Source organism: Pyrus communis, chromosome 3, assembly GCF_963583255.1.
Source record: "Pyrus communis chromosome 3, drPyrComm1.1, whole genome shotgun sequence".
NCBI lineage: Eukaryota > Viridiplantae > Streptophyta > Magnoliopsida > Rosales > Rosaceae > Pyrus > Pyrus communis.
Genome location: NC_084805.1, coordinates 5,059,726 through 5,128,751, shown reverse-complemented (window position 1 = coordinate 5,128,751; position 69,026 = coordinate 5,059,726). Strand labels below are relative to the sequence as shown.

General features: G+C 37.9%; 9 protein-coding genes and 1 pseudogene across 13 annotated transcripts in view; 6 read left to right on the top strand and 4 right to left on the bottom strand.

The window, feature by feature from the left end:
- Window positions 1-2,883: 2,883 nt before the first annotated feature.
- On the bottom strand, window positions 2,884-3,982 carry LOC137728111 (uncharacterized protein At2g29880-like; annotated as a pseudogene).
- A 1,505-nt stretch (window positions 3,983-5,487) lies between these two features.
- LOC137727903 (uncharacterized) lies at window positions 5,488-7,757 on the top strand. The gene is made up of 2 exons (XM_068466767.1): window positions 5,488-5,614; window positions 6,899-7,757. Exons 1-2 carry the CDS (start codon window positions 5,605-5,607, stop codon window positions 7,642-7,644), a joined length of 756 nt encoding a protein of 251 aa, XP_068322868.1. The 5' UTR covers window positions 5,488-5,604; the 3' UTR covers window positions 7,645-7,757.
- Window positions 7,758-8,324: 567 nt separating this feature from the next.
- LOC137727902 (fructose-bisphosphate aldolase 1, chloroplastic) lies at window positions 8,325-10,578 on the top strand. The gene is made up of 6 exons (XM_068466766.1): window positions 8,325-8,590; window positions 8,902-9,171; window positions 9,272-9,381; window positions 9,485-9,575; window positions 9,724-9,993; window positions 10,084-10,578. Exons 1-6 carry the CDS (start codon window positions 8,417-8,419, stop codon window positions 10,360-10,362), a joined length of 1,194 nt encoding a protein of 397 aa, XP_068322867.1. The 5' UTR covers window positions 8,325-8,416; the 3' UTR covers window positions 10,363-10,578.
- A 518-nt stretch (window positions 10,579-11,096) lies between these two features.
- LOC137727904 (B-box zinc finger protein 18-like) lies at window positions 11,097-14,633 on the bottom strand. Of its 4 annotated transcripts, none has more exons than XM_068466768.1 (6): window positions 14,456-14,633; window positions 13,611-13,707; window positions 13,414-13,529; window positions 13,079-13,321; window positions 12,754-12,848; window positions 11,097-11,348 (listed from the first exon to the last, which is right to left on the bottom strand). In XM_068466768.1, the coding sequence occupies exons 1-5, from the start codon at window positions 14,546-14,548 to the stop codon at window positions 12,771-12,773; spliced, it is 627 nt and encodes a 208-aa protein (XP_068322869.1). In that variant the 5' UTR covers window positions 14,549-14,633; the 3' UTR covers window positions 11,097-11,348; window positions 12,754-12,770. The 4 variants fall into 4 exon arrangements, with proteins under 4 accessions (XP_068322869.1, XP_068322870.1, XP_068322871.1 ...); XM_068466769.1 differs by having other exon boundaries at window positions 12,763-12,848; XM_068466770.1 differs by having other exon boundaries at window positions 12,754-12,842.
- An 8,444-nt stretch (window positions 14,634-23,077) lies between these two features.
- On the top strand, window positions 23,078-24,219 carry LOC137728110 (uncharacterized). Its single transcript, XM_068466992.1, has 3 exons — window positions 23,078-23,561; window positions 23,643-23,873; window positions 24,182-24,219. Exons 1-3 carry the CDS (start codon window positions 23,078-23,080, stop codon window positions 24,217-24,219), a joined length of 753 nt encoding a protein of 250 aa, XP_068323093.1.
- Window positions 24,220-36,941: 12,722 nt separating this feature from the next.
- Window positions 36,942-43,952, top strand: LOC137729519 (kinesin-like protein KIN-7E). Of its 2 annotated transcripts, none has more exons than XM_068468486.1 (15): window positions 36,942-37,350; window positions 37,564-37,662; window positions 38,344-38,647; window positions 38,880-38,969; window positions 39,059-39,159; window positions 39,296-39,409; window positions 39,500-39,581; window positions 39,651-39,718; window positions 39,813-39,878; window positions 40,007-40,131; window positions 40,632-40,968; window positions 41,501-41,602; window positions 41,693-42,544; window positions 42,947-43,254; window positions 43,409-43,952. In XM_068468486.1, the coding sequence occupies exons 3-15, from the start codon at window positions 38,428-38,430 to the stop codon at window positions 43,728-43,730; spliced, it is 2,787 nt and encodes a 928-aa protein (XP_068324587.1). In that variant the 5' UTR covers window positions 36,942-37,350; window positions 37,564-37,662; window positions 38,344-38,427; the 3' UTR covers window positions 43,731-43,952. The 2 variants fall into 2 exon arrangements, with proteins under 2 accessions (XP_068324587.1, XP_068324588.1); XM_068468487.1 differs by having other exon boundaries at window positions 38,216-38,647.
- A 995-nt stretch (window positions 43,953-44,947) lies between these two features.
- Window positions 44,948-48,444, top strand: LOC137729235 (NADH dehydrogenase [ubiquinone] 1 beta subcomplex subunit 9-like). Its single transcript, XM_068468099.1, has 6 exons — window positions 44,948-45,141; window positions 45,255-45,296; window positions 45,539-45,620; window positions 46,266-46,321; window positions 47,078-47,152; window positions 48,222-48,444. Exons 1-5 carry the CDS (start codon window positions 45,010-45,012, stop codon window positions 47,117-47,119), a joined length of 354 nt encoding a protein of 117 aa, XP_068324200.1. The 5' UTR covers window positions 44,948-45,009; the 3' UTR covers window positions 47,120-47,152; window positions 48,222-48,444.
- Window positions 48,445-51,907: 3,463 nt separating this feature from the next.
- LOC137730068 (small ribosomal subunit protein bTHXm) lies at window positions 51,908-52,369 on the bottom strand. The gene has a single exon (XM_068469136.1). It carries the CDS (start codon window positions 52,328-52,330, stop codon window positions 52,037-52,039), a length of 294 nt encoding a protein of 97 aa, XP_068325237.1. The 5' UTR covers window positions 52,331-52,369; the 3' UTR covers window positions 51,908-52,036.
- Window positions 52,370-53,592: 1,223 nt separating this feature from the next.
- On the top strand, window positions 53,593-59,407 carry LOC137729850 (epimerase family protein SDR39U1 homolog, chloroplastic-like). The gene is made up of 13 exons (XM_068468894.1): window positions 53,593-53,852; window positions 53,927-53,980; window positions 54,456-54,531; window positions 54,891-54,950; window positions 55,764-55,882; window positions 56,051-56,095; window positions 56,228-56,306; window positions 56,759-56,820; window positions 57,611-57,713; window positions 58,054-58,114; window positions 58,428-58,498; window positions 58,715-58,854; window positions 58,930-59,407. The coding sequence occupies exons 1-13, from the start codon at window positions 53,775-53,777 to the stop codon at window positions 59,041-59,043; spliced, it is 1,062 nt and encodes a 353-aa protein (XP_068324995.1). The 5' UTR covers window positions 53,593-53,774; the 3' UTR covers window positions 59,044-59,407.
- A 6,159-nt stretch (window positions 59,408-65,566) lies between these two features.
- The window catches only part of LOC137728075 (uncharacterized), a 4,660-nt gene continuing 1,200 nt past the window's right edge, over window positions 65,567-69,026 (bottom strand). Inside the window, exons 3-10 of the mRNA XM_068466962.1 lie at window positions 68,872-68,949; window positions 68,073-68,097; window positions 67,955-67,987; window positions 67,723-67,844; window positions 67,452-67,582; window positions 66,956-67,173; window positions 65,967-66,217; window positions 65,567-65,855 (exon numbers count right to left, since the gene is read on the bottom strand). Of these exons, the coding sequence (XP_068323063.1) occupies window positions 65,757-65,855; window positions 65,967-66,217; window positions 66,956-67,173; window positions 67,452-67,582; window positions 67,723-67,844; window positions 67,955-67,987; window positions 68,073-68,097; window positions 68,872-68,949 (957 nt within the window). The 3' untranslated portion in view covers window positions 65,567-65,756. The remainder of the gene's footprint in view (window positions 65,856-65,966; window positions 66,218-66,955; window positions 67,174-67,451; window positions 67,583-67,722; window positions 67,845-67,954; window positions 67,988-68,072; window positions 68,098-68,871; window positions 68,950-69,026) is intronic.

Below are 69,026 nucleotides of genomic sequence, written 5' to 3'. Positions count from 1 at the left end.
CCCGAAGATTGATTAATTTTATCGATTCAATTACATGAAATGGTTTTAAACCAATTTTTGAACATATAAAAGATAGTGACAATACATTAACTGATATCTTATCAAGATTAATTTGTTGAACATAAATGAAATATCGTGGACCATCATCCTCAAATAGCACAAGATCACAAGGTAGAAGAGCACCTTTCAATAGAACAATGATGCACCATGGACCTCTACCATTTAATGGATTCCAAAATAGCATAAGCAGATCAGCATCACCATCAGTACCCACTTTCAACTTTAATGGCAATATTGTTGAAGGAATCAGAAATTCAACTCTGAGATATATGCCAAGAGTACCAGGACTTTTTGATAGGCAACAATTTCTCTTAGATAATTTTTGGAATATCCAAATCAAATAGTCAAGCATGAGGTTAGGTCATGAAAAATTAATTAGAGCATTAGAACAAGAATTTGATAGTTTAATTTTAATTTCCATCAAAGCTAGCATCATATTCATTCACTTGAGCACAACCTTTAAGTCATTTCTAGGGACCATGAGTCATTACTTAGTAAGTTTACCAAAATAAATCAAGAACTCCAATCTCTTAAAATGCAGCAAAAGGCAAGTGACACCCTAAAAAGAGAATTGAAAATAAGTTTAGAAACTAATCAGCATAAGAATAAAAAAAAAAAGAGGTTATTAAACCCATAAAACAAGAGGCTAATGAGCCCATAGCAAAGATTAAGATTGAGCTCTTAGAAGAAGACATTGAAATGGAGCAGTATCAAAATAATGAGTAGCATCATCATCTAAGTGACAAAGAAAACAAGAAAAATATGAAAATTTTCGTAGGAATTTACCTTTAGACTTAATATTAGATGATATTTTATTAGAAGAAATTTTGAAAGCAAAATTAAGAATAATGCCACCAGACATGCAAAATGAAATCCTAAGCAGATCAGAATCAATGAAAGAGTTACAATTACAATTACAATGTGCTTTGTATCAGTCCATCTTTGATCCAAAATCAGAGATGGATATTATTACAAAGATGTATCCACTATATATTTTTGATAGTACAGAGAGTTGTATTTGTAAGCTAGATGTTAGCATAGTTGTGGCTAGGATTAACATGAAAGATTATAGACAATGGCATTTTAGTTATGAATATCAGAAAAAACATAATGTGGCAGAAGTTACCCCAGCCTTACTATTAGAGTTTGGCTATCTTGATAAAATATTCATTGATCATATTTCCCAACTATAATCATTTCCTGATAACTTATAAAAGTAGCAAACAATTATCTAGAAAAGTGGAAAAAAATTTGCATAAGTTTTATTAGTAATCCTCCAGATTGGTATATACATATGCATAAGGAGAAAGTTAGGTATATAGTCATGATTAATGAAGAGTCATTTAGACTATTCCCTATCTCCCCCACACAGGTGGACTCCTTCATACAAAAATATTTTAAAATTTCTAGGGATTCAAGCCTTAGATGAGTTTGAAGGTTTTAGATATGATATGATATTAATAGCAGAAAAAGAAGAATAAATGTATATTTACAGCAAGTCAAAAGTCTGTCATCAGCCATACTGGAAGCCTCAAAATTTCAAAGGAGGAACAGAGGATATGTATTACAAGGTAAAAGAAGAGAGAGAAAGAGATGCAGAGCTAGTAGAAGGCGATGAACAGTATTGGAACAATTTGACAGAAGAAGAGCTGCATAACATCGACAACACGATAGAAGCATGAAAAATTGGTAGCATATAACATAAGTTGAATAACATCATGTAAAATAATGTATTTCCAAGCAAAAAGTCAACATCATTGTGGACCCCGCTACAATAATGAAATAATGGCATAAGACTAAATAAAGAAAAGAGTTTGACCCATTATGAACTTTTCATACAAAAAATATTCTTTTGGTTAAAAATAAATAGTGCTCGGCCATTTTTATTAAAACTCCCTAACAAAAATTCAATAGTTGGCTACATGTTTTTCTTCTAGCAAATCAAATCAACCTATACCAACTTAAAGCTTAGTAACTACTACAATTAAAACTCAAAGATCTTCAATGTTTCATAAGGGGGTGCAGCCAATTTGGATTTTAGATGATTTTAATAGACTTTTTTTTAGTAACAGATTTGAAAGAATTTCAATAGATTTTATAATTCTATATGGATTTGATTTATATGGATTTCCATTATAGATTTCTATGGATTTGTATGGACCTCTTTCATAGATTTCTTAGGATTTTACTCTTACAATATATAAAATGAATTTCTTTCGTAGTACGAAAGAAACATAAAAACTTAGCAGAGAGAACCTTGGTGTAGAAATTGTAATTTCTAACGTAAGAAAATTTTTGTTAGGGGTTTCTCACCAAATATCAATATGCTAGAAATTGCATTTCAAAGAAGAGACCTGATTGGAGTAAAGCTCCAACCTTTAATCACCCATCAAAAGGTTCACAATGCCACCTTACTCCTAAAACCAATATACACCACTAACAATCTACAATAACTTTAGCAACACTTTAAAGCAGAGCAAACTCATTGGGGTATAATTTCAATTCAATCACATATAAGCCAACCAGAAAGACCCACAATTCAGTCACATAATATCATTAATTAAATTAGGGAATTGGTATTAGCACTCCAAAAATCTCATTTGACACTCCAAACTTTCTATAATTAGAAAGAAAAATATATTTGTGAGAAGTGTATAATGAGATTTTTGGAGTGCTAATAACAGTTCCCTTAAATTAAACACATCATTCATTAAACATAATCCAACATAATCTAGTTAGTAAAAAGTATGAATAAGTCAATTAAACATAATCCAAAATAAAACAAACAACTAAAAACTAATGTATCATGAGTTAAATCACATATCATTTCAAATTACAGCGTGTTAAATTTGACCGCTCTTCCAGTGACATCTTCATAAATGCATCCTTTTTGGTTTTAGTATCGAGAAAAACGATCGCTTGATAGCGAGCAGGTTCATCCAAATTTGGGGTTTCCTTGATGGCATCCCATATAGAATTTTGTCTCTCTCTATCCTTATCCCTTTTCTCCAACAGACTATGGACTCCTCGGAAGTCGATGGCAATTGAACCGAGAGTAAGTGAAGTATTTTCCATAATTCTAGCTTGATTAGTGGTCTCAGATGATTTAGTATTCCCTTGGTATTCGGTTTTGTTTCATTTCCTACGGTTGGTGATTGGTGGGGGAATCACTGAGCTAGTGGCTTGAGTGGGTAAGAATGGGGATGATTGATCGAATGATGAAGTTTGGTGTGATGCTTGGTTTTGATTTAGTACAAGGCCCCCATTTTCCTCATCGTAAAACAAGTTTTCTATTCCAACTTGTTCACCTTCCTCTATTCCACCTTGTCTATCTTCCACTACAGAAGTTCTTGCATCAATTTCCTCACCCAATCCCAATGAGTGTTTTCCACTAGCAGCTGCATAGTATGACTTGCAAATCTCCAAAGTCATCACAATATTTTTTTACGAATGCTTCTTTGGTCCGAGTAAGCCTACAATATAAACAAGAAAATCACAATTGTTCAATAAATTATAAGTATACACTCAAGTTACATATAATATTTTAAATAAAAGCCAAGAAGCTCACCCTAAAGTATTCTTCCCAAACTTCGTCATCAACAACAAATCTCTTTGTGTTTGCATCCCACCCAAAGCCAGAGTTGCTTCCCATAAGCTGACTATATTTTTCATATTCTTTCTTAAAATATCTTATTCAACTTGTGTAATGCTTATAAGTTTTATTACACTTTAGTCTTTCATTAAGTACCGGAAGTATTCTTGTTGTCACAATATCTTTGGTTAGCAAGCAATTAGCATCACGCCATCCACGCAATTTAGCTTCAACGAGCAATTGTAACAACACTTTGCTCTCTTCCAAAGTCCAAGCACTATAATCACTCTTGGCCTTCACTTTTCCCATTTCTTGTTGTTCGTCTCCCATTTCTAATTACTAGTATGATGGAAGTAGTAGCAGTAACAAAATCAATTCAGGACATACTTAACAAAAACCATTCGAATATATAATATGCAATGCGTTAATAAAGCAACAAAGCACCTTAATTAACCAAACAATGACAATGAAGAACTGAACACAGATTAAGAACTAAACCCAAATATACTTCTAATAGAAAAGAACAATTCTTGAATTCTCACAGACCACACATATTTAAGAAATAATAAAAACCCATCAAATTTATCCAATCCCCTTTCAACTATTTGGAGTAAAATATCCAAAGTTCCTCTCGGCTGGTTAAAAAGCATGCATATTAGCTATATATATTAGGTTTTCTCTTTTCATTGCATCAAATGTATGGGTTTTTCAGCTATCAAACAGAAAAACAATACGACTGAAAAATAATCAACACAAAAAGCATGAATTCGGAGAAGCTAGGGATACGTGGTATTATATGTGTGTGTGTGTGTGTGTGTGAATTAAATAAGAGAGTAATTGATAAGTACCAATGTAGCAGTAATCTGTGAAACAAATCAACCATACAAGAATTAAACAAGTTGGGAAGAGAAAAGCAATACCTTGAGGGGATAGAGGAAGACTGTTCCACTTCTGTGATGAACGTGAAAAGAAATCACATGGGGGTAGGGTTGGATTCTTGATGGCACTTTGTATTTATACCATTCACTCTCAAATTCCTCAAAATCCCCAACCATTAAAATCCTAATAAATCTTTGACGTTCTTACTATGCCTAGATTTGAATGTATTCCTTAAACTCTTAATCGACTACCCCTTGATTTGGGTGTATTCTTCAAAATCCTCTTAAATCTTAATTTGACTACACCGTGATTTCAGAATCTTTTAAAATCCTCTTTTTAAACTCTAATCGACTACATCCGGATTTTAAATCCTATCAAATCCTAATTTGACTACATCACCCTAAACCTTTAAGTTCAACATCTTTACTTAGTTTTAGGTTTTTATCCAATACAAAGACTACGCGTGTAAAACAAAATCTTTTAAATATCAATATGCAAGTGGTGGTCCAGTTCAGTTTAAGCAGGTTTACAAAGGTTCTAAACTGTAACCAAGCAAAATTATTACGGTTCGATTCAATTTTTGGACCGTTTGACTTTTTCTTTAGTCAAAACCAAACCAAACCAACCAATAGTCTGCACTCAATCTTATAATTAAGTGTTAAGAATTGGGTTCACTTTATTATCGAGTCCCTTGCGTTTATTAAAATATAAATATAAAAATCATTTTACTTATCAATTTTTTCATATCTCATCACTAACACATATAAAATTAGAAAAATTGTGAGTTCCTCTTTACAATCCGTAACCAAATACCTAAAAATTTTGATTTAGATCAACTAAGGGGTAAGTTGATCCAAACGGCTACAAAACTGGACATGCGTATGACGTGGCTCCCAACAACTTTGTCGGGGTAAGAGTAAAACAAAGTAGGACATCCCGGTAAAAGAAAAAGTGAATGAAACCGAATCCGATAGACTTGTAATTCGTATGAATCGTTATTCGTTTCTTGGGTCGTCTTCTTCCTTCCACAGATTCCGTCTGTTTCTTCTCTCCAATCAAAATTAGGGTTCTCAATGGCACAAGGTACGCTCCTCAACCCCTAAATTTTACTCCATCTTCGTCGTTTATTAATTTCACATTCCTGTGAGCTTACGGTTTTTCTTATTTTTTGAATCTGAAAAGGGTTTAGGGTTTATGTTCAATTTTGCTATTTTAGTTCATCTTAATTGTGGATAAGCATCTGAAACTTCAAACTCTACTTCCTGTGGAATGAAAACCTAAAACTTTTTAATTTGAAATCTGTTTTACTTAGTTCAGAAAACAGTAGTCATATGTAAAGTAGAAAATGATATATTGCAGTATATTCCTGTGTGTATTTATGTAAAATGATTGTCTGTGCGTGAATGTTTTGCGTTGATTGTTTTCGTTTTGGTAGTTTTCATTGAAATGTGTGAAAAACCTTCGTCTCGCTTTGTTTTGTAATGGAGAAATAATTTATAGGTGAAACTTAGGAGATGAGAGCAAATTTTGTAACTGATTGAGGCTTAGACATAAAATGATAAAAATGTCCATCGGGACAAATTGGGGTTTGATCGATGCGTAGATTATTGGGTGTAATCATTTGGAGAATTTTTGTGTTTTACTGGTACAGTTAGACATTCTTGCAAAACGCGAGTAGTTTACTCCAAGGTCGAATTTTCAGGGGAATTAGCTTCTAATGTAGAAAACTCCATTCGCCTTCTTGCTTGGTTTGTTTAGTTCCCCTTACTTTATTGGAACTTGCATTTTGAAGCTTTAATTTACTCAACAGAAACCCTCGGACAAACCACAAATATGGATCAGCTAAAAGAAACAGAAGATTGGTTAAGGCACGTTGCGTGCACTACCATTCTATTGTGTTCGTTGTTAATAGCTGTTTCCGTAATCTGTTGGCCTTTTGTTCCAGTATTAGTATGAACTTTCATGTCTGTTGTATTGGTTATATTTTTTTCCGTATTACATGAATATGTGAATATCATGAATGAAGCCATGTTAGGTTTCTCAAGTATGGTCCAAAAAGGCTGTTTCCGATGATGTCTAACCAAGATACTGACGTTCTTCCAAAATGATTGGAAGCTAGGTTTTTTTTTTTTTGTCATTCAGCTTTTTGCGCGAGGAGCTCTTACATTTTTATTTTTGGGTTTTTTTCTTTTTCTCTAAGTTTTCATGTCAGAATGGATAAGGGACATGAAATTTGTATGTGAACATTAAATTGGACGTGTATAATGACAGAATTTAATCACAATCACGTGTCAGCATAAATTGTTTTGTATTTGAAAAAGCGTGGCTTGTACTTATTTCTTCTTACTGTTTCCATTAAATTTGTAGCTATGGATGTTGGAGATGAAGTGAGGGAAGGCAATATTCAGTCTCTTATCATGGATTCCCTAGAGTCTATTAAAAAAGGCGACGTACTTTCTCCAGAAGACAATGCTTGGGTTGATTCGTGCCTGATTAATGAATTTGATGTTTTTGATGACAACTGGGATTCTCTGAAAGGTGCCTTACAAGAAATCCTTAATTCCCAGCCGCCCGAATCACTCAGCTCTTCTGCACTTGTAACTGATGGTTTACCCAGGGGAACCGACATTGAGATACTTCCTTCTCGTGAGAGGGCAGAAACAGAACAACTCCGAAGAAGAATCCGAAATGCTGTTCTTGGTATTGGTGAAGAAGCAGAAAGAAGTGATGAAGATGATGATGATGGTGACATGCCAACTGATGAGGATACGAATAATTTGCAGTCATCAACTTTTACGGGAAATCCTTTTTTGCCAGGTTACAAAGATGACCCGAGAATGACCGAAAACCCTGAGTTAGGAGCCGATATCAGCTCCTCATTATCTGAGATGGAGCCTTCAACTAAGGATATTTTCAGGGTTTGGGATTTGGATGTTCCTGCGGAGGAAGACGACCTGGTAAAGCAGTTGAACAAGGCCCTCGAAGAAAGTTTGCCTCAATCGGTCCCATCAACTTTTGATGATTCTGATGTATGGAAAAGTATGAAAGTAGATTCGGTTGATGATCTAGTTTCTGGGATTGTAGATCTATCTTTGGATCTAAACTCTAGTTAAACATCTTATGTATATTAGGATTTCGTTATTCGTCGTGGTGTTAATAATCGACTTCCCGTTGTTTCACAATTTCACCGAAACACTGAAGAGTTATGAACGAGTTACAGTTCCAATCAAAATAGCTGTAGAAAGTAGAAAGGTTCCTGTTTGTGCAAATCAGCATGAAGGGGCCTTAGCCACCCATCAGCATTGCACACCAACCATGAACCTGCTACTTGGTGAGACCCATTAAATTGAACCAACCTATCGCCGTGGTCTATGTGGCGGGGAAAATCACCAGAACGATCGTCGATGTGGGATTCCCGTCTCGTCGAGCCTTACCTTAAACCGTAGCCATTAGTCAGTAAGAAAGGGGAATGACAAGCAAGAGAGATCATACCATAACAACCTCATATTTACTTCCCCTTCGGAGGGAGGAATCTCTTGAGACGAGTCTCTTTTGGACGCCTCACATTGTGAGCGTCATGCATTTGTCTGTTTGCTCAACTGGTAAAAAGGGAGAGATATGATGGCTGTTTTTTACAAGGTGAGAAAAAATCGTCGTGTCTGAACCACGTACGCAGCCAGCCAAGTCAGCAGGTTATCATCCACACGGCGGGGTGGGATTGGCCGGAGCACAGCAGCCTCAAATTTGACATCTTTGTTACACACAACAGTTATAAATCTAGAGAGTGAGTGCATGTGTGGCAAAGAGCAAGAGAGCTTTGCCATAGGAGATAAGATTATATTAATCTTTGCTCTCTCACTAGGCTGCCGCTCTTTGTAGCTAACAATGGCTTCTGCATCTTTCCTCAAGTCTTCTCCGGTTCTCGACAAATCTGAGTGGGTGAAGGGTCAGACCCTCCGCCAGCCTTCCGCCTCTTCGGTGGTCAGATGCCTCCCCACTGCCCCGTCTGGTCTAACCATTCGTGCCGGTTCCTATGCTGATGAGCTTGTTAAGACTGCTGTAAGTTTTACAACATTTTAGTTGCTATAAGACTTGTACAATATCATTATTCTCTCTAGAATATATACGCAAGAAAATCTGAAAATCTTGAAATGTTATCTTGTTAAAACAGTTCGACACGTTTCTAGACTCGTAATCTGAACTATTGTCTATTGATAAGCTAGATTTTTGTTTGAACATGCGGTGCAAGTTGATAGTCTGATAACGTAATATGCTAAACTGTTTTAGTCACGAAAAGTTTTATCTTTAAATTGCACCTTTGCCTGTTGAGGTCTGAATTTGATGAGGTGTGGTTTTTGTTTTGGGTATAGAAAACTGTTGCATCCCCAGGCCGTGGAATCTTGGCCATGGACGAGTCCAATGCAACCTGTGGCAAACGTCTTGCCTCAATCGGGCTAGAGAACACTGAGGCCAACCGCCAAGCCTACCGTACCCTCCTTGTGACCGCCCCGGGCCTTGGCCAGTACATCTCAGGTGCCATTCTCTTCGAGGAGACTCTCTACCAATCCACCGTTGATGGAAAGAAGATCGTTGATGTGCTCGTTGAGCAAGGCATCGTCCCTGGGATTAAAGTCGACAAGGTAAGTCATAATTTTACATACCAAGCAAACATTACTTTAATGTAAGCATAGTATTAGTACACAAACTTATGGTTGCTGCATATTCTGATTAAAACAACAGGGTTTGGTGCCCCTAACGGGTTCCAACGATGAGTCATGGTGCCAAGGTCTTGATGGTCTTGCCTCTCGCACAGCTGCCTACTACCAGCAGGGAGCTCGTTTCGCCAAATGGTAAGGATAAAATCTCCATGTTATGACGGTAATTATATTCTAGCTCATTAAGGTAGATCGATGACAATCAAATGTAACATCATTACCAACTCTGATGAACTAGGCGTACCGTTGTGAGCATCCCCAATGGCCCATCAGCTCTTGCAGTAAAGGAAGCAGCATGGGGTCTCGCCCGCTACGCTTCCATTGCTCAAGTAAGAGAACTGATATCCTATGCAAGTTATGATTTCAAAATTGATTGACTAATTTCTATTAAGTTGCTACTTAGACCACAGGGTTTTGTTTTGTGTCTAGTTAGGATGTGTTTCTAATTGAGAAAGTGTTTGCTTCTTGATTCTTTAGGACAGCGGGTTGGTCCCAATTGTCGAGCCAGAGATCTTGCTTGATGGTGAACACACCATTGAAAGGACTTTCGAAGTCGCCTTGAAGGTCTGGGCCGAGGTTTTCTTCTACCTAGCTGAGAACAACGTCTTGTTCGAGGGTATCCTCCTCAAGCCAAGCATGGTTACTCCTGGTGCTGAGGCCAAGGAAAGAGCCACCCCTCAACAGGTTGCTGACTACACCCTCAAGCTACTCCACAGGAGAATCCCCCCATCTGTCCCGGGAATCATGGCAAGTGTTTGAAAAACTTGATGCTAATTAAGTGTTTCTGTGATGAGAATATATCATGTACTGATGTTGGAATTGTGTTTTGTTGAGCAGTTTTTGTCCGGTGGACAATCTGAAGTTGAAGCAACCCTCAACTTGAACGCGATGAACCAATCACCAAACCCATGGCACGTGTCGTTCTCCTACGCCAGAGCTCTCCAAAATACCTGCCTGAAGACATGGGGAGGCAGACCGGAGAACGTGAAGGCAGCTCAGGATACTCTGCTCATCCGTGCCAAGGCCAACTCACTTGCACAGCTGGGCAAGTACACCGGAGAGGGAGAATCAGAGGAGGCAAAGAAGGAATTGTTTGTCAAGGGCTATGTGTACTAAGTAATTTGCACCGACGCTGTAGATGATGAAGAACAAAGGGAAGATGATGATGGTGATGTTAATGGAAGAACCAGACATGCATCTCTAATGTGTGTAATGCTTTATAGCCATGAAAGACTATTTTTGTTGAACATTTTACGTACTTTTTAGCAACTTAATAAACTTCTTGATGATGAGTGTTAGCCGGTAGTTATTCAACCAGATATTACAATGCTTGTGATTTGCATCTTCAGTTCATTAATTAACCTCAACCCCGAAAAAAGCTCGAATTTTTCAGTGATTTCTCCCACTCTAAATAAATAGTTGAATCATTTGACTATATCATAATCTACCAAGATAACCTGGTTCGAATCATTAGAACACATCATAGGATACATCCCCGTCATGTGTTTCTCGGGATAAGCCTTCAACTTGGGCTCTCAGGAGAAAATGTTTTCCGCACATGTTGCATGAAACGGGTGCCCCACATTCATGGTTGTATGGTAGCACATGACGTAGAGAACGTGTGACGCCCATTTCATGCAACAGGTGCTGCAGGAACGTTTCTCTCCCTCCTTGGATCACCTTCGTGCATAAGCACTCTGGTAAGAAGCTAAAATAGATTTAGTAATCCCGATTAAATTCTCATTTGAAAGCCAAATCACGAGTTTTGGGAAAAGCAGCCAAATTCATTTGAAGTTGGTTCACATTTTCTTCCTCAGATTTTTAAAAATGTCATCGCAGCGCAAGACCAATGTCAACAACGGTATTGCATTTCGATAACATACACATTGAACAAACTGTACTAATAACTCACTTGTCTGTCTTTCAAGCGATACACATTGCTTTCGATAATACAGAGGTAGAGATTTTCTTCATCTAATCTACTTTGCACAATGAACGTGAGAGACTGATGCTGATCCAAAGAAAACGGAAAAGGTACAAGTAAGAATACAAGTGCACAGGTCAACAATCAAGATTCTGCAACGGTAATTTGTCCAGACCATCTGCAGCCACAATGTAGAGGAAGAGAAGGGTTAGTAAAATTCTCGGACAATGATGAAGAAGAACAAAGGTAATCTCGTTAGTTCAAAAACATGACCAGACAGAAAACAGAAATACAAATAGATGGGAATCTTAAACAAGTTGTTTATGTCTACACTCCACCAATTTCAAAACAAGTAACGATACATATACAGCATATTCAAACCTTTGAAGATAAACTGAGTAACTTATTTTCTCCCCCGACTTATCTTTTCTTTGATCAAGGAAACAGTATAACGGGAAGCCAATGCAATCTCCATTTCTTTATTTCTACCAAACCTTTAAAGACTGTAAGGCTAACATGCAAAGTGGAGGGAGAAGGCGGCCGCTCATATTCAGTTTTGGTTCAAAGATATACCATGAGTTTCACATCATATGTGAAATGAAGAAAACAAATCCGCACAAAAACGACAATTCAAAGAGAGATATATGATTCATTCATAAAGCCTATGTGTTTGAGAAAATTCTCTTCTATCAAACCAGACTACTAGCAGTCAGATGTAAATAAAGTATACTCTGGGTTCCCTTATTAAGCTGACTTTTTGACAGCAAACAGATGACCTATGCATATGTTATGTCATCATGGATTCATTATTGTCATCTTATAGCTGAATCTTCCAGGTGAAGCATACAGCGGCACACAGGTTAGGGCTCACCTATCTAATTAACACCAACTTATGTACTTGCTTAGAAAACTATTGCCAATTTGTAATTTTTTTTTTATGTCATTTGATTATATGGAACCCTGCCCTTCCCACAAATGCGTAATGGGTGCAATTTCCTTATAATGTCAACCATCTGTCTGAGTTCAAACTTATCATCCAAGTTCCTTGGGAAAAAAATGCATTACCAAGAGAAATTTGAGTTTTTTTGTAAGCCTTAATTGTAACATTTTCTGCTAGCAATTAAAGTTGCTCAAAACCAAATATGGACTGCTTGGCACAAATGGATGGGTAGTTGGGTACCTAGAGAAAACAGTTTACATCACTTTAGTTTATTGACTCAAGTCCAAGAACACATGCCCACACTTGTTTATGTTGCATTCAAGAGTGAAAAGTATGGTAACCGAAAGTACGGTTCTTTGGGCCTGGTATAAAAAAAATCCCTCCTTGTTAGTGACCCAATATAAGAAAAGTTTCACTCATTTTCTAGCATTTTGAAAGCAAAAGTCTAATGCAAATACCCATGTATTTTACATAAGCATGTGCAAACCATTGATCTGAATAATCCTCTTCTTCTCTGAATTTAAACATATCAAAGTCATGCTAGAGAATTTTTCTCAGCTAAAAGCAACAATTTAACTTCGCACAAGAAGATCTTGAAAACATAAAACAAATGGATGAGGACAATGAGATATGCCAAATGTACCTCACTCACTTTCCAGGCTACTTTCTGAAGGATCGAACAGGAACGACACTTGCAGATTCATCATTCACACCATTGAGAATTCCCACACCCTGTTCCTAAATACGACAGCCAGATAAATATTGTTTTGATTAGTCAGAATGCTTATAGTGTGCAAATAATTAAAGGAACAGAAATACAGCTCACAACATTCAAACTGCACGTCATAATGCATGTTCAGAAGACAAAGAATGCCTTGTTACTAAGAAAAGAATATGCCTTATTAAAGAACCAGAACCAGATAGTAAAATCAACATGTGGATATAAATATATATATATATAGATATACCTGGTTAGTTGAAGCTTGACCGTGTATTCTTTGGGGCCTGGTATTAAGATCAATGGGTGTATTGTCCATCTTGTAGTCACCATCAATATTGTTGTCTAGGACTGCAGTTGGAGAGACATTGTGATTATGTTGATTCTCTCCTGTTTTTAAATCAGGCAGCTGATTTTGGTCCCTTTGTACCTTCTTTTGGTCAAGTGGTTGAAGCCCTAGTTCCTCTGAATGGCCAAGCTTATTCCCTGGAAACTATAGAGAAACGCCCCAAGAGAGAAAAGAAATTAATCTCTGGAGGTCTATATATAAAACCTTAACCGGAACTCTCCAGCAGAGAGACAAACCTCAACTCTCTGCCTGAAGAGGAGATACCTCCCGTGGGTTCTTTTCCCACCGACATGTACAATCATATCACACTGCAGGCAAAGAGAACTACCATCTACCTCACAGTAAAAGAACGCTACATGTATGTTTTCAAGGGAAAATAAGTTTAATATAGCTCACAAAAACTAAAAGTTTAAAATATTGAAGTCTAGCATACCAGGTGCATTTTCGCAAATATCACAGCAAGGAACGTCACTAGGTGTGGCTATCCCAACCCGTACATGTCTATTGGCAAGTTTATTACACAGATGGACCTGCAATTCCAACACAGAGAACAAAATCATGCCTCTACTATAATTTGACAGGAGAGCTATAAAGGCAAAAGAGCGAAAGGGCTAATAATTTAAATAAGCAAGGCAAATGTTCAGTAGTCATGATTTCCATAAACACAAATGGCAGCAAAACTTCAACATTAAGAAGCACACGCTAGACACATGATATTCGAACCACGCTACATTCAGATAGCAAGCCATCACCAATCACTTCTCTAACCAAACATCTCAAAATTCATGACTAATATGAACTGTTGATTATGTTAACCTATCTCACTTTCACAAATCCAGAAAGTATAGTATGACTCTAACAGCATCTGGTGCTCATAATTTGATACGAAACATCGTATACTCGCCCGACAAGTACAACCAGTAAGCCCAATCATGCTGAATACGTTGTGATTTGTCAGGCAACAATATATCACAATAGCCAGAGTAGTGGATTGCCCTGGTGGTTAGGCTTTCCTCTTCCACCCACTACGTCCCGAGTTCAAAACCCTACCCCCGCCCCATTAGTGTAGATTAATGTAGAATATTCCGCTTGTCCAAAAAACCCAACAACCTGTGATTTAGCTTGCAATAATCAAAATCAAGATTAACAATCAGAAAACAGACCTACAAAATTCCCGAAAGCTTGCAAATTTTTAGTGCTAAAATCATTGGAAGGATCATATAACCAAAAGTCAATGCTTGCATAAATAAAAGCAAAGGGAAAGAAGAAATGAACAACCTTTTCGTCGCAGGAACGGCAGAGGGCGGCCTCGTCGGCGGCGCAGAAGAGAATGGCAGCAGCGCTCTCGCACACATCACAAAGCGTTCGCATTCTGTCTTCCCACTTGTTCTCATCCCTCCTTCCTCCTCCAGAAAGCCATTGATTTTCTGGTTTCCTCAGAGACGGGCAAAAGACAAAAGGGGGTGAGGGAAGGAGGAGAAAATGGAGTCACTTTATATATAGATAGTGGACAGCTGGTACTTTGCAAACGTGACGTTGACGTGTATGACAATTTGGGTTTTTTCTTTTTTTTTCTTTTTCTTTGATTTCCTTACTATTTATGGAAAATGTGTTTCTCATGGTGGCTCCACTTCAATTTTCACTTCAAATTAAATTCTTCCACTACCAATTAATGGAAGTAGAGATGTGGACTTGCTTTCAAGGACCTTGCCCAATCATTGAAATTAAAATTCTTTTCGCGTTTTTACTTGTATCATTTTTGAACTTTTTTTTTATACTATTGCAGTCTTAACGAATATAGTTAAATTATAATACATTGAAAATATACGCAAGATAACAAAATTCATATAAATTACAACTTAGAAAAGCTACATAAACAACTAAAAAACTCACATCACCATGCTTAAGTTTATATCAAGTCAAGCCCAAATGGCCTAAAACTAGCTAAAACTCTAACAAGTATAACGGTCATGGCCACGAGTTAGTCTTCAGTAGTCATAATTATTGGGTAGTTTGGCTTTATATCTATTAGATTGGCAAATAAGCAAAAAAAAATATTTCTTGAATTCATTCATGATCATTTATTTTCCGTACTATTGAACAGTCCGGAGTATGAAGAAAAATTGCATCACGACATGAAGTAACTTCATCCACAAACTCCATCTAAATTTGGGGTGAATCTGGAAAATTATGGTCTTCGACTGTGTGATATAGCAATAAAGTCTTCCAAAAGCAGAGTAATACTGGATGGGAATTAAAAAAAAAAAAAAAAAAAAAAGATTTTATGGGAAGGATTGAATTGAAGAGAAGTAGGAAACAAAGAAAGATGATTAATTACTCAAATATGAGCATCGCACGACCAAGTCGCCACCAAGGAAATGCTATACAAGGGATTAATTCAAAAGCCAAAAAACCAAAGAAAAGCTGGAAAGTTGAGAAAGCAGAGTTTGTGCTACTCAATTTTGACAAACTTTTGAGTATGTTGGTAAATACATACACATCAAACAAATAAGGAGTTGTTGTATGCATTTCAAACAATTAAATATACAAAAGAGAAAATGTGTTGAGGGAAATGAAAAATGACTTTTTTTTTTCTCGAGATAATAGCATTTCTCATGAATAAAAGCCGCCCCCACCCCCAACATGCATACACAATTCTTGTTTGTCTACTCTTCTAAAGATAATCGTCTTGTAGTATGTGTGAGATTCTTAGCATAAGTAAATAGAAGTCACTACTGTTTGGTGGCCTTGTATAAAACTTATCACAAGTTTTTACAATGCATTAACACTTAGAACTTGTTTGGAACTGCTTCTCTAAAAACCACATGTTTTTTAAACACTTTTGTTAAAAATGCTTTGGATAGAAACGCCTTAAAAATCACTTCACTCCTTTTCTCTCTTAAAATCGCTTAACAATCTACAACTTTGCCCGAATAGGGGTTTTTGATTTCACACATCCCTTTAGCCTCACCCTCATCCATCTATTATTGTATTTGTATATATTTGCAAGGGTTGGTGAAGGCTATTTGGATCTAGCGACTATCTCTTGGTTCGACTTTCCTGATAATGAATTCTGGTTGTGATCTACTTTTGGTTGCGGGTTTGTAACTTTTGTGTTGCAATGTCTTGGTCGAAATGACCACTTGGTTGTTTTCTCTAGTGTGGCTGCCTTGATGGCTGCTGGCAAGGCATTTGTGGCGGTGGCGGTAGTTGAAGTCTGCATTTGGGGGATAGGAATTAGGGTTCTTTTAATTTCTTTTTCTTTTTTTCTTATTGGGTTGGGCTCTTTGTGCATTTGGATTTTCTCAATATGCGTTCGGTTTTTGCCTTCCTTTGGGGTAGCCCTAGTAACTCTTCTTTCAGTTAAATGAATGTTAATGTTTTATGAAAAAAAAGGGATTAGGATCCAGAGACAAAGTTTTTTGACAAATATTTCTGCATTCTATTTCAACCGTAGATTGCATAACATCCAAGGGTTTTAAATAAAGAAAATAGAACTTTTTTTTTCTGATGAAAAAAAAAATTGAAGGAAAACTGATATAATTACCCTAATCTGAAATTCTGAATAACATAGTTTGAAGTTTGAAATTCAAGAAGATAAGAGCAGATGTAAATGAGAATTTTTTTTTTTTTGAACAAATGATATTTTGTGGTTAGTAATAATGTGATTCAAATTCGTATTTAGCAAGAATCGAACTAAATGACGTACATGAAAAATAATTAGCCATGACATTAACAATTCGCAGCAGTTTTCATAAGATAATTATATGAAATAGAAATTACCCTTTGATATCAAGACGTTCTTGGATTGACAATGAAATTTTCTTGACCGCGACATAATTATTATTATTTTCTTGACCATGACATAATTATTATTTTTTTTAACAAACGGTATTATCTACATTAAGAGTGGGCTAAGTCTCGCAATGGGCTAGCAATAATGTAGTTCAAATTCGTCTTTGACGAGAAACGAATCTAAGACCTCTTATTTACAAATGAAGAAAAATACTACCAAACCTTAATATTAAGTGACGACATACTTATTAATTGAAGCATCAAGGAATACATATCAAGATTGATCAGTTAAAATGTACTTAAATTTTTTGGGTAAAAAAGGCACGATCGGCAAGAGTTCGTGCACAAAATCTAATCATTCAACCCAAAAAAAGGTCATTCGGTTGAGAGAGATAACTCCACCATGGATGATTAACAGATTGTCTTCCTATCATAAAACTCAATTTTTGTCTTCCTGTTTTTCTCAGAGGTAGATTGTTTGCCCTTCTGTTTAGGTGTCATTCCCATCCCTTTCTATTTGTGCGGTCACAGTTAAGTCACGTTAACATTTTATATTCCTATTGCTTTTTGTCATATTATCTCTATAAAAAAATCAATATAAAATGTTAACATAATTTAACCGTGACCGTACAAAATATGAAGGAATGGGAAGGGCACCCAAACAGAATGGCAGACAATCTGCCTCCGTTTTTTCTCCTTTCACTCGAGTATGGAAGAAGAGTAACGATGACATTCAGAAGAGGAAGGCAGGAGATGTTTTCAAATGTTTAACCTAATATTATTTTGTGATAATATTTTCAATTAAAATTGGTTTTCTTTTTTTTTTTCTTTTTTTTTTTATAATAAAAGTTTGAATCTGTTTTTATTTTCATGTCATTGCCACTTTATATCTAAACTATCCTTTAATTAATTTTAGGCATTTTTTTATAATCACAGTTGTGACATCTCACATCGTCCACAGGAGTGATCCGTAAATGTATATTTTCATCCCTACCTATCACGAGGCCTTTTGGGAGCTCACTGGCTTCGGGTTCCGTAGGAACTCCGAAGTTAAGCGAGAAGGGGGCTAGAGCAATCCCATGATGGGTGACCCACTGGGAAGTTGCTCGTGAGTTCCCAAAAACAAAACCGTGAGGGAATGGTAAGCCCAAAGCGGACAATATCGTGCTGCGGTGGTGGAGCGGGCCCGGGAAGTGATCCGCCCCGGGTCAGGATGTGACAATTTGGTATCAGAGCCTAACCCTGGCCGCATGTGTGCCGACGAGGACATCGGGCCCCTAAAGGGGGTGGATTGTAACATCCCACATTGCCCAGGGGAGTGATCCTTATATGTATTTCCCCATCCCTACCTAGCACGAGGCCTTTTGGGAGCTCACTAGCTTCGGGTTCCGTAGGAACTCCGAAGTTAAGCGAGAAATGGGCTAGAGCAATTCCATGATGGGTGACCCACTGAGAAGTTGCTCGTGAGTTCCCAAAAACAAAACCGTGAGGGAATGGTAAGCCCAAAGCGGACAATATCGTGCTATGGTGGTGGAGCGAGGGCAGGAAGTGATCCGCCCCGGGCCGAGATGTGACAATTTGGTATCAGAGCCTAACCCTGGCCATGGTGTGCCGACGAGGACGTCGAGCCTCTAAGGGGGGTGGATTGTGACATCCTACATCACCCAGGGGAGTGATCCTTATATGTATATTCCCATATCTACCTAGCACGAGGCATTTTGGGAGCTCACTGGCTTCGGTTTCCATGGGAACTCCGAAGTTAAGCGAGTAGCGCGCGAGAGCAATCCCATGATGGGTGACCCACTGGGAAGTTGCTCGTGAGTTCCCAAAAACAAAACCGTGAGGGAATGGTAAGCCCAAAGCGGACAATATCGTGCTATGGTGGTGGAGCGGGCTCGGAAAGTGATCCGCCTCGGGCCGGGATGTGACAACAGGCACTACGCGTCCCTAAAAGTATGTTGTTTTAGTTGATATTTTTTACTCACAGGCGCTACGTGCCTCTAAAAGTTTTTTAAATTTGTAATACTTGATAATAAATCGTGATACATACTAAACTTCTTTTTTTTTTTTTTTTTTAAATGGATACTAAACTTCTTGATTATCAATCTTTTTGTAACATGTCTTTCTAAATAAAAGAAAGTGAATGATGATAAAAGTTACGAATTTGTCACCTTATTTGCTTGGGGTATCTTGTTCAATATTATCTCTTTGTAATACAAGCTTTGTATAAACATTATTTTAATAACAAATTCAAGAACAAGATACCCCAAACTACCAATAAGAAGGTGAAAAGACAATTTCGTATTTTACCATCAAATAAAATTATAGACAATAATGTAATTTTGCACACACTAAATTTTTTTTCTACTCTTTCATTCATATGTCATTATAGTATATCTCCAATTCCAAAAGAATAAAAAATAAAAATAAAACCTACCCCGCGTAGGCCCTCTGTCCCTTTCCAACTTCTCTCTTTCAAGTATACTTTTCTTTTTAAATCTTTAATATTAGAGTGTGATATCCACACACCTTTTTTAACTTCTCACACATCCTTCTAATTTTCGGCCGTCGGATCAGATGAAATGAAGAAGATCAACAGACATAAATTAACAAGAGGTGTGTGAGAAGTAAAAAAAAAGGTGTATGGATAGCACATCCCTTAATATTTACATTTACACACACATAGGGTGTGGACTTTATCTAGAATTAGTTTAAAAATAGAGAAAATTGTAATAATGATTTATCAACAAAAAATTTGTTACCATTAATCCCTTAATTTATTAAAATGTGCAACTATAATCATTTTCATCAACTCAGTTAGAACTTCCATCAAAATAAGTCACGTAAAACACACGTGAGGCTAAATCAAGGAGCAAATACGAAAAACCAAATGAGAAAAATTGTAGCAATAGTCCCTCAACTTTAATCCAATTGTAGAAATGGTCCCTCAACTTTAACCAATTGAAGAAACAATCTCTCAATTTTAACCCAATTGTAGCAATGATCATTTCAACATTACTCATTTTGACAGAACTATGACGGAGTTGACGAAAAAAAATCATAATTTCACGTTTTGATGTGTTAAAGTTAAAGAATCATTACTACGAATTTCTTTTAAAGCCATCTACGTTGACATATATTTTAGACCATTGAATGCAACTAGATCTATATCCAAATCTCGACCTGTTAAAATACACTATATATAATTAGTTAAGACCAACAAAATGGGGTGCAGAGGTGTGTTAGTGCGAAGCATCTGGAAGACCAAAACTGATCCACACACCAAGATTTTGGTTCCACGGGTTGTTTAGTGGTACACCCACTTGTTCATAGCCACAAGTTCGGAAACACCAAACGTGAGCCATGTATTGAAAGCTCCTTCGAATCCATTTCAAGCCACTTATCTCATATCTTCATTGACCCACGTGTCAACTTTTTTAAAGGTCTCTTTATAGTTAATCAAATTATTTAAATATAAGTTTTATCAAATGATCGTTTGTGGCCAAGAGGAGTACAACTCAATGACATTTTAAAATTAAGGATTTCAACACTACCTTCTAGTGTGTTTGAATGATGAACTTGGTGGTTAGAAGTTTGATCGAGGAATGAGATGAAATTTGTGAATTTCTACACAAATTTAACTGCAACTTTAGGGTTTAAACTTTCAATATACTAATATATACGAAATAAGCAATACTTAGGTCTACAATTTATGATTCAAAAAAATTGAGAATTAAGGGGCCGCTTGATAAAATTTTCGTTTTCAATTTTTGTTTTCACTTTTTTTGAAAACTAAACCATTTTTTATTTGGTAACCACTTTAATTTTTCAGTTTAAAATAAAATGAAAACTAAAAACCAAGTTCTTGAGTTTTCAAAAATTGACCTTGAGTTTTGACTTTTTGGTTTTCTATTTTAATTTTTTTTTAACTCAAAATAGTAACCAAAACAAGGTTTCAGTTTTCAATTTTTTAAAAAGTGAAGACTGAAAACCAGAAACTAAAAAATAAAAACAAAATAGTTTCCAAACGGCTCTTGAATTATATACACGGTCATTTTTTTTAAGTAAAAATATACGATGGTTTATTTTCTAGAAGGAAAACAACATTTACAAAGAAACACTCCTCGAACACGAAAGGCTACAAAAAATATAAGGTAGTTGACGTCTCATTCATTACAAACTTTATCACTCATGACTTCATTTTATTTTTTAGTAGAGCAATAATATTAGTTGGTTAGATGTTAGCTATTAAAGGTAAGGGGAACCGAACCCGCACCAAAGTGCATAGGCATGATTGCTTTTCGCTTTTGTAGTAAAGCGTCATCTACTCATTCATGACTTCAATCATTCCAAGTAAATTAACATGGTGTAAAATGAGACTATGAACCGAGCTATAGGGCTCCAAACATGAGACCCAAGAGCCAATCATGAATGCCAAACCTCTAATCTAAGCCATGACCCCCAAATCACGACCGATGAATTGTAAATGCTTTAAATTTGCCATAAGAGTTATTGAAACTTGGGTGTGGATATAAATTTATGTAGGGACGTGATTAAAATTATAGATGCTCGTTTTATTTTCTCTATAAGAAATGATAAATACACGCTCTTTTTAGCCTCTAACACAACTTTGTTTATTATTTCCGTTGTTTATGTTGATTTATTCAATTTGATGATTAAAAAATAAAGAATAATGAAAAATAATCTTCCTTTCTCTATTTCATTTTGGTGCTATAGAAATTTCAGGCCGGAGAAGTTTTCTACATTCTGGGCTGCTGAATTGTGGACCGGCCTAGCTCCTTGCCTTTGTTGGTGGGGGCCCTGGAAGGAAACTGGAAAGGGAGACAGCCAGTGGAAGTGGTGAACAAGTTGATCTTTATGGGCTCTCATAAAGAATCGACGGGCCTATTGTAAAAACTGTGGAAAATTTAATTCAAAATGAATTAAATTATTTTATGCGAATGAAAATTATATTTGACGAGTTGTGAATATTTATGAATAAAGTTGTGATTGTTCAGTTAAATAGAAAATGTGCAACATTTGCCTTTTAATTGAAGAGATACAAGACTTTTACAGATATATAAAGCCCTCACCATATTCAGTAAATTTTGGGTACATTACATAAAATTATTTTAATTATGAGTCGAATCACAATCTTATACCTCATGTTTTTAACATTATAATGTCATACCTCAATTTATAAATTTATTGTAATGTTAGACATCCGTTAAATTTTCTGTTATTTAACTGTTAAATGATGATGTGACAGGAGTGAGGCCCACTCATCACCCAACTGAATTTAAAAAATTAATTAAATATTAATAAGTAAAGTTTTTTTATATAAAAAATTCAAATTAATTAAACAACCATATCTCTCTCTTCGCGCCTCTCCCCCTCTTCTCTCTTTCGTCGCTTCTTGATGGGCTTCCTCTCTGTCTACATTCGCCGTTGCGCCGAGTCCTCTGACATGGCATTCACCTGAACTCGAGGATCTGACTACCGTATGAGCTTCTAGCCAGCGATTCCTGGACCTGGCGATGATCGTGAGTTTCCTAATCCTCGTCTACTCTGCCTTCAAGGTTCTTGTTGAAGGAGATCGAGCTAAGAATGGAATGTAGAATCTGTCAATATTGTAAATGACTTGTTTCCTTATTTGTAGATGACTTAGCTTGATTGTACGAACCATATTAGGATGCTTCTGTAACTATAAGTTGGTGGCTCCACCTCTTGAGTAAATACAAATCAATTGCATATCAATTTCTTACATGGTACTAGAGCATTGATCTGGGCAACACAACAAAACCCTAGCCGACCTCCATGGCAGAGAACAAACCATCAGGCACGGCTTCGGGAACAAAGTGGGATAATCCCAATCACCAACTATACCTTCATCATTCAGACCAACCTGGTGCTATCCTTGTGCCGCAGCCCTTGGTTGAAGATAATTACAGCACATGGAGACAATCCATGACTATGGCCTTAACGGTCAAGAACAAAATCGGACTCGTGGACGGTTCGATCGTGGAGCCGAATGGATAGGATCCAAATGAATGGCAGTAGTGGAATCGTTGCAATAAATTGGTCCAAACTTGGCTGCTAGGGTCGATGTCGAAAGACATCGCCAGCAGCGTGATTAATTGCAAGAATGCTAGGCAGATGTGGCTGGAATTGCAAGAGAGATTCTCACATGTGAACGTGGTTCAACTGTTCAATATCGAGAACGAGATTCATGATTATGTGCAGGGAAGTATGTCTGTGGGATCTTACTTCATGAAATTGAAGGGACTATGGGACGAACGTGATGCTTTGTGCACCTTCCCGATCTGCACCTGTGGATCGGTCAAGGAAGTGGCTGCATACTTGGACACGCAGAAGACCATGAAGTTTCTTATGGGTCTCGGTGAATCATATGCAAGTGTTCGTAGCAACACTTTACTGCAAGATCCTTTACCAACCGTGAACAAAGCATACTCTCTTGTACTACGACATGAAAAACAATCGGAAGTAACCACGAATAAAGCTCAGGCACAACCAGATGCGGCTGTGTTTGCCTTGAGAAGATCGAGCCGTGAAACCGAAGGAGAAAAGGGTGAGTTGAAGTGCACCAAGTGCAACAAAACAAACCACACTACCAAGAATTGCCGTGTACACCTAAAATGTGCATTTTGAGGATGGAAGGGTCATACGGCCGATTATTGCCGCAAGAAGAAGGCAGCGGCTGAGGCTGATCATGGTATCGTGATTTCCAGAGGGAACCAAGCAGCAACATATCTGACGGAGAAGAAGGAGATGAAATTCCCATTCACTGCTGAAGAATGCAAACAAATATTGAGTGTGCTGCAAATCAAGTCTTCCTCCGCTAATCATGTTGGTAATTCCACAACCCATGAAGAACTTTCAGGTAAAACTTTTTCACTCAACTCTAATGGCAAACAAAGTACTTGGATTTTGGACAGTGGCTGCACGGACCATATGATCTATGATCCCAACCTGTTTTCTACTTTAAGGCTGGTCACTAATCACACTGTAGAAATGCCAAATGGGTCTGTGGCCCCAGTGACCCACATTGGCAAAGTCATATTGTCCCCCAATCTCATCCTTGAGAACGTTTTGTGTGTCCCGTATTTCAAATTGAATTTAATTTCAATTAGCAAGTTAGCCAATTCATCTTGTATAACCATCTTTTTTAACCAATTTTGTATTATACAGGACCTACATTCGGGGATGATGATTGGGACGGGAATTGAACGGGAGGGCCTCTACTATCTCGATCGCACCAAGAAAGGAACATGCAATTAGGCACAAAAATCCAACCCAACCCTTTGGCACCAACGTCTTGGACACCCATCTTCCAGAGTTCTTCCATTATTCTCTTTTTTCAATTTTAAACAAGCCTCTTGTGATACTGACAAGTGTGCAATATGTCATTTGGCTAAACAAACCAAACTTCCTTTTCCTTCAAGTTCAATTACTACTCATTCTTGTTTTGATTTAATTCATATTGATATATGGGGTGGTTATAAAATTGCTTCCATTTCGGGTGCAAAATATTTTCTTACTATTGTTGATGACTACACTCGATGCACATGGATTTACCTTATGAAACACAAGTCTGATGCTAGGACTCTTCTAGTTAATTTCATCAATTTGATTGCCACTTAATTTGATTCCCCAATTAAGATCATACGTAGTGACAATGGCCCTGAATTCAAACTTGGGAACTTCTATGCGGATAAAGGGATAATCCATCAAACTAGTTGTGTCAACACTCCATAACAAAATGGGGTTGCTGAAAGAAAACATAGACACCTGTTAAATATGGCGCGTGCCTTGCTTATTCAGGCCGGGCTTCCACTTCGTTTTTGGGGGAACGCCATTCTCACATCCGCCTATCTCGTAAATCAAACCCCTACTCCTCTCCTTGGTGGCAAAACCCCGTATGAGAAGTTATTTAACCGCTCTCCCAATTATTCCCATTTGCGTGTTTTTGGTTGCTTGTGTTTTACTTCTACCCATACCCAAAATCGTTCCAAATTTGATCCAAGAGCCTCTTGGTGCATTTTTCTGGGATATCCCCGTGGTCAAAAAAGATATCTTGTTTTCGATCTTAGTCAACAAAAGGTCCTTATTTCTCGTGATGTGAGTTTCTTTGAAAATACCTTTCCTTTCTTACCTCCTCACTACTCCGATGCGTCCACTAATCCGCCCACTTTACACACTCTTTCATCCTCCCATCCTGACCCCTCCTTACATTTCGACATGGACCTGTCTTCCCTCCTTGATGGGCTACTTCTACCCACCGGCTCACCCAAGTCCCCTTTACTCAACCCACCTACGGATCTACCCTCACATTCCCCTATCTCTTCCCCCACCACACCCACCTCTCCACTTTCCTCCTCCACATTTATCCCCTTACCACTTTCACCCACTGCCGACCTCCCTGCTCCGTCCCCCCACCTTTCACCCCAGCTCCGCGCCGCGGCGGCCGCTCCACTCGGCCGTCTACCTATTTGCAGGACTTTCAACTCGAGACTAGCCTCCCTTCAAAGACCGCACCATCGTCATCAACGAACTTGGTCACTCGTTTAGGTACGGCTCACCCACTTTCTTATTTCTTGTCTTATGATCATCTTTCTCACACCCATAAAACATATCTTGCCACCCTTACTCTCCTTCAAGAACCTACAAGTTTCTCTCAGGTCGTCCAACACCCACACTGGCGTGCCGCCATAAAATCTGAGATTGATGCCCTACAGGCCAATGAGACTTGGAGCTTGGTGCCGTTGCCACCTCATAAACGGCTGATCGGCTGTAAGTGGGTGTATAAGGTGAAATTGAAGGCTGATGGTACGGTCGAACGCTACAAAGCCCGCTTAGTGGCAAAGGGCTACAATCAAGTTGAAGGGATTGATTACAGGGAAACTTTTGCTCCAGTTGCCAAACTGGTGACCGTCCGTGTCCTGCTTAGTGTGGCTTCTCTGCGTGGCTGGCATCTCCACCAATTGGATGTGAACAACGCGTTTTTGAATGGTGATCTTAATGAGGAGGTGTTCATGTCTTTGCCTCCCGGTTTCGGACGAAAGGGGGAGCATCGGGTCTGTAAATTGCACAAGTCGTTGTACGGTTTAAAACAGGCATCTAGGCAGTGGTTTATCAAGTTGTCTACTGCCCTCAAAGCTGCGGGATTCCAACAGTCACGATCCGACTACTCTCTGTTCGTCCGAAGTCGTCAAGGCAACCTCATGGTATTACTCGTATATGTTGATGATGTCATATTGGCAGGGAACAATTTGGAGGATATAGAGAACACGAAATTATTCTTAGCCAACCAATTCAAGCTTAAGGATTTGGGACAGCTGAAGTACTTCCTTGGCATCGAAGTTGCCAGGTCACGGCATGGAATCAGTTTGTCGCAACGTAAATATGCCTTGGAGATTTTGGATGATGCTGGATTCTTAGGGGTCAAACCTTCTCGGTTCCCTATGGAACAAAATTTATCACTACACAATCCAATGGAAGGTTATTAGATGATGCTTCGGCATACAGAAGAATGGTTGGAAGATTGATATATTTGACCATAATTAGGCCGGACCTGACTTATGCCGTGCATGTGCTAAGCCAGTTTATGGACAAGCCACGACAACCGCATTTGGAAGCAGCCCATAAAGTGCTTAAGTATATTAAGCATACATCGGGTCAAGGTATTCTGCTCCCATCTACGGGATCACTTCAATTGCAGGCATTTTGTGATGCAGATTGGGCACGTTGCAAAGACACAAGGAGATCAATCACGGGATACTGCATTTTACTTGGGCAAGCACCGCTCTCTTGGAAGACTAAGAAACAGACGACAATATTGCGTTCAAGTGCAGAAGCCGAGTATCGTTCGATGACTACCACTTGCTGTGAAATCACATGGTTGAAGAATATTTTGAAGGATTTGGGAGTTGATCACACACAGCCCGTAACCTTATTCTGTGACAATCAAGCGGCTATACACATAGCATCGAATCCGGTGTTTCATGAGAGAACCAAACACATAGAGATAGATTGCCACCTGGTTCGAGAGAATATTCAACAAGGGATGATTCAGACATCTCATATTCGAACTGAAAACCAGCCGGCTGATTTGTTCACTAAGCCATTAAGCTCGACACAGTTTGAAGTGCTCCTTGGCAAGTTGAGTGTTATAAACATACACTCCAACTTGACAGGGAGTGTTGAAGGAGATCGAGCTAAGAATGGAATGTAGAATCTGTCGATATTGTAAATGACTTGTTTCCTTATTTGTAGATGACTTAGCTTGATTGTAGGAACCATATTAGGATGCTTCTGTAACTATAAGTTGGTGGCTCCACCTTTTGAGTAAATACAAATCAATTGCATATCAATTTCTTACAGTTCTAAAGATCCGTCTACCGTAATCCCCGTTGTCGTTGCTGATGTGGTTGCCGCTGCTGGTTGAATCAAGGGCGGTAGGGATTTTGGAGTAATGGAAATCGTCATTTTGGGGAGGGTCTCTCCTTCGTCCGCGCGTCTTCTCTCCGATGCCCAAAAATCATTTTCCCCAGAACATCATGAGTTTAAATTAAAAATTAAATCTTGATTTTCTCCAGGATGAAATAGTCTAGTGTTTTGGTTTAATGGCTATGAAAGTTTCGTGGAATTTGAATCCCACTCTAGGAACTCGTAAATTTGTTGGGATTTTAAGCTTAAGGGGTTAGTAAATTTTGATTTGTGGGATTTGGGAATCGCGGCCTACTTGTAATTGCTGGATTTACATTGTCAATGCACGGTTTCGGGATCGAAAGTCGGTTCTGCACTCTCTTGTGATTTTTCAACTTGGGTTTTGAATTTTTTCTGGGAAAAATTATATGGTTTGGTTTGTTTGGTTGCTCAGAAAATGTTGGAGGAAGAAACTGAGTATTGTATATTGTGAAAATGTTCGATTTTTTCATTGCTCAGGATAGGAGAAGACAAAATGCCGGTAGTTATAGAGCTTGATGCAAGGTAAAAACCCTGGAATTTTCATTGAGGACAAGGGGGGTTACTGTTCACCACAGAGGATTGGGGATGGGGGGTAGGGGCTGCGGCTGAGAGAGTTTTTTTTAATTGATTTTTACTTGTTAAAAGTAAAACATTATTAATTAATTTTTTTAGTCCAGCTGGCGAAGGAGTGTGTCCCACTCCTGTCACGTTATCATTTAATAGTCAAATTGATAGAAAATTTAACTGATGTACGACATTGCAACGAATTCATAAATTAAGATATGACATTGCAATGTTAAAAACTTGAGGTATGAGATTGTGGTTAGACCAATAATTGAGGTAGTTTTATGTAATGTACCCGTAAATTTTTTATTAAGTAGTTGAGTCATATAAGTTCATATACATCAGATCATACTTAGATATTAAGTGAGTCTTTGAGAGAGTTCAACACAATAGTGGTTCGCGTCGATCCAATCCCCCATTAAACCCCTCCAGCCCACTCGAGCAATTAGGCTAAGGGGAGCCCAACCAAGATGTCAGACGGAAATCCAAGGCTTGAGCGTCTGGATGGATGTGACGTCACGCTTGACACACCCCGACCCAGAAAGTCCACTTGGACCCTGAATCGAGCTGTGCTAGCCGACACCTGGAAGGTGACGAAGCCATAAAATGTGATAATGTATAAAAAGTGAATAAATTTGAATCTAAAAGTGTCTAAGTACCAGAGTGCGCTATGAGTGGGAGCGAACCCATTTCACACGCGATGTCAGAGCATAAGTAAGGTACAGTAATGTGGATAAGAATCATACCCTCAGAAATATCCATCAATACTAAGATTCACCACAGATTCTTGTCGATACAAACTTAGCAGTTAAAACCTGGAGGGCACCAAACAGAAGGTGTGAGTAAGCAATAAAACCAAGCTTCCCAAAGTTATTACCTCTCTAAAAGTAATGCCCTAAATGTAAAACCCGTATCGTTTTCCATAAGACAATACAACATATATACATATATCCAAACCATACTCAGAAATGACCAAAACCACGGTTTGCCATCAACTCCACCATACATTAATAAGTAGGCCAAATGAACTAAATCAATACAAAGTGATATATCAGTCAGAGTCATCTAAAATGACATGTACAACTTATCCATATCTCTTCAATCATGGCTAGCATATAAGTCGGAGTCACCTATAGTGACCTGTACGACTTATCCATATCTCATCAATCCTGGCTAGCATATAAGTCGGAGTCACCTATAGTGACCTGTACGACTTATCCATATCTCATCAATCCTGGCTAGCCAATAGCTCAATAAGTATACCTGCACACGAGTCGGAACCACCTAAAGTGGTCTGTACGACAGGACTGGGTGTAAATAAATACGCTCAAGTGCTACGATCATGTGAAGACTGGGCGAATAATCGAGGGTCACCTACGAGTCGAAACCACCTAAAGTGGTCTGTACGACAGGACTGTGCACCTACCTTGAATCCAAGGTGAGCGTAAGGTGCGGGAGGTGAACAACACGTGAAGGACTGTGCCCTGGCCACGGGCGGGAGCACTAACACCGGGGTGCAGGTTTATGAGCTCTCAATGCATCTCAATATAACATGTGGAACTCATGGCAACCAGTACGACATTATCGAAGTTACCTAACACATAACTGTAGTCATGCTATAACTCAATCGATTCAACTAATACCATAAACTCACCTGAACTTACCTGGGTGTCCTGAGTTCACCTTTGCACTTGAACGCATTCCCAATAATTATATGCAAGTAATATACATATTGATATACCATGATGCAATCTAATACTCAACCATGTCGTAACGTTCTCAATTATAAACAATACGGTGTAAAGTGTACAATCAATAACGCCCTACTCCTGAACTACTTATTTTGAGGGATAATTATCCATGACGACCCAATTAACACTAATTTAGCTAACTAATTCATAAAACTAAAACTTGCCTTTACCAATTTCCTTCGCATTACTCAATTTCCCAAGCAAGGCTTTTGTCTCAAATATTTTATGACTGCATCTAACGTCTCGTTAGACTGCCTACGTACCCTAAACAGGGATCAAGCCATTCGTAGTTCATATAGTACTTCAAGCATTCACAATAATTATATATGAAAGTAATATACCTAATCAATTTAAAAGTGTTGGTAGAACTCTCAACAATATGTACGATAAAAAGGAAAAGATCCACTTACCTGGAGCCCACGCTATGATTCTCTAGCGCACACATCGAGGCGTCCTGAACGATTGGTCCCTGTGACCAATTATCAAATCACATCTCAAAACTCTTATCCGACGAATACGTAATTCACATAAAACACAACCTCAACGACATTCTAAAATAGTTTGGGACCCATTGACCACAAGTCAACCGTCGATCAAAGATCGACGGTAGGGTTTACAACCCTGTATAACTTGACCCGGAAGATCCGCATATCAGATTTCCAATCCCCAACTCTCAACGATCCACAATATGTTTCTAGAATAACATATTAAAATTTCATTACGATCCAACGGTCAGATCTCCGTCAATTGCCTAAAACAAGTGGCCGTGAACATTTATTTTACTAACTTACAAATCCAATTCAGGAAGATCTGTAAGTCGGATTCCCGATCCATAAATTCCTATGATTTTTAAATATTACGTATTATAATATATCCAATTTTGGTGACGATCCAACGGTCGGATCATCGATTCACATTTTTATCAAGTAACGTATCGTAACGAATTTAGGTTCCAACTATCAACCTACGTCATTCAAATGACAAAACTGAATTCAAGACATTTGACATAGCCTAAAAATAGCATTGGCGGCTCACTGGCCACGCGCCGCCGCGGGTGGCGGTCGGCCGCCCCGACTCGCCGGAAAATCCAACTATTTCCAAAAATTCTCAAACTTCACAGAAATGAAGATCTCAGTGAGTGGAGCAACTTTCATACCTGCCACGAAGTCCAAAAGTGGACGGAAGATGGTCAATTTTGCCCACAAAGCCGGCAGGTGCCTAAAACTTCCCGACGTCGATTCGTCGTCTATGGTGGTCCAACGGGGTCAAGGTTGGTTAGGTTTTGCTCCTGGGATGATGGGCTACAAAGCCCAAGTGGTGTCATCGGCCATCGCTTTGCCGATTTGCCGGAAAGTCGAAAAGGGTGGCCGGAGCACCATTGATTTTCGTCAACTTTCGTGACCTCAAACCGCCCCATACCATGGTTAATCAAGGTGGTTCTTGGGTGGGTTTTGTAGAGGGGAATGAGAGCTTCAAGATGGTGGTGGTGGCATCGAAAAACTCCACCGGAGTTGGGCCACTTGTCAAAATCTGGACTGTTGGATTTCAATTTTTTGTAATCCAACGGTTCGGATTAAACTAAATTAATAAAAATTTTAAAATTAATTAAAATGCAAAAAAATTAAAAAAAAAAAAAAAATTATGAATATGTAATTTATATTTTTTTTCTACAAATATATAATTTTAAAATTTTAAATTAATACCACCGTTTGGTACTTTAAGTAAATTGTATTTTTTTTTTCTTCTGTAAATATGTAATTTTAAAAATTTAAGTTAATAACACCATTTGGTACTTTATGTAATTTGTATTTATTTAATTTAGTACTCTATGTAATTTCGTATTTATTTAATTTGGTGCTTTATATAATTTTGTATTTATTTAATTTGGTACTTTATGTAATTTGTATTATTTTATTTTATTTTAAAATAAAATCTTGTCCGAAATTAAAAATAAAAATATTTTTTATTATTTTATAAAATAAAAAAATACTAGTATTTTAATACGAATTGCTTGGTCTATTCAATTTAGGGTTGGAGATGCAATAAACAATTACTGCTCATTAAAGGCGGTTACCATTCACTTGAGGGGATTGAATTGCCTATTGCCAAATGGGGCCTTTACACACTGGAAGTGCTCTAAAGGCGAGGTTTCTACCCTGTTCAAGTGGACCTGTGAGTGCCTGACAAAGAAATTTTCTCTTTAGAGAGACCTGTTTTTTAAACTATACCATTTGGTTTGGGCAATCCAACTATCCATGGAATCGAAACTTGCAAATGATTTGCAAGTAAAGTCTGAAAATGGTAAAAGGAAACATAAGTTGTTTCTTATTACTATGATGGCAAGTAGTATGAGAACTATCATACAATGAGTCTTACATTCTCGAGTTTGAGATTTAAATGTGCATGGGAACATCAATCACAAAAATACATGTTTCTTTAGTCAAATTTTATAACTTGGAACTAAGTTTGTGTCGGGATGCGAGATCCTCACATAACCTTCCGTGAAAGTGAGTGGTGAACTCTTGTTAGTACAAGGTGCCTTAATCAAGCCTTGAGCAGGCACTAAGGCAAGGGAGAATGTAGAAAAATGAAGTAAAGTGAACAAACGGAGAACTATGTCAGTAAATGTTCAAGAAACATTAATATGACAGCTGGTAAATAACATGTGATGACAATAACTTGAAAGCAAATGATGAATACAAGCCCTTAGGCAAGTTTTCAACCTAGTCGGGCAAGTTCCCAAGCCTGTCGAGCAAATTCTTGTTGTTGCGGGCAATACAATAATAAATGAATTTTTCCAAAGAAGATCGATACTACGAAAGGGAGTAGTAAAGCTCTAAATACAAAGGAATGTTTGCAGTACAAAGTGAATAACTGAAAGTAGACTACAGAGCGTTTAAGATGTCTTTTTGTTGAGTTGAATGTCCTTTTCTCTAATCCTTTTGCTACCTTTTATAGAACCTTTCTTCTTTCTGAATTAAGCTTTTCTAACTCAGTTCATTCCTTTTCATCCAAGTTATTGATGTTATGTTTATCAAAGGATGAGCTCCTACTTGGATAGCTTTGATCCTGTTGAATTTACAGATCTTGCAACAGAAAGTCTTTTTCCCATTGAGAAACTTGGTTGAGTAAGCCTTTTATTTGTTTGAATAAGGGTGAACTTGTTGCCCAAGCATGCCACGTCAAAAGCACTTTAAAATCTAGGGACATCCACTATTAATCTCTATTAAAAGTACAAGTATGAGTTAAATGGGACGTTGGGCCTTAGATAGGCCCAATTGTTCAATTATGGTCCAAACAGTTTGGATACATATTGGTCAACACCCGAGGGTGACGCAAGCCATTTCATGAATGCATATGCCGATAACATGTGAAGCATGTAATTTTGCGCGTAACAACTCAATATAGTAATCAAGTACAAACCTTAATAAAATATAATATTCAACTGCCAACAATGTAAAAGTGATAAGGCATGACATGTTCAGAGCAAACTATTAGTTCAAAATAGAAGCGGAAGGAATATTAGAAAGTGCGATTACAAGAAGAATGAGTCCTACACTGAGATGACTCGAAGATACCAATGCGGGAGTGCCATGACGCTATGATTGAACACCTTGATTCTAAGTCCTGAGGGGGTGTAAAACAAAACATGAGTGGACCACTTTATATATAAGTAATACTTGAAACAGTTATTCTTCAACTTACTAACCCATAGTTTAAAAAACTCATATAGCATAATAAGTAATAGGTTTTCCGAAAACCCTAGCATGCCATAAAACCTTCATAAAACATATATCATATAGTGTGCTTAGTAGTGGTATCACAATCACCCGTAGGCACTAAATCTCCCGACCAAAGCCATATATAAATATCTTCCGCTCGTAGGCACTACATTTTCCGCCCGAAGCCATAAATAAATATCTTCTGACCGAAGCCACTACATCACCCGACCGAAGCCATATATAAATATCTTCCGACTGAAGCCACTACATCACCTGGCCGAAGCCATATATAAATATCATTTTCCCGAAGGCCCTTCATCACCTGCTGAAGGCATATATTAGTATCATTTCCATATGTAAGCACTTAAAATCATAAACATAATCTTTCCAAACTATATATATCTCATCGGAGCTCAATAGCTCAAACATCATATCATAAATCATATTCATAAATATCTCAGTAAACATAAATTTGATAAAGCATGATAATTCATAAAAGTGTAAATTTGATTTACTCATAAACGTTTCATAAAACGAAGTCATAAAATCATGCTTTTCATGTATGCATTTCTAATGATAAATCATGCATTTTAGAAGGGGTCAACTCACAGATACTTCGTCGTCAAAGGGCCGCTTAAACTAGAGAGACGGGGTTTCCACTAACAAACACACCTAAGCACATAAAAAGGACCAATTAATAAAACTCTACTAAAACGATTAAATTTGGGAAAACAAATCACGGATTTGGAATCAGGATGTCGAAATTAGTCTATGAGGGGTCTCGATCGAAACCCAAAAAGTCAACCAAAAGTCAATGTTGACAGGTTAACGATCAAGATTGATCAAAAGTCAAATGGGCCGGGTCAACGGTCAACGTGTCGGATTACGGTTAACGGGTCGGGTTAACCCGACCATAGTTTTTGGCAGGAAGTTTGGGCAATTTTCAAAGCTTCGTAACTTATTCGTTCTTTAACCAAATTTAACCCATAATATATCAAAACAAAGCTAGAAAGTGTAGAATAAGTTTGTACCTAACTGGAAGCCCAATGGTTGCCGGAGATGACCAAAAAATGGCCTGATAGGTGACTTGTCCGTAGGAAAACTGGGGAACTCGTTGGATTTCTGGGTAAACTTTAAACGTTCATAACTTTGTCAATACTCAACAAAATTGAGTGATCCAAAAACAAAAATCATACCTTGGAACGAGACGAACATAATGGCACCTTTCTCGACGGCTAACTAGTTGTGGTTTGGCCGGAAAATAGCCTGAAATGTCGCAAACAGACTTAGGTTTTGATCCCGACGATCCGAAAGGAAGTTCGAGGTGAGTTTTGGTGTTCTAGGCCCATGAGGACGAGATGAAGCTCATGGTGCTCTTGGTTTGGGCGGCAGTGGGAGTGTTGTTGTTGTCGTTGGTTGTAGTGCCCTCGGGGAGGGCCAGTTTTTTAGAGAGAATGAGAGGGCCAAGAGGTGAGGGAAGGAGTTTGAGAGAGTGTGTGTGTGTTAGATATTTTCAAGAAAGGGGAGGGGGACTCACGGGTATAAGGGGAAACATGTGGGCCCTAGTAGCTCACAAAACAAGGTCATTAAAAACGAAACACGAAAATATTTGAAGAACGGTCGACGTTTCGTAATGTAAAATCTTCGTTATAAATCCAAATTTGAATCCATTCGCGCCCACGCGTTCGTGGCGATGAGTACAATAAGAATAAACTAAGAAGATTAGTAATACGCTTTTTGACGAGACGGTTAACAAAAGTCAACATTCATACCTCAAGGGCAATTTGATAATTTCATATGTTTGATACAATAAAATATGAAAAATTTAGGATGGGGGTATTACAATCATCTCTTGGATTCAACATGCAAATGTGCAATTAGGATCTTCATTTTTTTAGGTGAAATAGTATCAATTTTATTTAAAGAAATTAAGGGCATATACAATCTTCACCTACAATCCTCATTTTGAGGATCTGTGATGTCCTTTTTCATTTAAACACTTAGATTAATCTAACTGTGGATTAACCTTATATTATTCCTATGACACCCTAACAAACCTCTAGGGACATGAATCAGCCACTTCCTCTAAGTTCTTTCAGTTCTATCACAGGCATTCCTATTTTGAATCTCAATCAAACAGACCACTAGCACCACTGCGGCCATTGCTGCCAAATCTTCGTCCCTCACACAACGCATAACATATTTATATACCCAATGATCTTATTCAACAACTTTCGACTATGACCCACCAAAAAACCCACCTCTCAAACCCATTACCCTTCATCAATTTCTTTACGACGCCCCAATCAATAATCTCGTCTGCCTTTGAAGGCACATCTCGGTTTATTCCTTCCCAATCGCTCCCATAAGACGTAAATCCGCTGCTGAGCCAATTTTAATCAAGCTCATCAGCCATTCACTTGCATTGAATGGTCTACAAAAGCATCTGGTTCTTGTGGACCAGACACATGGGTTGCTCCACGAGGTTAGGCTTGAGCACGTCGATGGTGTTCGTATTGGCAGAGGTGGTTTATGTCTTATTCTTGGGCATGGTAGCAACAATTGCAAAGAGTTGAGAACTTAACGAAGGGAGGCTCATGCGTTTTTGGCTTATTGTTCAAATTTGGATTCCTGTTTTTCGGCAGCAAGGGCCCAAATGCTGGGCTTGGCCAAAGGAGATGCTGTCATCGCCATGGAGAGGGAGGGAGGGAGAAATGATGGAAGGGAGACATATCGAAGTGTTTTGTGCCTAAACCCTTTTTTTCTTTTTAATCGAGATCATTATTTTGTTAGGATGTAAAAAAAGACAATATAAGGTTATCGATTAATCCACCATTAGCTTAATGTAAGGGTTTAAATGAAAGATTACATCACATAGTATTCCTAATTCAAAGAAAGCATCATGGATTAAATGTAGGCTCCTCAAACCAACAAGAACTAATATTAAAAAATAAGACCAACTTGACCCACCTCAAATTTTGTGGTGTATTTAGAGATGATCTTACTTTCTAACCTAATGATTTCGTTTTTGATAAGCACCCATGTTACTGTATGATTATTTTTGGTAAGTCACATTGATCTATCATCATTAAAGGCATCTTAATTTAATCTTCTTTCGCCATGATTCCTTTCCTTCCTTTTCAGTTTCAACTTCCAACTCAAATAAAGCTTGTACTACACATGATCGCTCTTTCTTCCCTTTTTACTCAACCGCAATCCACCGTCCAATCCCGACGGTCGACCGCAACAACCCAAAACCGAACAATTCAACGGCCATCATCGAATAGTTACATAATCCAAACCACCTCACCCAATCAAACCCCCCCACGTGTCCCCCCATCCCAAAAAGCTCCCATTCTTCCATCCCAAAAAGCTCCCCAGCATCCTTTATTCGCGTGCCTCCCCACAGCCAGAGAAGACCAAAAGTCAGGGGCAAAATCGTAATTTTAACTTGCAACCCCTGCAGAGAAAGCTGGAGTTGGAGAAGGAAAGCAAGCAAGCGTGTCTTCTCTCCGTTTTGGAAGAGAAGCGTCACACGCAGGTCGTGGGCTGCTTGAAAATATTGTTCCACAATTTGTACTGTCACATCGAAAGCTCCTCCAACCTCCAGTACGGTGCCGTTTCGTTCCCGTACCGTTCCGTTGTGTTCGCTTTATTCGTCAATTTTTTCTTTTCCTTTCCCTTGTCGGCTGTCGCTTTATTCGTCTGAGTGAGTAAACTTTTGGTCAAGTTTCTTACTCTCTGGAATTTTAAGCTACGTCTTCTTCCTAATGCCTTCTCCTCCTCCTACTCACCCCTCCTCCGCAGAAGGAGCTCCAAATTCCAAGCATTGACTTTTTCTTGTCCCAAAAAGGTAATTAAATTGGATTCGGAGGGGCATTTTCTGAGACTGAAATTTTGTCACACTTGTTCTGGGTTTTTTTTAAATTTTTTATAATTTTAATTAGTTTTTTTTTTATGTAAATAACCGTTGGAATTGGCTTTAGTGCCACCGTCACTGTTGCATTGAATTCTTAGTTTTTAATTTTTAATATTATTAAGTTTTTGTATTTCTTTGGTGTTGCAGAGCACAAATCAGAGGAGCAGAAGCTTCACAGTGCAGGCTGAAGCGACAAGTCGTCGGGAAAGCTGTAACGGTTTTCTGAAGACGACAAAGCTTTGCAAGGTAAGATCTCATGGTTAATCTCTGGTTGTTAAAGCTTGAAGCTTTTGGGGACCCTTTGTCTCCGAAATGTTGCACGTTTCGGTGGTCCGTTGATGAAATTTATTAGTGGGGATTCGGTTGGTTGCTGTTGAAGCATAGTCGTTGGGAGATGTATGACAGATAATACAGATGACATTGTGTTTCTTTCTTACAATGTGGTGGAAATGAAGCTTAAAATCGAAGAATGAGCGTGACAAAGGAAATTAAAAAACCCTTCATCTTAATAAGCTTTAAAGTATTATTTACTTTCTTTGTGGCTGTTGTCTTCCGGGGGTGGTTGGATTTGGCCACGAATGGCTTGTGGTTGCAGATTTAAGACGTGATTGGCATTTGGGGGTGTTTTTTTTTTTTTTTTTTTTTTTAAATTCTCTGTTGTTTATCGGTTAAAATTCTTAAACCCATGTTTGAGCTTGTTGTTGCGGATGTGACCCGTAGTTAGTTAGCATTCTTTATGCTTCTTTTGCCTTTTCTGAGGTGGTTGGGTTCATGCCCATGATTTAGCTTCTTTTTGCAGATAATTTGGTATTGACGGGCCTAATTTATGGCAAGTGCAACAACCCTGTGTTTGACATTTAAAACATCTTTGGGAAATGAGAGTGGCTTGGAGTACTTTAACACCGAGCTTGTTTTTTCCGCTTTCAGAAATTCGATGGGATTTTTCGGTTTGTTAAGCTTTGATTAATTGGTGGTTGGGTTGACAAGAGTATCGGGTGGAATAGTGAGATAATGGGGGCAATTGGTGGGGAAGAGGCAGTGAAGTGGGAGAAGATGCAAGGAGCAAGTGCTCGCGAAGAGAAGATTCTGGTTTTGGTGAGGTTGAGGCCTCTGAGTGAGAAGGAGGTTGCAGCAAATGAAGTAGCAGATTGGGAATGCATCAATGACACAACCATCTTATACCGAAACACGCTGCGGGAAGGGTCTACATTTCCAACTGCCTATACATTTGGTAAGAATATATTCATCTGTATAGAGTGGGACATCTGTTTACAGCGTACTCACTGTAATTCCTTTTAGGTGTTTGAATCTGAGATTATAATGGAACATCTGCTTACCATTAATATCCAGCACTGGCCTTTGCTTGAATTTCTTGGAATGCATAGTTTTGTCATAATTCATTGATTTATGGGATACATCTTATCTATTTTATCTATTTATCTTTGTTCATATTTTTATTGTAGACAAAGTATTTCGGGGTGATTGCTCTACAAGGCAGGTTTATGATGAAGGAGCCCAACAAATTGCTCTTTCAGTTGTCAATGGTATCAACTGTAAGTATATAGATCTGTGTGCTGACGTTCTTCTGATACCTTACTTTATGTAATTAGTGAGAAGTTTACACCAAAAATTTCTTTCTCAGCAAGTATTTTCGCATATGGTCAAACAAGCAGTGGGAAAACGTACACCATGAATGGTATAACAGAGTTTACAGTAGCAGAAATATTTGACTATATACATGCGGTAAGAACAATTACTAACAAGTTCATTGCTTCATTTCAATTTTAATACTTGACTACTGTTTATTTGCAGACGTTAATAATATAAAGATAGTTTCTATTGCAAACATCACTAACATAAAGTTTGCTATTTCTTTCAGCATGAGGAACGAGCTTTTGTTGTTAAGTTTTCAGCAATTGAGATATACAATGAAGCTGTTAGAGACCTCCTAAGCACAGATAATACTCCACTTAGGCTGCTAGATGATCCTGAGGTGGATGCCTTTTAATTACTTTTATTTTCTTGAGATGGTTATTTTCATGTGTATATGAGTTTTGCTTTAACACTTCTATATTATCTTCAGCGGGGAACCATAATAGAGAAAATCACAGAGGAAACTCTGAGGGACTGGAGCCATTTAAAGGAGCTCCTTTCTACTTGCGAAGGTAAAGCATTTAAGAAAGTACTGCATTTACCATAAAGTGTTATATCTTAATGATTTGTGTGTATTACAGCTCAAAGACAGATAGGGGAGACAGCATTAAACGACAAAAGCTCTAGATCACATCAAATTATTAGATTGGTATGCCCCTCCCTTTGGTTTTCTTTGATAAGTGTGTATTCATTTCAGATGGAGTGCTTTCGACTTCTCTGCTTAACCCAGCTTTAACTTGTAGGCAATTGAAAGTTCTGCTCGTGAGTTCCTAGGCAAAGGCAATTCAACCACCCTTGCAGCTAGCGTGGTATATTTTAATTACTTCTAGATTGGATATTTGGTAGAATATATAAAACTTTATCTGTTAATTTAATTTAATTTTTTCCATTTGCAATATTAAGTAGATATTAACTTCAGATCATGGGTTTGTTGCAGAACTTTGTGGACTTGGCAGGAAGCGAGCGTGCAGCCCAGGCATTATCAGCTGGGATGAGATTAAAAGAAGGCTGCCACATTAATCGCAGTTTACTAACTCTTAGCACTGTTATTCGCAAGCTAAGGTTTGTATAATCCATCCTTCCTTTATGTCATATACTTTACCAAGTTCATTTGACATGCAAAGGTGTAGTATATTATTATTTATTCTTGACACTTTATTTTTAATATGTTTTTCTACGCCCATGTATACTAACCTGTTTTGAATCTTTGATTTCAAATCCGATGTTTTCAATATAATTTTTTAAAATCACTTTATATCAGCAGAAGTGAAATTTGATTTCTTGGATGGGAACTGCAGTGAGGCGCAAAAATGGCTTAACCTCTTTGAACTACAATTACATGCCTTATCTTTATCTCTGTTGTAAATTGTAATGTAGCAAATTTTTCTTATTAATATAGGAAATACAATTTTAAGGTGAGTTTTTATAAAAGAATAAATTGAAGAGATAATTCGTTTAGATTTACTATTGCATCCCGAGTGGCCTTGAGTATACATCCCTATTCCTTAAGATATTTTATCTGGTGATGTGAGTTGTAAATCTAGTTATATTGTTCCACGCAGTAAAGGAAGGAATGGCCACGTCAATTACAGAGATTCAAAGCTAACACGCATACTGCAGCCTGCCTTGGGTGGTAATGCTAGAACAGCCATCATTTGCACTTTGAGCCCTGCACGAAGCCATGTTGAGCAAACAAGAAACACTCTTTTGTTTGCATGTTGTGCAAAAGAAGTGACTACAAAAGCACAGGTCAATGTAGTCATGTCAGATAAGGCCCTGGTTAAACATTTACAGAAAGAGCTGGCTAGATTGGAGAGTGAGTTGAGGACACCTGGACCTCCTTCGTCAACTTGTGATTACCCAGCGTTGCTTAGAAAGAAAGATCTTCAGATTGAAAAGGCAAGGGTTTTCTTTCTTAGAAAGTTTACAATTAGGGAAGAATACCTATCAACTGGAATTAAATATAAGCACACAATTATGTTGACATTTCTGAAGACCCGTAACAGATGGCAATTGAAAGAATTTCTTTTCAGAAGAGAAGATAGGTCTGGAAGACAGCAGTTTAGATGTATTGAATTTGCTTCTAAGTTTCACAAATACATGTTTCTCCAAGTTTCTTCCCAACATAAAAAGTACTGCACCTCCGTATTCTGAAAAAAAATAATTCTGATCACAGTATGGCTATATCAAATGGCCGGTCTAAAGGAAATCTCCATGTACCTAGCATCTACACGATGTCATTATTAATTGTGTGCTTCTTATAAGATCATAAAATGGGTTGCCTTGACTCATATACTCAGCTTAGGTGTAAGTTTGCTGTAGGTTTTGAATTCATCCATGCCCATATTTGGAATCTGCAACCATGTTTTCATTTAAGCAAGTTTCTAACTGAATGCATTTAAACCAAGACATGACATGCGACCTTTTTCAGATGGACAAGGAAATTAGAGAGCTGAAAAAGCAACGTGATCTTGCTGAATCACGAGTGGAGGATTTACTGCGGATGGTTCGAAAGGATAACGATTCCAGACAAGTACATATTCTTGCTTATGGACTATGGAGATTAATTACATGTTATATAAACCATTATTTTTGTAACTCTCACTTGTTTCTTCTCTTTCAGCCTTCAGATGACCTTAATCCTAAATGGAATGCTGGGGATGTGTCAGATGATGAAGGCTCAGTATCATCAAGTGTGGCTGATCCTCATTATATGAATGGCGTCAGAAAGTTCAGCAATCCTCATTTTGATGACAGAGACGGTGAGAGCAGTGCCGAGGAGGTATATGGACAGATTAATGAGAAGCTTAGATCTGATTCGTGCCAGAGTCTAGATTATCCCGCAGGTGGGACTGCAGAAGGTACTGATGACAACTGCAAAGAAGTCCGCTGTATTGAGATGGAAGAGTCAAGCACGGACAAGAATTCTGGATCCCTTGCTTTATCTACTGTTGAAAGTGAAGTAACATCTGGGGATACAAGTGTAGCAGGTCAAGAAATGATATCAACCCCAGTGAATGCAGATAGAGAAGGGAGTCAGATGCAAAGTGGTTTTACATATGGCACATTGGAGCAGAGACTACATAATGTACAGATGACCATTGATTCTCTTGGTAATCCTTACCCTGAAAAACAATCTAGAAGTTTAAAGTTAACTAGGAGCTGGAGTTGTAGAGAAAATCTCATGGCTGGCTCATCTTCTCCGGATAAATCAGAGAGAACCCCACCTAATTGGTTTGAGAAAAGCTTTCCTGGGAGACCAGAAGGTTTTAGTGGGAGGAAGGTTCCCCTATTACATTATGATTCCAACGCAAGGTTGTCAAGAAATGATTCTCAATCTTCCCTTGGGAGTGCCGTGGATGAGTTAGGAGGACAGACTGCAGATGAGGATATTACCAGTGTTCATACTTTTGTCACGGGACTAAAGAAAATGGCCAAAAATCTTGAGAATGACAGACAACTTGTCAACGGTCAGGTGAGAATGTGCTTAATTTTGAGTTTGTCCGCTAAAAAACCCTGTCATTTTTTGTGTGTCTGTCTTTGCTTGTTATGGTAATTAGATCATATCCTTGAAGGTGATAAATTCATGAGAATGTGAAATATTATGCAGTAGTCTTACTCTTAAGATTCACACTTTTAAGTTTATAATTTTTATATCAACAAGTTGGGGTGAGAATGCAACATTTGCATTTTTACATCCACGCAAGCCACATTACCTATTGAAACGTTTAACCGTCTTTAATTTTGTCAATTCTCTCCAACTTATATACGAATAGTCTTACTATAATTTGCATTTATTTATTGGAAGGCATTTGGGCAAGTCAGCTTCTCACAAATCTTTGGCTTTGTTTGACATGGATCTGTATGTGCATGCTAGGACCAAGAGACGGGGGAAAAGTTTGAAAAGAAAGTGAAAGATGTAGGAGTAGATCCAATGCTGGAATTATCAGAAAATCCTGATTGGCCACTGGAATTTGAGAGACAGCAGAGGGCCATATTTGAACTTTGGCAAACTTGCCATATATCAGTGGTCCATCGAACCTATTTTTTCTTGCTCTTCAAAGGTGATCCAACAGATTCCATTTACATGGAGGTAGAACTTAGGAGACTATCTTTCCTCAAGGAAACTTTTTCCCGTGGAGATCAAGCTGTCGAAAATGGTCAGGCGCTCACACTCGCTTCAAGGTTCACTCTCTCTTGTGTCTGTTTTTACTTTCTTTTTACTCGATGTCCTTATTTTTTGAATAATGTCTTGTTTCTGTGCTAACTTCTACTTCATGCACAAGTTGACTAAAGTACTGTTCTGATTTATGGATGCAACATGTGTATTTGGACACAGCATGAAAGCTATTGGTCGGGAGAGAGTAATGCTAAGCAAGCTGATGCAGAAAAGGTTTTCGTCCGAAGAGAGAAAGAGACTCTTCCAGAAGTGGGGTATTGCACTGGATTCAAAGCGCAGGAGGCTGCAGCTGGCCAACTGCTTGTGGAGTAACACAAATAATATGAACCACATTACAGAGAGCGCCGCCATTGTTGCAAAGCTGGTGATGTTCGTAGAGCAGGGGCAGGCCCTCAAGGGAATGTTTGGGCTTAGTTTCACACCCCCTAAAGCACGGCGTAGATCCTTTGGATGGAAAAATAGCATGGCATCCCTTATATAAACATGCTGCTCATATATATTATACCACTATAGATAACCAGTTTCTCAGGTTAGATAGGCCACAGAGCGTTGTTTTCGTCACCAAAACTTGAAACAGATTGCCTACGATTATCTATAGGAATTGTATAAATCTTAGTCGGCATGCTCAGCGAAAGCTATCTTGTGTTTTGGTAATATGGTTTCCTGGATTTGTTGCATCTTTAATGAAATGTGGTTTTTTGAATCTTTGTGACTGTTATTGGTCTTGTCCCTCAAGCCAGTGCACAAGGCCCCAGGGTGTAATGTTTATGCACAAAATGATAACATCTCATTTCCCTTAGCCTTTGGATTAAAAGAGAAACCCTAATCGAAATGGATACGTTTGTCTCATATGCACCGTGGGGTTTTCAAAAGCATGTATTATGCGTAATGTATGGTCATGGTAATTATACTTTACGAATATTAGAATCACCAAGGGATTGAGGAAGGAGGCGAAGAACTAGAACGAGGGTGGAGGAGGGAGGAGGGCTTTCAGTCATGGTTCACTTGTGTTATAGAAAAGCCACTTTGCTTGTTTTTTCTTTGATTGGAAGTGTGGACAAGTCCAAACCCAGATTCTCATCGAATCTAAAAAAACTAAGCCTAAGAATCAAATAATTCGGGCCGTTGAAATTTGATCCAACGGCTACAAACAGGAGGCCCCTAAAAGTTATAATAATTGTAGCCGTTTGATCAAATTTCAATGGTGTGAATCATTTGATCCTTAGGCTCAATATTTGTAGATCTGGAGAAGATCTGGGTTGGACAAGTCCATGCCAGAAGTATGGCATCACCCAATAGAAGCCCGACATGTAACAAAATCAATTTAAAAAAATTCGGTTCAATTTGGTTTGGTTGATACGATTCAAATTATAATAGTGCTATTTATATACTTATTTTTAACTCTCACACATTCCTTTCAATTTTCGACCGTCAAATCGTATGAGTTGAAGAAAATCAATTGATAAAAATTAATAAGAATATATAAAAGATAAAAAGGTGTGTGAATAGTAAATCCTTCAAAATATTCAAAACGGGTCCCGAATCGTATAATTAGAGAATAGGTTTGGTTTCATATCGAATCCGGGTTTTCGGTTCCTGGGACAATATGCCCAGCCCAATCACGTTAAGATCGTTCGGCCCAGAAAGGAAACGACTTCGTTTTGCCAGCCATTTCGTCGTCAAATTTCATCTGACGAAAGGCCTGAAACAACGAAAGAGTACAGGGAGAGAGAGAGAGAGAGAGAGAGAGAGAGAAAGAGATGAGCGGAGTGTCAACAGCAGCGTACGTAGCTCGTCGAGCAGCTCAGAAGGAGAAGGTTCGGATCCTCTACAGGCGAGCCCTCAGAGACACTCTCAACTGGGCCGTTCACCGCCACCTCTTCTACCCAGATGTAATCGCTCTCTCCGCCCCTCTTTCCAATCTTCATTATTCATTCACAACCATCCATCAACCATTACATTGCATTCGATTTCGATCGCTGTCTGATTATTTTTTGTTTTTCAGGCTGATGCCCTCCGCGAGAGGTTCGAAACCAACAAGCATGTGGTTGGTCTTTTCCCTTTTATTCAATTTCCCCAAATTTTGTTGTTATTGTTTTTTTTTTTTTTTTTTTTTTTTTTGTTTCCATTTCGATTCGATTACTTTTGAATTTTTTTCATTCAGTTTAAATTTTTGATTATTTAGCTTGGCTGCATTTTCTGTTATTGGATAAATGTACCCTTTTGATTATTTTGCTAATGAATTAAGGTACCCTTTTGATCGATTGTTTGATTGGTATGGATTTACAGGAAGATCCTGACACCATTGATAGACTCATAGCGAATGCCGAAGCCACTTACAATAAGTGGCGCCATCCCGATCCTTACATTGGTACAATCCCTTTCGTAAAATGCCTAGTTTACTTGCATAAATTCATTGCTTTTGCCCCCAATTAGAAAAACAAGGGAACAGCTTTCATAAATTTCCAGGCATATGTCTTTAGGTTCTTTGTTTCTTGTTTGATATTCTGGACCTCACTTTTCCTGTAAGCTCCGACGTCTTTTAAGCTTTCATATGGGTAGTAGTTTAGTGAGAGAGGATTTTGGAACTGGCTTGATATGATACCATTTTAGATTTGATGGCATTTCAACCTCACCCCAAATTTTCGTAGTGTGTTTAAGCTACCTTATGCTCGAGAAATTGTTTTGGATGAGCAACAAAATCATCATTGCTTAGAAAGTTATATGTGTATCTCTGTGGTAGTCTATGTCTGTCTCTGATTAGCTTGGTGCTCATATTATTTATTTATTTTTTTGGTATCAATATTATGGCACCCTATTAACCTATCCCTACAACCATATCTTTGTTCTCATTTGTACATAGATAAAAACTTGAATTAAGAGTTTTCTTTTGTAACTTCTAATAGGTTTGGTCTATCTTTATTTTACTTAATCAATCCCTGTGTTTTCCATATTATGTTTTTACTAGTGGTTTTATATGGTCTCATCTTCTCCCCTCTCCATCTTGCCTGTGCAGTTCCTTGGGCCCCCGGTGGTTCTAAGTTTCACCGAAATCCTACTCCACCTGCTGGGGTAATTTTATCATAACTCATTCTTCAGTTTTTCATTGTGCTTCTGTGTATGGCTTGTTCACATCTATTTTTAGGACATCTACATTTTTCAATCATTTTCATGCTTTTGATTCCTTTTGCGTTGTCTTTTATGTTTACTTTGTCTCTAGTTACTAGTCATGCATTTGTTATCTAACCAGAGGGCACAAGTGGAATTGGACAAGTATTCTCATAGTTGGTTGCTGTTCTTTTTGGAAGAAAAGTAATATGTTACAGTTGTATAATTGCTGACATAATTATCATTTCTAGATGAGTACTCAAAACTAAGAGTTTCTTTTTATCTTGCTTAACCTTTTACTTTTATTTTTTACGTTCTACCATCATCTTTTATTTAATTCACGAAGATAGAGTACTGTGATTGCCCAGTAATCAAAATGGATCCTTGAGAGTTTTCTTAGTTACCTACTAATTGGTTTTAACTGACGTTCTACCATCATCCTTTATTTCATTCTGGAAAATAGAATACTGTTATCGGTCATGTTTAAAAGGATGCTTTAGAGCTCTAATTTGTTTTGTTACTTACGATTTATTTTTGTTTAACATTACTGTTGCCAGTTTCCAAAAAAAGGGTGTCTTCCTATTGCAAGTAGAAAGTTCTTTACTTTTTCCAAATATTTCTTGGCTTTGCAGTGTTCCCGTTTATAGTGCTATTCCCTCCTGGAACAATGCGGTCACCTTTAACTGGTTTAACCCTGGGGGTATTTGTTGTTTAATGCAGATTGAGATAGTATACGACTATGGAAAAGAGGATAACGACTAAAAATTCAAATGTTTTTCTTTGCAATAAATAAAGGTGAGCAATTTTATTATATACTTGATATGTGTTTCTTTAACACTTTTCAGTTTGGATGCTGAGTTGATTGGCTTTCTTGAGTTTTCACCCCTTCTTCTGAGACTGAGAATCACACTTTGCCTTCTTTCTAATTTTTACATGAGTTCCACAGTTTGTCAACTCACCATTTCTTAACACATTAGTGACATCTTCGCTAGACTGACATTTTCTTCTTTCCTACTTCCAATAAATAAATAGCTAAAGTTACTTGTGTAGTAAGAGCATAACTTGTAGCCTTACTGTAATTTCAAGTTTTAAACAGGAAATCACAAATCTAGTGCTACCATAATGGTCTTGTTCTTCTACCATCCACAAATTCAAAATCTTATTTTTCCTCCTCTTTTGGTTCAATATGAATGAGTCTTCGGATCGATTTCATACACCCAAATTGGTGACATTGTTGATTGCAAGGGCATTATAGTCATAACGAAAATTGTCTTTTTTTTTTTTTTTTTTTTTTTTGTTACTAATTTCGTATCAGCTCCTTGCTTAATCTTGAAAAATTGAAGGAAACAAATTGGTAAACAGAAAGTGAAGAGAGAGTGAATGACTGGAGGGAAAATGTTATGAACCCAAATAGAGTTAAAGCAATAGAAACAAAGAGAAGGAATAACCGGAGGGAAAATGGTGGAAGGTAGAAGGCCCTAAGATGTAATTTTCATAGAATTTGCAGAAATCCAAAAATTGCAAAAGAGAGAGAATCAAGATTTTCAATAATTCCACTAATTTGCGTGCGTGCATGAAAGCCCTTAGGTACAAGTCCATGGCAGAAGTTTTCCCTTTGACATTTTGATGGTCCTAGCTTCGAGAATTAGAAAACTGGTAGAGAAAGGAAACTGAGGGAGATGGAGACAAAACCAAAGGACTAGAGGAGGAAGGAGGGAGAGAGACTAGGAAGGAAGTAATGTGTTTCCCAGTTTAACACACATCAAGCATTCCCCCCGTCATGCAATGCTTTTCTTCTTCTTTCTAATAAATAAATAAATAATAAGTTTTTTTATGTTGATGATGTCTATTTTTAACGATGCAGATCAAGATGGAGAGTGACTATGATGATGAAGATAATTATCGAGGCCAGCATCATTGACGCGTTGCTTAAGTAAATGATGAATTTAAGCTTTGAATAGTTTTAAATGCTTAGTTTCTCCTTTCAAGGTGTGTTTGGTGTTTTAGTACAATGCGGCTTATGCTGCAGGATCAGGATTGGATTAAGCGTGACGCTTGATATGAACAACTTTCTCCTGTTCATGTAATTTGCATTTCCTTGGCTGAGTTATTGCTGGCGGGCAAATATGCGACACTAGACCTGCAGTTGGAGTAATGTAGTGTGGGTGCATGAGTGCATCTTTGCGTTCGCGCGCACACACGTACATTTTTTTTGATAGGTTGGGTTCTAGCCATGCATTACCAGTAGTGAGTTGGGGGTTTTTGGTCCGTATGAACTTGAGGCAGTGGTTTGTCGTTTGGAAATCGTCTCTTTGTTAGAAAATTCTTGTTGCTAAACTAGTTTCATGGAAACTGAGACGAAACGGGACGTGTTTCCTCTTTTAGTTTTTTGATAGGAAGATATGGAATAATTCTCGTCGCGCACACACACTTAGAGATACGACTAAGGGCCTCATTGGGTATGTGTTTCTTCTATCTAACGAGTCCAGTCTCGTCATTGTCAAGTTCATCGACGGACACTAACTAGTTTTCCGGTCTACGTCCACCCACCAAAAAACGCCCACGAGATTAAGGAGACTCGAGTTCCACTATGACTAACAAGTAGCATTACAATGTCCACTTGTGAATTGAATTGAAGAATTTGAAGGGTGATTAGGACATGACATGATAATTAAAATTTAAATTACCTTTCAAGCCATGATGACCTGCAAACGAATGTGGACCTTTGGAATTGGAAACGAACCAAAAACAGGTAAAACACTACCTCAAAACTTGAAGATGTGGCGTGTCCATTTCAAAGTGCTCTCACTGTGGAAAACGCAATTAAATTCCAAAAGTCTCTGTCATTTTCCTTCTTCTGAATATTCATGACTGATGTAAGCTGACGACGGCAATAAACCATGGATTATTCTCGTAAATAAAGTACTTTTTTTCAAGTTATTAAGTTTCGGGTTTAAATTCTCCCATATTACTGTAGTTTAAATAATTAGTGTCAATTATTCCATCATTTTTCAAAAAATAAAGGTGGTGCTGTTCGCATTCTTCTTTTAAGTTTCGATCGTCAAATTAAATGAATTGAAAATGATTAGATAGAAATTAGCAGCATGTATGAAAGATAAAAATAGACGCATAAAGCACCATTTAAAAATAAATGATAATGGTCAACAAAACAAAACCAAGTGGCAAGAGGGCATTTTACTCATAAATTGGGTGTTAGGTAATAAAGCACGGCTAATTGCCACAATCTCTGTCATGTTTATTTAATTTTGAATTAAGTGATGACCCAACTAACTTTGAACATAAATTTTCCCCCATTTATCTGGCGTGATCCATTAAACCATAACCCTCTGTAGTTTCTTAGTGCCAGAACCATTTCTGTTGTTTCTTCTCTGTTTTTCTTCTTCTCTCCTCGAACTCCGGTGGGCCGAAGATGGAGGAAGAAGGCACAAGAGCCTTAGGGTTGAAGGTAAGTAGAGATGCCAAAACCCTATATGCAACATTGTTTCCTGTGTTGACGTCTCTGCTCATGGTAGTTCTGTTCCTGTGGACCATTACGTCGGAATCTGGGCCTGCAGACAGGCCGTGGGTGAAAAGGGAGTCGAACAACCGGGCATTCTGCGTCGGACTTCTGACGATAGTTCTCGGTTTCCTGTTTTTGGTTGCTGGTCTTCCTTTACTGGTAGACTTGGTCATAAAATTCTCAGAACAATTGCAGAGGAAGCAGGAGGAGACCAGGAAACCTCAAAATCAAGGTAATGTAACCAACGCCGAAAATAGGAATTTAAAACAAAGAAACAGGAGTTAACTTCAGGGGTGCGAGAAACTTAGTTTCATACACCCGTTCTATCTCTATCATCACGTCACATAATCTGATAGAGGTTAGAGGAGGGGCGGGGGTGTATGAAACCGGGGTAGTTAAGTCTTTCTCCAGGTAGATACATAAACATATGATATAATCCAAACACACATGAAAAGCTAAAGAGTTCATTAGTACATTCAATGGCTTCTAAACTTATGAAATCTATTACATTTTACCTTCGACAATTATCATCTCACTCAATTTCTGATGATGCAGCAGGGAAGCTGAAGACGATATGTATCGTCAGCCGCATAGTCGTGAGTATCATCGCAATGGTCATGCTAGCATGGGCAATTAACACGGGATTTAGGCTTGCAACTGAACCTAAAAGAGAAGACAAATATTTTCCTCTAGCATCCCCAGTTGGTGTAGTGACTATTATGTTTGGCTTCACTTACTCTATCATCGGACTCTGCGTAATTGCAGAACTAGCGCTCGAGTTGACAAATCAGTTCCAAACGACAGAGGAAAATGAAATTGTTAATCATCAAGTACGCATAATAAAGGTCAAATGTTTAGTTTGACACTGCTATAATACACCATACAATGTGTAAATACTAAAGACAATGCTCTTTTCGATTAGAAAGTGGATTAAGCTTATTTTGCACTAATTATATTTTCTGATTTAGGCTGCGAGTATAGCTCCAGGAAATCAGCCACAAAAATGGAATGGTTTTTGGTATCAGATGCTCTATCAATCATGTCCTATCATTTAATTCCCTACCAACTTATGAACCATCCGACAATCTGCAATCGATAATAGGAAAATCTAAGCTGCCTATAAGGTTTGCCCTCCATGCCTAGCAAGAGTCAAAATGATTTGGCAGATAAGCAAGAATTCACTAGCTTTCAATCAAAATTAGCATTATACATCAATTAACAACATTTATCTAGCTAATTGACTCGACGATCAGGAACAATACTGAGGCAACTAAGTTCTACCAAAACCATTATTATCCATGTAGAATCATACCGATGTTTGAAATAATACCACAGGAAAGCATCTAGTGTCACAAATTGAACAGCAATTCGTTTTCAACCCACTCACAAACTGAATGTCATAACTCATGACGCCTATTCCTATGCATAAAGCATTTTCAAAATAGTTGGTGTCCATCTTATCAAAGCACAAACCATCCTTATATGCTACACTCACATTTCACCAACCAGTCCAAACTCTAATTTACGTACCTAGTTCACAATTGCCGCCTAGTATTGCCGTCATCTCTTTTTGTCAGTTCCGCTCCAACAAAATTGCTTCAATATATTTCTGAAAATCTTCTAAGTTACTCAAGCAATTAAGTGAAACATGGACTTAGAAGATGATATACTGAAAATACATGCAAACAGAAACCGAAGCTAGAACCCCTAAACCCGAATCCGATGCTAAATGCTCCTGAGAAATGGAAGTACTTCACTGTATGCAGATCAAATCCCTACTACACCAGCAATCACTATTTTCATCCTTAACCCCAATAAGAATGAATAGCACAGTTAAACACCAAAAGTCCCGACATTTCCATTCTCAGTAGCTCGAGCGGCATCCTAATCCAATCAAAATTTCAAATCTGCCCATTGTAAGTAGCTCTCAATCAAAGTTTCAAATCTTATCATGCATTTTGTGGTTTTAGACGACAAAATTACAACACCAAGAGACCCATCAAACAAACAATTAACAATTGAAACATATATATCCGAAATATGAATTGACATTAAAAAAAAATTGTACACTACACTTAAAACCTAAAAAATTAGGGAGTTCGACATTAAATATATGGAGCTAAAATCCTACGAAAAAAGAGAGTGAAAATTTGAAAAATTCAGATGAGCTTGAAAGGGAGAGGCCAAGGGGTGGACCTGGGCACCTCAACCTTGTCCTTGATGCGCTCGATCATCTTCTCCTTCTTCGGCCGAGCGTTTCCGAACGACCCTTTGAATCGCTTCCCTTTCTTCGTCTTCTTGTCTCCTCGCCCGCACAGCATCGGCTCCCCGAGCACATTCGCTTTTGCAATTGCTGCTGACGCCTCCACGGAGGAGGAGGAGGTTGTGAAGCGGGCGCGCTGCTCCGCCATCAGAACCCGCCTCGCCGCTGCACCGCACCACTGCATCATCATCGCCGTTTCTTCCACTTCATTCACCACCACTCACCCTTCACAGCTGCTGTTATCAAATATTTTAGTTTTAGAGTGGGCTTGCGTTGTTGGGCTGTATTATAGGCCCGGATTGAATAAAAGCCCAAGTTCCTTATGTTTCTAATAAATTGAATAAAAGCCCAAGTCCATTATGTTTCTAATAATATTACGTAAATTGAAAAATGGGTGATGCAAATTACATCAGAGAATTATCTCCCTTTTTTCTCTCTCTTTTTCAAATTTAAAATAGCATAACAATAATTTCATGTCAGATTCTATAATTAACATATAAACTTAATTTAGAGTCAAAAGTCATATTTGACTCCAAATGCGACACAATCGCTCTTTTATACCGAAAAAATTGAGATTATATATGACTTTGAAGTGTCATATATAACTTATTTAGAGTTAAAAATAATATCCTTATTGAATTACACAAATAATAATAATAATAATTTTACAAATTAACGAACAACTTCATGTTTTTGCTGCCATCATTCAATAGTATACAATAAAATGCTTGCCTAACGGCTATTTTATTTCAAATAGTTGCTGCCATTTTTTCTTCCAAAGAGTTGCACGTAACATTTGATCCAATTAGCTTCATCACAATAGGAAACACCCTCATAGTTGAGCTAGGAAAGCAAAGACCCAAGAGCTAGGAAACCAAAAAAGTTAACTTGTTAAATTGGTACATTCTTTTGTTTTCTTTTTTCATAGAAGACGTTATCTAAAATGCCTAGAAGGTAGATAGAATGTTGAATTTCAACTCATGCGCTCCGAGTTTAAATTTTTCGTCCTTTAATTATTATATATTGTAAAATTGTAAGTATGAATGAATGCCCACAGCGAGGGAGACTTAAGAATAATAGGGTAATAGTAGTTGTGTGATACTTTCAAAAAGTGTAATCATTTTGTTTGCTTGGTTTGTCACGGATGTTGCTCTATATAAATAGCACTTTGTGTGATCACAATACACACATCAAGAGAAAGAAAAGAATTGAAAGCAATAATATCAGTATCCTTCTCTTTGTCTTTTTACCTGCAATCCTTTTGTATTATAGTTATGAAAGTAAATAGTGTGATATTTTACATTTGTCCCTATCAAAGATTATCTCTCTAACTTTTGTTTATTTACAACATCGTAATTATAATAATTTTAAACTCTCCGGATAGCACTCCTCTAAAATTGTGTCACTAAAATCCATGGAGATGACCGAGCAAAAACAAAAGAGAAGAGGCAATCGATGGAAATGGGTGGTTGGTTTGGTTTTGGGTAATTTGGGTGTGGTTCGAAATCAAACACATTGCCATTTATGGGTGACTCGGACTCGGTGATTTAGCCTTTCCTTTCACCGCCATCTCAGAAAAGAGAAACAGAACATCTTGTTTTAGCAGGAGAGAGAGCTTGCAAGCTGCTGCAGCAATGGAGGTCTGTGGAGCCACTGCTCTCTCATGGACCCACACTGTCTCCACCCCTCTTCACGTCTCTCTGCCCCTCTCTGTGAGTATCTCACTACCCACTTCTCCAATTTCTCCTTTGTTTTGTTTCTAATCTTTGTTTTTCTGGATTTTTAGAAGTGTGGGACTCGGAGGCTCAGTGTTTGGTGTGCCTCTGATCAAACCCAGAAGGTAATGCTCTTCAACATTAATCCTTCCACACACACACGTACTTTTCTGTTCATATCTATACAAATTTACTTGGTCAATTCAATATTTACTAGAATTTAATATGTTTTATATTTGACACAAGCGATATTCTAAACTATTCTAATCTGCGGGAAAAGGGGATTCGAACTTGGGTGTAAGGAGGGCACACGTTGCCCTCACCAACTGGACTAACCCACATAGTTAAATAACTTCACTTTTACCACCTCTTTGCATTGCAATTTGGCCCAACAGTTGTAGGGAGTGGGCTTCGCAAAGTTACTTATCATCAGCCCTTTTGACATAACATAGTGCTTGACGATCAGTGATAAATCAGATGATTTAGGGTGATTGCATTTATGTTTGTAGTTAAAAAAGTTGGAACGTCACATGAATATATTTGAGCATTTATAGGTTGCATTTTGTCTGTTGGATATTGACTCTTTGTAGGCTGTCTTAGGCAAATCAGATGACTGTATCAATAACTGGAGCTACGGGTTTTATCGGGAGAAGATTGGTGCAAAGGCTGCATGCAGGTTATGCTCATTCTGCTTCTCCACCATTAAAAAAATCTTGCAGACTTATATGTAGTGTTTCCATTCTGTTGTTTTTATATTTTATTTTCGTGCATCCACCTCGGATTGATTATTTCCCAATGACTTGATTTGGTCCTCATTTTACTGGAGCTAGCAAGAAGGGACATGCATATCTTTCAGTATTTATGCATAACAAGGTGCATTTACAACCAAATCAAATGAATTCAATGTTGTGGTGCTGCTTGGTTGCATTAACTAAGATTACGTTGCCTAATACTTATTGCTATGAAGCTGAAACTCATACTACATGTCCACAGTTTCACTACCTGAACGTTCTTTCGATCCAATTTGTAATGCAGATAATCATAGTGTGCGTGTCTTGACACGGTCCAGATCAAAGGCTGAGTTAATTTTTCCGGGTAAGAAGGTAATGTACACCTGTTGGCTATTTGCTTAAAATTTTAACTTGAAATCTATGAATAGTAAGTGTGCATATGTTTCAATGAATCCAAGTAAATAGTGAAATGAAACTGTAAGTTAGATTTTCTGAGTACAAAGAAAATCAAATTCATGTGAATCATAGGAGCTGCTCTATTGTTCCACCAGTGCTTTCTACCGGTCACTTCCTCATTACATCAAAAGCATTGATATGTAAGCAGCTAGTGTTTACTTTTCCATAATCAACTTCTAGAGAAATCCGCTCTTTAGAATTGGTTAAATAGTTGGATATCTGTCCAACAACCCCTCCTTCATCCCAAAGAACCAGCACAAAAACTAAAGGAAGAATTATTTTGTGTGTACTTCAAGCATATTGTTAGTGTGTGTTGTTGTTTGATGCTTGATAGAGTTAGGGTTTGGAGAGAGATTGTTCCTCAAGCCATTGGTTCTAGTATTAATACCCAGTTTTCTGGTAATTTCTGTTATGCTCCTGTAAGGCCTAATTTGGTTCGTTGTTGTGTGAACGTCATGTGAGAAGGAGCGTTAGTGTTTCATGTTAAATTATTCTTGATAACATTGTTGCGCTTGTTTCCTAATACTTAAGCTTTTGGGAACATGGTAACTTAACATAAAAGTTATTATATTTGTTTATTATGAAATTAACCCCAATCCTTGAATCATTGTTAACAGTTGGCTTTATTGTCCAGGTTAATATTGAGATAACTAGTCATCTGTATACTTTTTCTTTACAGATATTTTGGTTTAACACTTGAAATTTTTCCTGCCATCTGTAGTCAAGGACTTTCCAGGAATTGTGATTGCAGAGGAGGCACAGTGGAAAGACAGCATTCAAGGTTCAACCGGTGTCGTAAATTTGGCTGGACTGCCCATAAGCACAAGATGGTCTCCTGAGGTTGGTACCAGTGGTGAATTAAACTTCATACTAGTAAAAAACAACTGCCATGAATTGACGGAATATTGCTGCCTAAGGCCATACAGTTTGTGATTCATGTTGATTCAATATCAGAAGTGAACATATGTATGTATGCCTAGAAGTTACTAACTTCTTATTGGACTGTAGATAAAGAAAGAGATCAAGACTAGCAGGATTAGGGTCACCTTGAAGGTTAGTAGTTGTTTCTTATACTGATTAGTGGATGCGGCTGTCAAAATACAAATCCAGTTTTTGTTCCTTTTCTTAATAAAAAGAGTATTATTTAATCAAAAACTGATTTGGCCTTTTCAACTGGTTGTGAAGGTCATAGATTTAATAAACGATTTACCAGATGCAGTTCGACCTACAGTCTTGGTTAGCGCAACAGCTGTCGGTTACTATGGTCCGTTCAGTCTCATGCTTTTTATCTATTAAGCCACCGTATTTGCTTGGTTTGCATGAAGTTTCAGTTATTTTTCTTGCTTTGCTAGTAGTCCTCTGTAAAACATTTTAGATATTTATGTGGAATTTATTCTTCTTGGGATCATTAGATTCTGACTGAGCTTTTCAATACCCCATGGAGTTGGAGCGTCCTTGGATCTGCTAGTTAATCGATAAAGTTCATAGATAATTGATAAAGTTCTAAAGTGATACAAACTGATGTCAGACCGAGTTAGAAGACCATTTAGTAATTACATAGTCATTGTGCTGAAGCAACACTTATTATCTCCCCATAGCTGGCATATGATTTTCCATTACTCGAGATTCATAATTCAAATTTAAGGAGCCTCTTTAAAGTTACTAAGATAATTTTCCTTTTTGGTTCTTGTTTAATTTTCTATTCATTATGCTCAGGTACTAGTGAGACACAAGTATTTGATGAGCAAAGTCCATCAGGGAATGATTACTTAGCTGAGGTAAGCTTTATGAATAATCAGTTTCAAAAAGAATGTATGAAAAGGCAATTGAGGTTGTACAATATGCTTTGAAGTTAGAACTTCTAAGATTTCTATGTTCTGAAAGTATTTAATTATCTGACTAATGACTGTCTTACTAAATAGATGTTGAATGCATAGTCAGATTGATCAACAACATAGCCAATGTAGTCGGATCAAACTGATTACCGTCCTGATACCCTTTTGGGGATGCTACCCTAACCTTCTTTAGGCTTTGTGTTTGCAGATGACTAATTTTCTGAATAAGGTTTGAATTTCCGGAAATTGAAATACTAGGTTCTTGGCATGTCCTTTGGATGTGATAGAGGAACTTTTTACCTTTATTTAATTTTAAATAAAAAAAAGACATGATGGAAATAATTAAATGGAAAATTGAACTTTCTAATTTCAATGGTGTGGTAAGACTTGATTAGGTAGAAGAATTCCTGACTACTTTGATCATATCTAATCTCAGTTTTCTAGTTTTAGGATCACTGGCCAAGGGCTATTGCAGCTCAGATGAATTATGTTTATGTTTTTCTTTTAGAATTCATAGTTGTGGTGCCTACTGTTATTATGAGTTGTAGAATGGACTTTTGGACATATTGTCAGTCTGTTTAAATATACACTCTATTACCAATACAACTTCCAGTCCATGAAGGAATATCACATTATCACTGTCACAACTTCTCTTTTGCGCACAAAATTGTCCTCATCTTTAACTCACATCTAAGCCTTTTCATGACTTCAACTAACATAAAAGTCTTTTCAGGTTTGTAGAGAATGGGAAGGAACTGCCCGCAAAGTGAATAAGGATGTTAGGCTAGTGCTCATTCGCATTGGTGTTGTCCTTGGTAAAGATGGCGGAGCTTTAGGTATGCTTTTACTGTGAACTCTTAGTTGCAATGTTTGCTCACTAACTAGACTTGTCTACATTGACATTGTTTTGCAATTTTTCCACTTTATGTTTGATTATACATTGACCAATCTGGTTGCACTGAGGCTTGCATGACCTCGTAATTGTACCAGGCTGTTCTATGCATAATTATCTCTAACTTTCAATTTGTGATGTCATGTTAGAAAAATATACTGGCAAAAGACATTTAAAACGTCACTCGATTTTGTTACAAAGTGTACATATCTTGAACTCTGGTTAGTATGAATGTAATAATCTCTGATTGCCTCAAGCATGCTGACACCTTTGAGAATTTGCAGCTAAAATGATCCCTCTCTTTATGGTGTTTGCTGGAGGACCCTTGGGCTCTGGAAAGCAATGGTATTGTCCTCAATTCTGTCCTTCGTATGACGGGTATCAGTCGATGTTTTGCTACTAACACTTTCCACTTAGTGGGACAAGGCTTGGTTGTTGTATACGTATAAGCATTTGAGTGATGTTAATCAGACAATATGACATCGTTGGTTAAATTTCATTTTGGATATTCATGATCAACCGAGGACATCGGTTGTTTAATAAAGAAGAAACTAAAGTTACTAAGGGTTTCGCACGTACTGATTGGATGTCATTTATTAGTTTATTTTCTCCTTCCTGTCAACACCTTGGATAATTGATCCTTCTCAATATTGTGTAGGTTTTCCTGGATTCATCTGGATGACATAGTGAACCTGATATATGAAGCCCTATCCAATCCATCGTATAAAGGTAAAGATTCAATACTTATTAACGTTCTGAAGTAAAACAAAGAACCAAAGGATTGATGTTGGTTTCATCTAAAGTTTGCTGGCCTGTGGAGATAACTCTTAAGAATTTCTATAAACAAATTAATGATGATATGTGTTCAACTTTTCAACAATGTCATGTGACACTGGTTCTTGAAACTTTTCAACATATTGAACACAGTTTTTACCTAAATCTCAGGAGTTATCAATGGAACTGCACCCAACCCTGTTCGATTTGCAGAAATGTGTGAAAATTTGGGAAATGTCTTGGGCAGGCCTTCATGGCTGCCTGTACCGGACTTTGCCCTGAAAGCAGTCCTTGGCGAAGGTGCTTCTGTGGTAAGAATGTCTTTATTTTCTTTTCAACCCTTTCCCAATTTCATATTGCTGAGATACATAACAAGGTCGTTGCAGGTTCTGGATGGGCAGAATGTGCTTCCAGTTAGAGCCAAGGAGCTGGGTTTCTCGTTCAAATACTCGTATGTGAGAGATGCATTACAATCCATTATTTCAGAAAAGGCGGCCTAATTTGGCGGAGGAAGTATATGTAGTTCTTCATTCTTTTAAGTAGAGGGTATCCGAATCTCCAAAACCTATATGAAAGATGCATCACGATCAATTATCGTAAAGAAAATGCTTTAACAAGGTGCAGAAGAAACATCTTTGTTTTCATTCTTTTAGTTACAAGGTAATCCCAGATTATAAGAAATTAAGATTTGAGGAATCAGGTGAAATTTGGGTCCTTGTGGATGCTGTGAACCTCTTGCTTAAGTGGTTAATGTATTATCTGAACACATTTTGAAAGTGTTATACTCTAGTTCCAAACCCAAGGACATCCAAAATTAGTGGCATTGGATTGATAGGGGATTCTTCTTATCATTAAACCGTGAAACCGTACCCGTGTTTTAAAATTAAGTTCTTATTTGAGATTTCCTAATTGAGTAGGCAACGTGTCAGGTCAACTTTTTTTTAAGTACTGTTTCGCCTACTTTGATTGCCTATACAATTGAAGTTGCTCGTAAAAAAATAGATGGTTTTAATCATTAAAATTTAATGCGAAGTAATATTGTTTTGTAAAACGCTACCAAACGGGCCCTTATTTATAGATACCAAACAACCCCTTTTGTAATAATCAGTACTGTTACATTGATGTATAGCGATTGCAAAGCTATGATTTGCGGGGACAGCCGTGCTTGGTGTAGTATGATACCTCCAAATGTTCAGGTTGTTGGTGTCACAATTCCCCTTGCGAGTGTAAGGACTCTAGTTAGCTTTCAAGTGCCTTTTACAGCCTTAAGAGCAACTCCACCTTTAAAGACTTTGCGTCAGCATTCAGTCCATTTATCCACTTCAGTGAACAGTAATAGGCCAAAGCATCTCCACCTCAAAAAAAATGTGCTGGCACAAACGATCTCCATCCCTACAAAATGCGTTGACACCCAATCTATTTAAAATATTAAATAATTTTTTTTATAAAATAATAAATTAAAAAATAGTTTTAATTTCGGTTCGGATTTTTAACCAATCTCGTCACGCCACGTGTCATTATCCGAACGTACTATTTTGTGAATAGATTTCTGCTAAGATTTTCAACCAATCCCGACAAGCCACGTGTCACTTCCTGTTTACAATAATTTAGGCAAGATTTCGATAAGATTTTCAACCAATCTTGTCACGTCACGTGTCATTATCTGAACGTACTATTTTGTAGATAGATTTTTGATAAGATTTTCAATCAATCCCGACACGCCACGTGTCACTTCCTGTTTACAATAATTTAGCCAAGATTTCGATAAGATTTTCAACTAGTCATGTAGTGCCACGTGACATTGTTCAGAACCTCATCTTCTATTTTTTTGTCCATATAAATCCTACATCCCTACATCCATCCTCACACTAAATTCAATCCTTTTTTTTTAGCTCAGAATTCTTCTTTATCGTTTTCAAATCTTGAGTTCTTACAATGTCTTCTTCAAGGAGAGTGTATAAACAGTTGCAAGAGCAGCAGAAAAGGTTATTGGCACAATAGGAATTGGTCAATCTTGACGAAGGTGGAGGTGGAGATGAGGCCATCACAATAGAGGAGGATGAGGATGATCACCATAGAAGGCGGAGGGCCTCACATTCCTGCCGTATCATGGAAGCTATTGGTCAGATAGCCAAACCCAGACGTACGACACACATCGATAGAAGAAGGGAAAGACGAGGTAAAGATCTCTTGGAAGATTATTTTATTCCCAACAGCGTTTTCCCTGATCATGTTTTTAGACGTCGTTTTAGAATGCAACGAAGTTTGTTCGATAAAATCATGAGTGCTGCTTGCAACCATGATCCATATTTTGTGCAAAAATAGGATGCTTTTCATGTTCTATGTCTTCTTCCTGAGCAAAAAATTACGGCTGCCTTGTGAATGCTTGCATATGGAGCATCTGCAGATCAAGTGGATGAGATCGCAATGATGGGAAAAACAACTGTTCTGGAGTCCCTGATGCGGTTTTGCTTTGCAATTGAAGCCCTCTATACCAATGAGTACCTTCGGAAACCCACGCCAAGGGACATGCGAAGGCTTCTGAGGAAGGGCGAGATGTGAGGCTTCCCTGACATGATTGGAAGCATCGACTGCATGCACTGGACTTGTAAAAACTGTCCAAGTGCGTGACAAGGAGTTTATGGCGACAGAAAAGGAGCCAAAAACATCATTTTGGAAGTGGTGGCTTCTTTTGATACATGGATTTGGCATGCTTTTTTTGGTGTTCTAGGAGCTCAGAATGACCTAAATGTCCTTACCCAATCTCCAGTGTTTGACGAACTGCTACAAGGAAATGGGCCGAAATGCACATATTGGGTTAATGGTAATAAATACGAGGGACCATACTACCTTGCAGATGGTATTTACCTAAGGTGGTCAACATTTGTCAAAACAGTGCCACATCCATACAGTGAAAAAGAAAAACACTTCGCAAAGTGTCAAGAAGGGTGTAGGAAGGATGTCGAGCGTTGTTTTGGTATCCTGCAAGCTCGTTGGGCGATTTTCAGGGCTGCAGCTAGAATGTTTGATGTCGAGGCTCTTCGATCCATCATGATGACGTGTATTATTCTCCACAACATGATTGTTGAAGACGAGTATGATCATGATGCCGTCGATGAATACGAGTCGGATCCAATGAACAACTCAAGAACACAAATCTACTATGCTCATGACCGGACTGAAGATCCCGTGCAACACGAGCTGTTGGAACGGGATGGACGTTACAATGAATTGATCGTTCAGCGGTACACTTCATTGCAAGAGCCATACTGGCACATAACCCGCCAGAATGACTTGATTGACCACCAGTGAGGATTGCACGAAGGCGAAGATAATTAAAATAAGGCTTGTGGTTGAAGAATAAAGTGTATTTTTTTTAAGTAATTTTATTTAGTGTGTGTGTTTTTTTTTTTTTTTTTAAGTTTATATGGTGAGGTTATGTAATTTTATTTGGTGTTTTTTTTTAAATGTTTATTTGGTGAGTTTATGTAATCTTATTCAAATATTTAAATAAAGTAAAAAAATTACATAAGAAATTAAATAAAGTTCTAAAAATGTTAAGAAATTACATAACAAATTAAATAAAGTAGTACAAATAAATACGAAATTATAAAAAGTCTGTAGAGTTAGGATATGTGGTGCTAGGATCTTCGTTGCTAGGATTTCTGTAGCTAGAACCCCCTTGACTTGTTTCGGCATCTCTTGCACGCCTTCTTCGCACGACATCTTTTTTTTCTGATGTCCAAAAATATTTTGAATTCGGAGACAGTCCTACTACAGACTTGTTCATAGTGTCACGATTTGCTTGAGCCATCCTTTCTTCTCTAAGCATCTCATTCTCTCGATGAAGTGCTTCTCTAATCATCTCGTTCTCTCGATTTAACTATTTCTCTTTGTCTTTCATCAGCCGCATCACAAACCTCAGTAGCTGCTATTATTGCTGCCATAGCAGTAGCTTTTTCCTCACCTCTAGCCTTTTCCCATGCCATGTTCAGTTCACCTTGGCGAGCAAGTTCCTCCACATATTTAGTGTAGTCATTTTTGGAAGAGCTACCTTTTTTCTTTGATGCCTTTTTACCTTGAGGCCTGAGGGACTGACGGGTCGGTTGGGTCTCCGGCACTTCTTCAGGCATCCCTTCCGTGTCTTCAAATGTGTTGGCTTCTTGTTCGGCTGTGTTTGCTTTTGGCGAACTGTGTAGACCCATACCGTACATGACAACTTCTGGACCGGTTGCCACAATTTTGAGTCTAGGGCAATCTTTGACAATTTGCCAACATTCCCATTTGTTGAATGATTTGTTACGGTTCTTTGCATTGTAGAATGCTTGTGCTTGTAGTGTCTATAAAAATGTGGGATAAGATAGTATTAAAAAATAGGGTGTAACACAAATAAATAAATTAAAATATTGATGGGCGTGGAATGCATATAAATTACATAAAAATTGCATAAGAAATTACATAAAAATTACATAAGAAATTAAATAAATTAAAATATTGATGTGGGTGGAATGCATATAAATAAATAAAAATATTGTTACCTGATCCGCTAAACTTATCCTACTACGCAGATTACCGGAAGCATGAGAAATGACATTTTTCCAACAAGTAAAGGATGCGTTGAGTTTTTTCCAACGACCTTGAAGACCTTGACTAGATTTGGCATCTTTTCCATGTACATCGCAAAACGATTTCGTAATTTTACTCCACATTTCTCGGTTATCCATCTCATTACCCATAATCGGGTCATGAGTAGTGTGAACCTAACATTCACACAACGTAACATCTTCAATAAGCTTCCACGAAGTCATTTTTTTCTCTCAAAGTGTACAAAATATTCAAATGTAGAAAGTGTAGAAAGTGTAGAAAATATTGAAATGTGGTGTAAGGTGGAAGATGAGGGTTAGGTATTTATAGAAAAAAATTAATTTTTTTTAATTTTTCTGTATTTTTAAAAAAAATTTCACAATTTTTAATAAATTTTAATGTTGTAATTAATCTGGACCGTTGAATTTGAAAAATAATCAAATCCAACAACCAACGAGCTGCCACGTGGCCAACGGTCAAAATTTTGACCGTTGGGCCTTTTTTTTTGTTTTATTTTTATTTTTGGTGAAAAAAACATGGACCGTTGATCTGTGATCGGACAGTCCATTTTAAAAGTCAAATTAAATTTTTTTTTATCGTTGCAAAATCCAACGGCCTACAAAAACTAGCTGTTGGAAATCCAACGACTCTGAGGAGGGCCACGTAACCCTCATTCGGGTAAACACAAGTGGGCTGACAAGCGGGCCCCGCCGCCTGCACCCTTGTCTCCTACTTGAGCCCAGTCGCGAGTGTTGTGCACGTGCCAGCCACATAGGCCGGCTTCTGGGTCTGTTCGAAATGGGCTGGTCTGCTGTGTGGCTTGGGCTGGGTGCCAGGCTGTTTTGCGGGCTGGAGCAATTGGACAAGGTGCTAGGCAATTCCACCTCCGGTGGAACTGCTCTAAAGTAGGCCTTAGGCACTTTTAAATTGACCGTTAAGAGTTTCAGGCTTAGAATGCTTGGTAAACATGCAAATAAAGCTTTACAACTTAGAAAGTTTGAGATATAAAATAAGAGATTGGGCAAACTTTCTTGTCAGTCGGCCAAGTTCTTGATCACTCTGTGGAGACTGCGAATTTGCTAATTCAAGCTGGACTTTTAATGGAAATTGATACTACAAGTGTTTTAGCAGAGCTATAAACATAAAGAGAAATACATATAAGTACAGTGCTGTTGTATATACATGATTGACATTCCTTCCACTTCAAGTTTTAAACTCTTCAAATAATTTCTTTCCTCCAATACCCAACCCACTTAAACAACCTAATGGCTTGGCCCCATCCTGTTTGGAGAATAACCCTTATGGCACGCCTTCGTCAGTTATTCTCGCAATTCAGATAAGATTTAGATTGTCACTTCTCTGAAAGCATGGTTCTTGCCTTCCTCTCTCCTCCTCCTTGGAGCTTGTCCATTCGTTGAGTGATCACTTGCTCTCATGTTTGAGTGTTTGCTCGTCGTTTAGGTCGGTGAGTGAGATTTCTGCTCATTGCAGTCACCTCTGGGGTTCTTAGCACATGGATAGTACCAGGACCCTTGTGCCCCGACCCTTGATTAGATGAAGTTGCCCGCCCTATGACTCACAATTTAAAATGAGCCTTGCAACGAGACGCGGACATTCCCCATGCTGCAATTCCCTCTGGTCCGTTCTTGGGTTGGATTAGGGGAACATCTGAGCGATTGCCTTCGCAGATCCAAACATGCTCACAAGGTGCACAATAAGAATAAGACCAATAGAGACTTCATAAGGGAGAATTTGAGTTGCAGATCGTAATGCTTCTAGAAAGACATTTCAAATATAGAGGAGTGAAAGTTCCCAACAATCAACAAGTTGATCATACCCTTCTTTGAACTGTACGAGCACGTCCTTTGTCATACCCTCGGGAAGCGGATAGTGGGGGGGGAAAGGGGGCATGGTATTTGCTTTTGACTAATAGAAAGCATTCTTCTTTTATCCATCCTGACTCCCAAAAAATAACAATTGAAAAAGTTGCTCTTGCCGCGTCGGAGACATCTTTACCTAAGAGGAGGCTTCGTCGTCTAGCTCCTAAAAAATGATGTTAGGATCGGCTGGCTCATCATTGGAATCTGAAAATAAAACAGAGACAAAACGGATTGTTTTAGTCACATATGTAATGAAAAACTCACCCTGCAAATTAGGTCTCCCACTTAAGAAAAACTACAAGTCTGTCGCATAAAAAGTGCTTTTCTGCTTGTAAAAACCGTCTTCGTTTAATGCACTCTAGAAAGAGGAATTGTCGCCAACAATGCCACGCCAAAAGAACCTTTAGAACGACGGAACAAAGCAATTGGACCTCGAACATGCGTTATTTTAAGTCTAAACACAGTTATGATAGTTTTCACTTTTCACAACGTCAGTGTTTGTTGCAATCATGTTATGAAGCAGATGGATTGCAAGGGGAAAATAAATAAAAAATCGAAATGCTGCACAAACTGAAATTGTATTTCTATCCTCAGTTTTGACAAAATCTAGTGTTTTATCCAACAATACAACATCTGGATCAGTACATAATTTAGTTATATTCACCCAATCCGACGCAGACGCAGATAAGGTCAGATGAAGTGGGACAACATAAGTTAAAAGCAACACATGGTTTGATAATCCGATCCAATCAACCCCTCAGTGAGTACTTTTTCCCGGTAAAAGGCTGGAACTTCGGGTCTTCTTTCACTTCCGGTTGCTTCTCTTTCTTAGTCTCTTTTGCAGCTTCCTGCAGAATTGAATAGATAAAGAGTGATTTACCATCAGCATCACATCAAACTGGCAACGTTCGTAATATAATTCCAAAGTTGAGCCATGAAACAAGTGAACCAAAGAGCACCTTTTTTGTTTCCTTTGGAGTTCGACTGGCATTTCCTCCGAAAACAAGTTTTCCCTGAGCCTGACGACTGGCAGCTTGTGAACTAGATCCTGTAGAAGGTTGTGCATTTCCATTGGTGACTGCAGGTTTCTTGTCTTTAAACCCTGAGGAAGCCGGTGCTGGCTCATATTTCAAAGGTTTGCCATCCAAGCGTCTTCCAGATCCAGTAAAAGGGTTAAATTTAGGTTCAGCCTCAGCAGGATCCTCTTCAACTGCAAGAAATTCAGAAACTCGTATAATTCCTTTCTGTTCTCTTCTTGGACAATGGAATACCATTATGTTGAAATACATGTAGTGTTCAAAATTAAGAGGACTACAGACTATGTAATTTCTGTGACTTGAATAAAACCTTTAATCACCACTATATGCTAGAATGTTCATAGTTTCAATTCCAGCCTTCAAGCAGAAAATGTAAACATTTTTCCAGTAATTGACAATTTACTGGTTTTCTGTGGTTAAAAGTTTTCTACCAGTTTGTTGAATGTCAAAAAGTTGAATATTATGAGGATTCTGTCAAAAGACTCAACCCAAAAGGTCTAATCAACAATATGTATGTCAACTGTAGCAAACAACGCAGAAGATCTTAAAAAATTCACCGGGATGGCCAAGTGGCAGAACACTAGGTAAATCTCAGGCATTTAGCAAGTCTAGCTTCTTAGTGAATGAATCCCCTAGCAGGATCAAAATGTATAATGCCTATGTCTAAATACACTAGAACAAAATTTCCCAGCACACAGCTGACATACAATACAAGAGACAAACCAGATAAACCCACACAATCTCAGAAAAGAGCAAGGACAGGAAATAAGTAGTTTGAGGAAGGAAAGGGCACAATAAGGAAACAAAAGAGGAATCCAATCAACGACAAACCAAGAACTGAAATAAACAAATAGAAAAGCCGGAAAAATTATGCCAGCCGTGCTTATGGCCACGAGGATAAAAATCCGTACCTTGAGCAGTTGCCTTATTTAGAGGGACAGCAGGCCTTTCAGGTTCCTTATAGTCAAGCGGAGGTGCAAAGTCCACCTCACAGTCTGTCTCAATAATAGTTATTGCATGAGAAGGTTTCGTTTCTATAATATCTATATAATACTTCTTGTTGTTGTATGCTACCATAATACTGTCCCCAGTGGTTAAGCAAGAAAAATTCCTCAGCGTCGTCTCCAAGCTGCATTGCAACAAGATAATCAACTTCTTTGGCATCAGAACATTAACAGAAAACTTAAGAAACAAAATCATGAAATGATTGTCACAATAAATAGATAGTTTCATGGAATGAACATGGAAGAGGTACTTAGCATAAAATAGATACGCCACTCACACAATACGTATTACAAAGAAATGCAATAACTCAACAAGAAACATTAACAAGTCATATCAATGAATCATTTACTTACATAGCTTTTGGATAATGAATATGGAATAACATATGAATCATTTACTTACATAGCTTTTGGATTTGAGATATCTAGAAAGTCCTTTGTATGGGGTTGTAATTTAACATATGTTCCCTTCGGAAGAGTCGCATTTTTCACTCGCACAATATCCCCTTCTTGCAAAAGCATATTCTCCATCATCTAAGAAATAAAAACGCCAAAAGGAAACAGCTCAAGGTAAAGATCAGAAGGCATTTTTGGCTGCAAAATCAACTTCAAAGTAACTTTCCCCAAGTAAAGCCGTGCATATATTAGAAGTTTAGAGCACACTGAATTCTTACCCAATATGGCATATAGATCATGCCTTCTTCTGCAATGAACTCCAGCACCCCACAATGAGAGACCCGGTCAACAGAATCATTTCGAAGCTCAAACAACATTGGATAATCAATGTGTAAAGATGCTGTATTAGGATTAAATTAGCATTAATATATCATAGTTGGCAACTAATACGTAATAAATTCATCTGACATAGAAATCTTCATAACAAAGGACTAAAGTAAAACAACTCACCAAGACGGTCAAGGGCTGAAGGAGGCATTATAACTGAAAAATAAGTAAGATAAAAAAAATTAGGAATACACAATAAAAGGAAAACCTAACCAAAATAATTGACAAGTCGGATACTTACTTTTATCGCCACTTTCAATTTGTGGCTGAAAATAAAAAGAAAAATTTGATATCAGAATAAAGGAACTGAACAAGTGAGAAACAAAATACTAACAATCACGGGGGAGGGGGAATTCATCCAGTAGAACACCAAAGCCTAGTAACCAAGCGTGTATACATTCACACCACAGCTACAAAATAATTTACTCAGGAATCTATACATATACACAGGGTTAGTATCTGGTGACACGCGCTTTTGACACACATTTTGACAGACGATTTCTTGAGGCCCACTCCATAATGTATTTCAATGATCCAACCATCTATCTTTTATGTCTTACTACCTCCAAAGATCATGTCTTCCAAAAATACCAAAATCTGAAATGATATGACGTTGAATTAAATTTAGTGTTTCTTTGTAGAACCGTATTCGTCCATTTTCTTCACCACAAATGAAAGTCTTAATGGTTTTGGATTTGTTCAATTTTTTGCAAGGATGATCCAGGAATGATGTACTAAAATATAGACGGTTCAGATTATTGAAATACATTAAGAAGTGAATCCCTACAAAATGGGTTTCAAATTGTGTGTCGAAAGCATGCGTCCCTGTATCGTAACCCATATATATATATATATATTTGTTCAACACAATAAACGGAGCATATATAATTAATACAAGAGGTATATGAGAACTGTTAAGATTTTTGAACACGGGAGAGAAGAAAGAAAATGGAAAGGACGCCTTCCACTAAGCACAATAATCTATCCTTTAACTGTGCTAAGACATATACATAGTTTGAAAAGAAATGAAGAATTCCAACCTTTTCAATGAAAGATGCTGGATAACATCGATATGTCTGCTCAAACGATGTCCCACGATACCCGTATCCATAAAAATCCTGCAACAAGACAGACAAATTTTGAATGGAGAATAACAGGTTATAGCACTTCATGAAATTTGAATGGAGAACAATGC

Bases quoted from the DNA above. Each gene is read 5' to 3' on its own strand.
- LOC137727902 (XM_068466766.1), top strand. From the start codon at position 8,417: ATGGCTTCTGCATCTTTCCTCAAGTCTTCTCCGGTTCTCGACAAATCT. The intron at 9,382-9,484 runs GTAAGGATAAAA...CTGATGAACTAG, and splicing joins GGAGCTCGTTTCGCCAAATG to GCGTACCGTTGTGAGCATCC. The intron at 9,994-10,083 runs GCAAGTGTTTGA...TTTGTTGAGCAG, and splicing joins CATCTGTCCCGGGAATCATG to TTTTTGTCCGGTGGACAATC.
- LOC137727904 (XM_068466768.1), bottom strand. From the start codon at position 14,548: ATGCGAACGCTTTGTGATGTGTGCGAGAGCGCTGCTGCCATTCTCTTC. The intron at 13,530-13,610 runs GTATGCTAGACT...ACATACATGTAG, and splicing joins TATTTGCGAAAATGCACCTG to CGTTCTTTTACTGTGAGGTA. The intron at 12,849-13,078 runs GTATATCTATAT...TGTCGTATTTAG, and splicing joins GTCAAGCTTCAACTAACCAG to GAACAGGGTGTGGGAATTCT.
- LOC137728110 (XM_068466992.1), top strand. From the start codon at position 23,078: ATGTCGAAAGACATCGCCAGCAGCGTGATTAATTGCAAGAATGCTAGG. The intron at 23,562-23,642 runs GTGAGTTGAAGT...GTGCATTTTGAG, and splicing joins TGAAACCGAAGGAGAAAAGG to GATGGAAGGGTCATACGGCC. The intron at 23,874-24,181 runs GTAAAACTTTTT...TGTATTATACAG, and splicing joins AACCCATGAAGAACTTTCAG to GACCTACATTCGGGGATGAT.
- LOC137729519 (XM_068468486.1), top strand. From the start codon at position 38,428: ATGGGGGCAATTGGTGGGGAAGAGGCAGTGAAGTGGGAGAAGATGCAA. The intron at 38,648-38,879 runs GTAAGAATATAT...TTTTTATTGTAG, and splicing joins TCCAACTGCCTATACATTTG to ACAAAGTATTTCGGGGTGAT. The intron at 42,545-42,946 runs GTGAGAATGTGC...TGTGCATGCTAG, and splicing joins GACAACTTGTCAACGGTCAG to GACCAAGAGACGGGGGAAAA.
- LOC137729235 (XM_068468099.1), top strand. From the start codon at position 45,010: ATGAGCGGAGTGTCAACAGCAGCGTACGTAGCTCGTCGAGCAGCTCAG. The intron at 45,142-45,254 runs GTAATCGCTCTC...TTTGTTTTTCAG, and splicing joins GCCACCTCTTCTACCCAGAT to GCTGATGCCCTCCGCGAGAG. The intron at 46,322-47,077 runs GTAATTTTATCA...TGTTTAATGCAG, and splicing joins ATCCTACTCCACCTGCTGGG to ATTGAGATAGTATACGACTA.
- LOC137730068 (XM_068469136.1), bottom strand. From the start codon at position 52,330: ATGATGATGCAGTGGTGCGGTGCAGCGGCGAGGCGGGTTCTGATGGCG.
- LOC137729850 (XM_068468894.1), top strand. From the start codon at position 53,775: ATGGAGGTCTGTGGAGCCACTGCTCTCTCATGGACCCACACTGTCTCC. The intron at 56,821-57,610 runs GTAAGCTTTATG...AAGTCTTTTCAG, and splicing joins GGAATGATTACTTAGCTGAG to GTTTGTAGAGAATGGGAAGG. The intron at 57,714-58,053 runs GTATGCTTTTAC...GAGAATTTGCAG, and splicing joins TAAAGATGGCGGAGCTTTAG to CTAAAATGATCCCTCTCTTT.